At 38.1% G+C, this 70,792-nt stretch overlaps 6 protein-coding genes and 1 non-coding gene across 23 annotated transcripts; 4 read left to right on the forward strand and 3 right to left on the reverse strand.

Moving 5' to 3' along the window:
• The first annotated feature begins 6,047 nt into the window (after positions 1–6,047).
• Positions 6,048–6,491, forward strand: LOC141588965 (secreted RxLR effector protein 78-like). Its single transcript, XM_074410250.1, has one exon. The coding sequence runs from the start codon at positions 6,048–6,050 to the stop codon at positions 6,489–6,491; it is 444 nt and encodes a 147-aa protein (XP_074266351.1).
• Positions 6,492–9,167: 2,676 nt separating this feature from the next.
• LOC141613453 (uncharacterized) lies at positions 9,168–11,256 on the forward strand. Its single transcript, XM_074432187.1, has one exon. The coding sequence runs from the start codon at positions 9,472–9,474 to the stop codon at positions 10,879–10,881; it is 1,410 nt and encodes a 469-aa protein (XP_074288288.1). The 5' UTR covers positions 9,168–9,471; the 3' UTR covers positions 10,882–11,256.
• A 3,072-nt stretch (positions 11,257–14,328) lies between these two features.
• LOC141613458 (uncharacterized) lies at positions 14,329–24,639 on the forward strand. Of its 15 annotated transcripts, none has more exons than XR_012529253.1 (11): positions 14,376–14,583; positions 15,931–16,132; positions 16,215–16,397; positions 16,508–16,607; positions 16,699–16,720; positions 18,538–18,580; positions 19,231–19,383; positions 20,028–23,002; positions 23,076–23,263; positions 23,672–23,755; positions 24,231–24,639. XR_012529253.1 is itself a non-coding variant. In XM_074432210.1 (10 exons), exons 2-10 carry the CDS (start codon positions 16,074–16,076, stop codon positions 24,293–24,295), a joined length of 3,954 nt encoding a protein of 1,317 aa, XP_074288311.1. In that variant the 5' UTR covers positions 14,329–14,583; positions 15,931–16,073; the 3' UTR covers positions 24,296–24,639. The 15 variants fall into 15 exon arrangements, 9 of the variants coding, with proteins under 9 accessions (XP_074288311.1, XP_074288326.1, XP_074288296.1 ...); XR_012529250.1 differs by having other exon boundaries at positions 14,495–14,583; positions 16,699–16,729; XR_012529249.1 differs by lacking the exon at positions 14,376–14,583 and adding an exon at positions 14,692–14,828 and having other exon boundaries at positions 16,699–16,729.
• A 266-nt stretch (positions 24,640–24,905) lies between these two features.
• Positions 24,906–24,978, reverse strand: TRNAK-CUU (transfer RNA lysine (anticodon CUU)). Its single transcript has one exon. It is a non-coding gene; the product is annotated as a tRNA-Lys (tRNA).
• A 1,636-nt stretch (positions 24,979–26,614) lies between these two features.
• LOC141616451 (uncharacterized) lies at positions 26,615–29,619 on the forward strand. Its single transcript, XM_074433858.1, has 5 exons — positions 26,615–26,877; positions 27,032–27,724; positions 27,925–28,269; positions 28,452–28,543; positions 28,819–29,619. The coding sequence occupies exons 2-5, from the start codon at positions 27,068–27,070 to the stop codon at positions 29,447–29,449; spliced, it is 1,725 nt and encodes a 574-aa protein (XP_074289959.1). The 5' UTR covers positions 26,615–26,877; positions 27,032–27,067; the 3' UTR covers positions 29,450–29,619.
• A 1,260-nt stretch (positions 29,620–30,879) lies between these two features.
• On the reverse strand, positions 30,880–35,340 carry LOC141613499 (protein FLUORESCENT IN BLUE LIGHT, chloroplastic-like). Of its 3 annotated transcripts, XM_074432243.1 has the most exons (6): positions 35,102–35,340; positions 33,132–33,337; positions 32,821–32,989; positions 31,832–32,152; positions 31,170–31,396; positions 30,880–31,109 (listed from the first exon to the last, which is right to left on the reverse strand). In XM_074432243.1, exons 1-5 carry the CDS (start codon positions 35,193–35,195, stop codon positions 31,194–31,196), a joined length of 993 nt encoding a protein of 330 aa, XP_074288344.1. In that variant the 5' UTR covers positions 35,196–35,340; the 3' UTR covers positions 30,880–31,109; positions 31,170–31,193. The 3 variants fall into 3 exon arrangements, with proteins under 3 accessions (XP_074288344.1, XP_074288342.1, XP_074288347.1); XM_074432241.1 differs by having other exon boundaries at positions 30,880–31,396; XM_074432246.1 differs by lacking the exon at positions 35,102–35,340 and having other exon boundaries at positions 30,880–31,396; positions 33,124–33,218.
• Positions 35,341–36,387: 1,047 nt separating this feature from the next.
• LOC141613529 (oligouridylate-binding protein 1B-like) lies at positions 36,388–42,050 on the reverse strand. Its single transcript, XM_074432271.1, has 12 exons — positions 41,671–42,050; positions 40,579–40,640; positions 40,329–40,431; positions 40,136–40,212; positions 39,988–40,049; positions 39,806–39,893; positions 39,571–39,646; positions 39,452–39,482; positions 38,887–39,006; positions 38,086–38,171; positions 37,617–37,796; positions 36,388–36,991 (listed from the first exon to the last, which is right to left on the reverse strand). Exons 1-12 carry the CDS (start codon positions 41,794–41,796, stop codon positions 36,710–36,712), a joined length of 1,293 nt encoding a protein of 430 aa, XP_074288372.1. The 5' UTR covers positions 41,797–42,050; the 3' UTR covers positions 36,388–36,709.
• Between the last annotated feature and the right edge of the window lie 28,742 nt (positions 42,051–70,792).

Genomic DNA, 70,792 nt, shown 5'->3' on the forward strand with positions numbered 1-70,792 from the left:
AATTGCAACAGACACAGAGACTGTCACCTTCAAAGGAGAGCAGCAACTCAGGGGGAACACGTAATACTTCTGATTCCTCTCTGGAAGCAACAGACCCAACGATCTGTTGCATCCACCTCCGTAATCGATGTAACCCAAATCGGTGAGGATGAAGAACCTTCAGGCCAATAGAAACAGATCCGTGATCGATGTCTTTGTTGAGGGGGAACAAGAAACCATTGTTCCAAGGAAGTGGAAACATCAAAGCTCTCATCCACTCACTAATCTCACAAGTGATCTTAACTCGGGAATTCGAACAAGATCATCCGTCAACAATCTCGCTCACCTCAATGAGTATTGTGTCCATAATGCCTTCCTATCTCAAATTGAGCCTTCAAATGTAACAGTCGCCTTGACTGATGCAGATTGGGTGCTTGCCATGCAAGATGAGCTCAATCAATTCAAACGAAATGAGGTATGGCACTTAGTCCCTAGACCGCCTAATCGTACCGTCATTGGTACTAGGTGGGTCTTTCGCAACAAGCTTGATGACTCGGGAGAAATTGTAAGGAACAAGTCTAGACTAGTGGTGCAAGGTTATAACCAACAAGAGGGTATTGATTACGATGAAACCTATGCACCGGTAGCTAGACTTGAGGCCATACGATTGCTTATAGCTTTTGCGGCTCACAAAGGCATTAAACTCTTCCAAATGGATGTCAAAACCGCTTTCTTAAATGGATATTTGGAAGAAGATGTCTTTGTAGAGCAACCACCGGGTTTTGAGAACAATGACTTGCCTAACCATGTTTTCAAATTAGACAAAGCTCTTTATGGTTTAAAACAAGCACCAAGATGTTGGTATGATAGATTGTCTAAGTTTCTTATTGAAAATGGTTTTAAAAGAGGCTCCGTTGACAAAACATTGTTCTTGAAGCAATGATCCAGTGAACTGTTGGTTGTACAAGTATATGTTGATGACATTATATTTGGTGCAACAAATGAACTCCTTTACTTATATTTTTCGGAACTAATGAAATCGGAGTTTGAAATGAGCATGATGGGTGAGCTAGGATTCTTCCTTGGGCTCCAAATTAAGCAATCTAATGAAGGAATCATGATCCATCAACAAAAGTATATTAAGGAAATGCTTAAGAAATTTGGGATGACTAATGGTAAGCCTCATGATACACCTATGGTAGCCGGGTCCAAATTGGACAAAGATGAACTCGGTAAGAATGTTAGTGATAAGGTGTATAGAGGTATGATAGGCTCACTTCTTTACTTGACCGCAAGTCGTCCCGACATTCTCTTTAGTGTTTGTTTATGTGCTAGGTTCCAAGCAAATCCAAAAGAATCACATTTCAAAGCCGTTAAACGAATTCTTCGGTATTTGATTGGAACACAAAATCTTTACCTATGGTACCCTTTACATTGTCCTTTTGATCTTATAGGCTTTTCGGACGCGGACTATGCGGGGTGCACGGTAGATAGAAAGAGCACCTCCGGAATTGCAACGTTCTTGGGTCCTTGCTTGACTTCTTGGGCCTCAAAGAAACAAAACACGGTAGCTCTTTCTACGGCCGAGAGTGAGTACGTTAGTGCGGCACATTGTTGTTCTCAACTCCTTTGGGTAAAACAACAACTCTTGGATTTTGGTATTATTTTTGACTCCATTCCTTTAATGTGTGATAATACGAGTGCAATAAATATTTCCAAAAATCCTATTCAACACTCTAAAACCAAACATATTGATATTCGTCACCATTTTATTCGTGATCATGTGGAAAAAGGACATATTAAACTTATCTTTTGCAAAACCGAAAATCAAATTGCCGATATTTTTACTAAGCCACTTGCAAGAGAACATTTTGAGAAATTTAGACTAGAAATTGGGTTAATTAATAGCTTGTGATTTTTAGTGTGAGTTTTACAAAATTCCTTAATTGATTAAATTAAAATTGGATATATGTTATTAAGTGTTCTAAGTGCATTGACATCATGTTTGGACCAAAAATTGACACCGTATTTGTGAGTCGGTAATCACTCAACCTCATATCTAAATTTACGTTTATTATATGCTACCTTGCGTTTTTATTTCGAGTGATTAAATTTTGTCTAGTCGGGCCAACCACCTCACTTACCTCATTAAATGGGCCATTAACTACTTCAATCCACTACCTATCCCTACTCGTCCAAACCGCCTAAACCCACTTACCCTTCCATCTCCCAAATCCATTAACTCCATCAAAGCTAACCTACCCTTAACCCACAATGGTAAAAACCTCCTTTAACACAATCATACCCATCAAACCCACAAAAATTACCTCCCCTGTCACATCAAATCCGCCTACATGACCAACTCCAACCATGACTCCAGTCAAAACATCTTATGCATTCCCTCCACAAACCTCAAACACGACCCCTTCAACAAACCCAGATCCACCTAACCCACAATCATCACCGAACTCCACTGCCCCTCCATCATCCGACGACATACCTATCGCCACTATGGTAGGACGGCGCACACGAGGTGGTCGAAAGAAAAGCTCCTCTATTCCAAGCTCTTCCTCTGAACCAGTGATTGTTGAAGATGTTGAAGAAGAGACCGAATTCGATTTAAATGAGAATCCGTCTAAGTCCGGCGAGTCTGACCCGACTCCGGCGAAAAAGACCAACAAAAGGAAAGAAAAAGCCTCATCATCCCAATTACCCCCAATCTCAGAAAATGTTGAGCAAAGTAACATCGAAAACCCCATTGTTGATACCTCAATTGAAAATCCCAGTGAACCTCCTCAGAAAAAATCGAAACCACTGAAGAAAAAGCTTGTATACCTTGCTCCCTCTGATCCGGTCTCCCTAACCTCAAAATGGGACTTGGCCGTGGTTTGGGATCACCTTGAGAGTATTGACCTCCCTACTTCCATTTATAAAAATTGTGAGAGGTTAATGAACATCAAAGCTATTCACTCCCCTCGGGTTTACAACCAAACTTGGTTTGACCCCCGCCTTTCACTCATCCGTGATATGGTTTTAGCTCAAGGTTGGGAGAAGCTGTTGGAAATGCGTGAGCCGGTGTTTGTGAGCGAGGTGATTCAGTTCTTTGCAACGGTTCGGGTTGAGAAGTCGGGTGAGGCTCTTACGGCTAAGGTGAACGGTAAGCCCCTTAAATTGTCTCAATCTGATTTCGCTACTGCTCTTAATATTCCAGTCGGAGGCTATGACAAACTCCCCTCCGAAACTTGGGTTGCCTTACCATATGCCTCCCCTCTTAGCATTGCTCAAACCGTTTGTCCCAAAACCGTTTCTCCTGGACCCGTAAGCAACACCCAAATCCCACCTCCTCTTCGAATTATTTTCAACATGTTGTGTAGGTCTATTTACCCCTCGGGTGATAGGGGAAAACTCACCATAGCCCAACAATACTTAATCTATCATATTGCTACTCATAAGAAGGTGAACCTAGTCGGGTTAATGTTTAAACGTTTTCAACTCATTTCGACCAAGCTTCGTCGACCTTCTTCTAGCTTGATTCACTTAGCCTATGGAATGTGGTTATCGGTTGTGCTCAAGGCACAAGGGGTGTTAGTGAATACTAGCTTGGGTTCGTTGGATATGTGTGATGTTATGAGTGATGGGCAAATGGGGAAGATGTTGATCAAAATTGAAAATGATGAATTGATTTCTGTGAAAATTAAGAAGGACCCGGAGGTTGGGTCATCAAGTCAAGTGAATACGGGAAATATGCGGGAAGTGCTTAATGTCGTGGCTGAGTTGGGTGCGTGGATTAGGGAAGATGCTCGTCAAAAGGACTTGGCAATCTCGGCTCTTGCTTCTACTTTGGACCTCATCCGTGGAGAGGTGGATATCATTTCCACCCTTGTGTCAACAAAAGAAAGTGGTGAAGATGCTCATGTGGATGATGATCCTTTGGGTAGTGGCTCGGATGGTGAACAAGCCTCCTCCCCTTAGCCTTTCCCTTTCCTCTCGGCCTATTAACATTTTACCCGTGCCCTTTTATTTTGCCTCACCTTGGTTGTGCCTTTCTAAGACTTGTTTTCTTGCTTGTTATTTTGAACATTTGGTGGTGTATGTTAAACTCTATTTAGCTTTGTTGAACTTTGATTAACATATGCTTAATCCTTGTTGATGTTGACCTTGTTACCTTGTCACATTTACATGTGTCTTTTTGTGTTTTCTTATGACTATTTGCACTCTAATGCTTGTGACATCTCTATCCTTTTGATGATGTCAAGAGGGGGAAAAGGTAAACTCATGCTTTAAATCTCCTTGCTTATTGATTAAACTAATGTCTTGCCTAACCTTCTTAGCTTGATTCTTGTTTGGGGCAATGTAAAATTGTCATGATAGTTTGATTCTAGCTTTTGCCCTTGGTAAGGTAATATTGTCCCTTCTCTATCATTTGATCTTGCTTGTTAAAAATCTTGAATCAAGGTGTTTACATTGCTTATACATTCGTTTGGGGCTTGTCATCATCAAAGGGGGAATTTGTTGGGTTCCTTATGTTGATGATAACATGCCCATTTGATTTGTGTTATCTTAGTTTACCTTTTCAGGATTAATGATGTAATCAAGCTTGGATTAAGAAGTGTTGAAGTTGTTATTAATCCCATTGTATTTAGTCGAGTGTCATCTAATGTACAAGCAAGAAAGTAGAGTATAGTAGAGTAATAGAAACAGTCCAGATGACTGTTGCTTCTACAAGTAAACAGCTGAGTGGACTGTGCCACAACTCGTAAAAACTTGAAACTTCCTTTTATCTTTCAAATGCTTTCACGTGACTCATATTTTTCAGATATAAAAATTCAGATTTTTATTAAGGAGGAAGTATCCAATAAAGAGTGGTTTGAATTATTCAAAATGTTTCCTCTTTATGCAAATTCAATCCTTTGGTTTTTAAGAAAACAAAAGTTGTTTTTTGCCTTATTTGTGTTAACTTGTCATCATGTGACTTGTCTCACATCCTTTGTTTTCTGAAAATGCATGAGCATTTAAGGTTATCTTTCAAACCTTCTTTCTCTATTCTTACCTTTGCAAAAGACTCCCTTTTGGTGCAAGTTTTTAGGTGGTTGCTATTGCCCTTCACATGTGAGGTCTTTGACCCTTCAAAACCCTAGAAACTCCTTCACTCACCTCCTCTATAAATACCGAGTCCCTCCTTCATTAATTCCCAAGACTTTTCTGATTTAATTCTTCCATATTTGCAAAGTATTTTTAAAAAGCTTAAAAATCGTGTTTGTTTGCAAAATCCTTTAAAAGTCTTCAAGTGTCTTGATTTCTACGATCGTGGCTACTGTTGCTTTTCTATACTAAACTCTCTTGCTTAAGAATTGTTGATCTTGTAAAAGTTGTCCACCTCTATTATTTGTTAAGAATGTGTTAGTGGAAACTTGATCCTTTTACATTCTAAGTGTGTTAGTAGAGTTTAGGACGGAGTAGTCTTTTACTCTTGACAATCGGAGTAGGTTGTGAGTTGGCAATCGGAGTAGATTGCGAGTTAGCTTGTCATAAGAACGGAGTAGTTCTTGTACTAGCTTTGCAACCGGAGTAGGTTGGCGTCTTTTATTACAAGGGTCTTTTAGTTTTCGGAGTAGATCACTAAAGGAAAGTAATAAAAAGGTAGATTGGACGTAGGCACTTGAGTTTCTTGCCGAACCAATTCAAAAATCTCGTGTTCAAGTGCTTACTTTATTTCCATTTGCTTTATACTTTGTTTGTTTGTTTTGTTTCGCTTAAACTTAGAAGTAATAGTTCATCATCTTTGTCGCATTTGGTCTGCAGTCATACTTCACAAACCGAGACAAATAGATACACGATCGAACGATTGTTGCTTTCATACTTGACAAACATTCATCGTGATACTTGTTCAATCTTTCAATATTATTCAAAGTATCCTCTAATCTCTTTTGTTCACTTAACTTACTTTAATCCAATAAAGTTGAAGTTAAAATTTTTAAAAGAGTACCTAATTCACCCCCTCCCCCTCTTAGGTACTTGAATCCATAAACTCAACAGGATATAATAGGGCTAACATTTCTCCTAGATGCATGATCAAAGTGGACATAAGGAAGGCTTTTGACTCTCTCCAATGGGATTTTGTTGCCAATATGTTCTCTGGTTTTGGCTTCCCTAAGCAATTTACTGATTGGGTGCTAGGTTGCATCCAAAGTCCTTGGTATTCTTTGAAACTCAATGGTGAGTTGTCTGGTTTTTTTCAAGGGAATAGTGGGATCAGGCAAGGAGATCCTCTTTCCCCTTATTTATTTTTGCTAAGCATGGAAGTCCTTTCTCGATATCTCAGGAAACATTGTGATCAGCCACTTGTCTCCTATCACCCTAAGTGTTCAAGGCTCAATCTTAATCATCTGATCTTTGATGATGATTTGATGATCTTTACTAGGAGGGATGTTCCCTCTGTTGAAGCTGTTAAACTCATTCTTAATCAATTTGCTGGACTTTATGGTCTTCATGCTAATACTGCAATGAGTTAGGCCATATACAAACTGTATGTCTTAAGGCAAAAGAAGATTTGAAAGAGTTGAAAAAGACTCGTGCTAGTGGGGTTGCAGCTATGGCAGAAGTTGATGATGGTGAGCTCTTAATGGTTCATGGTGAAAAGGAACCGAGTGAGAGTTGGGTGTTAGATTCGGGAACTTCCTATCACATATGTGGAAGAAGACAATGGTTCTCTTCTTATGAAAAATGTGAAGGAAAGATGGGTAGTTTGCCAAATAGTGAAAAGGCAAAGATTGAAGAGATTGGTGAGGTAAAGGTAAGACTTCATGATGGCCAAGTTAGAAGGTTTGGTGATGTTAGATACACACCAAACATTAATAGAAATTTAATCTCATTGGGTAGATTAGATGGATTAGGTTGTACCATTCATGTTAAGAATCGTGTTTTGGAGGTCACTAAGAAAAGTAAGGTGATTCTCAAAGGTAAAAAAGGTAAAACTAACTTATTCACATTTGATGGAAGATGTGGTGGAGATGGGTTAGTTCAAGGGAAGGTACTCTCAAGTGAAGTGGAGGTGCTTTCAAGTGAAGGTCGGATCATTCGGCCTAATGATTGAGAAGTCCAAAGTAATGTTGGGCTTAAGGGGAGGTTTGTTGGGAATTGTAACCCCACATTATTATGATAGTAACATATTGAGTCTTTATTTGTATAGTTTTATGTTTGGTTAAGTTACTAATATTTACATATTAGATGTTTATGTTACTAAGTGTAAATATTAGGAGTTATGTTAGCAAGTGTTAAAACTCTTAATGTTGCTAGGTAAGTTAGGACTTGGGACCTTATATAAATAAGGGTCATTGGTCATTATTGGAAAGTAAGAGTGTATGCTTAATATCCCGAGTTAAGCGCATAGTTGGAAATCTTAGCTAGTAGCTAAGTGTTGGAGGATTGAGATTGTATTATTGTTAAGATTTAAGAATAATAATACAGGTTGGGTTGTGGGTTAATCCAATAAAAATATATTGTGTCTTTGTATCTTTATGTTATTTGTACCAAAAACCCCAACACTAAAGATTACATATCTAACTCATATTAACCAATTAACCAATGCAAAAGCAGCATGAAACCATGGCTTTTCCCATAAGTTGTGTCACACCAATAAATGTTAGTGTTATACACAGGTAATTTGGGTTTCAAACCCAGAAACTAGATTTAGAGAAACACATAAATTAGAATTACAAACTCAAAAATTAGACTTAAAGCCACAAAAATTAGGGTTTAAAGCACAAAAATTAAGGTTTAAAGCACATAAATTAGGGTTATACACCAATAAATTAGGGTTTCAAACCCAGAAATTTGGGTTTAAAACGCACAAAATAATACTATAAACATGAGTTGGGGGAGAAAACTTATAGCTGTCAATCTGAAATCGCCACAGATTAAGGTTGCTTGATTCAACAAGGTTCAAATTTTGGGAAGATTTTAGAGTTAAAATTTGATTTGAATGTCGATGAAGATGAGAGAAAAAAGATGAGTGAAAAGTTTTTAAATATTATCATGGGGCATAACGGTCATAAAAAAACTTCTTTTCACCTGAAAGTCAAAATGGGTTTAATTTTTGACCTGAGAACATTTGAGTGGAGCAATTTATTAAAAAGTTTATATAAGGGAGTTGATTTTAAAAAGTGGTATATAAAAGGGTGTACTTGTTAATTTACTCTTATTTTTATTTTGTTGAAGAACAACACAAATTAGTAAATACGATTTGTAATCATATTCACTCTTATTTTGTTTAGGTCTCATCTTGTGAGGAGAATTCTTATTGTCGTACGACACCCGTACAATTGTGATTAAATATTAGTAGAGACTATAAAGGAAATTCATCTCCTTATTTGAATATTGACGTATAATTCAACACGTTATTGTTAAAAGTCTCCTTAGTAAAGCGGAACCTAACTCGTCATAAATTAGGTGATTGAGTTTGTGAGTTTTCAAGCCCTTGTGTTCGGACACCCACCCGGCCACAAGTCCTCAAGTCACAAGCTCCCTTCTAATTAAACTTAACCGATAAAACCGATTTGAGATTCGAACTTATACCATAATATAGAATCGAAACAAAATTGACGCAACTTGATCCAAGCTTTACGAGCTCGTAACCAATCTGAACCAAAATAATTCGATTCAAAGCCACACAACCGAATCATAAATAACTCACATTGGTACGAACTAACATGAAATTACACTCTCAGTATTATATACATCTAAATAATTAATAAATTGTCAAATCATTTTCCACATTTTTTTAGTCAAATTAACTTGTAGAATGACATGAAATTAGAGCTAGCTAATGTGACGGACCAACACAATACGGTCCAAAATATTGGACCCAATTTTCTCCAGCACGACACAACTAGCCTCCAATTTTCTCCCAAACCCATTAAAAAAACGCTTATATAGGTCTCGCTTGCGCAAGACATAGAGAAACAAGCCCAACCCGTCCTCTCCTTATGGCCATGATCGGCCACTCTATCGCACCCCAACCCTTTGCCCCATCTCTACCTTTTTTTGGGTGCAAAACTCGACCTTAAACGGCAAAACAGCATGTCCAAAACTCTAAACACCTAAATTGATCCAATTTAAATTTAGCCGACCCAAACTAAACCTGACCGACTAACCCATTGTCCCAGTCCACTTGTAACTTGTAAAGTGGTAACTGGTAACTACACTCACCGATAAAGTCATGGAGTAACTCATACGAAGTGTAACACACAACACATACCGATTACCGGCTATTTAACCTTTACCGATTACCGTCAACCTCACTTTCTCAATCCCAATTGGTCTCTTACCCTTTTCCCGGTCACCTTTACCAACACCTGCCAGTCTCACCTGCCGGACCAATACATAACCACAAACCCTCAACCCCCTATTTCCCGTCAATTTCCCCAACAAACTCCCTTTCTCTCTCCTTGAAACCCTAATTTTTTCCCCCTTTCTCCCGATCTCAGATCCGCCATGGATGTCGACTCTGAAGACCTCCAATCCCCCGCACCACCACCACCACAACAACAACCTCAACATCCTTCATCAGGCGAAATCTCCGTCACCGTCGCCGTCGCAACGCCGGAGAAAACACCTCCGCCGCCGCAAACGCCGTCGTCTCTAACCCTAGCGTTACCGATCCAGCAATATTCCGCTCGATCGACCGTCGTAATTTCCTCCGCCTCCTCCGGCGGCGGAAGAGAAGACTGCTGGAGCGAAGTAGCTACGGCGGCGTTGATCGAAGCGTGGGGAGACAGATTCTTGGAGTTAAGCAGAGGTAATTTGAAGCAGAAGGATTGGAATGAAGTTGCGGAAATGGTGAATAATAGTGATGATACCGGTAAAACTCCGAGAACCGACGTTCAATGTAAAAATCGTGTCGATACCGTGAAGAAGAAGTTTAAGAGTGAAAAAAGTAAGGTTGTTGCCGGTTGCGGACCTAGCAATTGGCGATTTTATGACCGGATGGAGTATCTTCTCGGTCCTTCTTATGCCGGTGTTAAACCGGCTGTTCCGGTAGGAATTCCGGTCGGTGTTAGGCAATCCACACCTATGTCGGTCCCGATACCAATGCCGACACCGATGTCGTTCGCTCCGCCGCATTTGCAGCAGCAACAATTTCATCAACGTCATCAACAGCTACTTCAGCAACAGCACCAGCAACAACAACAACAGCAACAGCAGCTGCAAATGAGGCAGAATTATCAAAACCTAATTTCTCAGCAGCAAAGGTTTACTCAAAATCTTAATCATAATAATCATAATAATCATCCGAATGTTGTTAATCATAATCATAATGTTGTTAGTAATGCGAGTGTTGGAAATAGATTTAATCATAATGTGAATTTCATGAGGAAGGAGCCGGTCCAGGCACCGCCTCCGCCGGAGGATTCCGAGTCGGAGGAGGAAGAGGAGGAGGATAGGCGGAGGAATGATACGGAGGAGAGTTCAGGAGCGGAGGCAGGGGATAGGAGGAGGAAGAGGAAGAGAGCGGGGAAGGGGAAGGGGAAGGGGAAGAAAGCGAAGGCGAAGGCGAAAGAGTGGGGGAAATCGGTGAGGGAATTGACGGTAGCGATATTGAAGTTCGGGGAAGCGTATGAAGCGGCTGAGAGTTCGAAATTAGAGCACATTGTTGAAATGGAGAAGCAACGGATGAAGTTTGCTAAGGATTTGGAGTTGCAGAGGATGAAGTTTCTTATGAAAACTCAGCTTGAGCTTTCGCAATTTAATGACGGTAGCGGTGGTAGTGGCGGGAGTAGTGGAAGGGTAGGTGGTGGGAGCGGTGGCAGTGGTAGCGGCGATGGTGGCGAGCATTTGAATAATCATAATGAGAATCATGTTAACCATGATGATGATGATGCTAATAGTGATAGCAGCAGTTAGTTTATAATAATATTGGTGTAGTTTTAGAGTAGAAGAGAAAATATGTTTAAGGATTTAGTTGAGTATCTGATTATCTTGTAGACGTCTCCAGACTCCGTAACGTTGTCTTGAGTCTACAAGTGAAGGAAACGATCATGAAAATTTGGGGCTTTATTATGATCAGCAAATGAGGGAGAGATTTGTGTATTGTTTAATTGTTAGTAGTATTAAATTAAGACTTACTAAGTTGCAACAAAGTGTAATTTTTATAATTATTTATTTGTGGGGGAAAAAAAGAGGAGAGATTGACTGTTGCTTAAGTGATGAATGTACAATGTGAAAGTTGAGTTTAATTAATTTCATATAAAAAAAGTTGAGCTTTTGCTTTTTTATGGACTTTGGACATTTTGTTGAGAAATTGCAAAGTGGAGAATTAAGTTTGTTCTTTGATGAAACACCAATCATGATCATGATAGTTGACTCTGCCAAGAAACATCTTAGATGTACTTTTTATGTTATGTAAAATCTTACTTTGTGTGAGATTGTTAATGATAGCATGTATACTAGTATTAGTTAAGTACAAGTGTACAACACATAGTCACATACATATCCGTATTTAAGACGGTAATATCTGTCCTAAATTTAAAACGAGACAAATATAGTAGATGCGATAAAAGGATAATGCCTCGAGGATAACAAAATATTTCTCTTTTAAATGCAATGGATAGCATATTTGACACGTTTAATTGTAGGACGGATACTGTTATCGCTAGAGAGACTTGTTGCAATACTTGCAACACATATATAATCTTTTCTTTACCTTTATACTCCGTGATAAATAAGAATTTGTAAACCTTAGTCTTTCCTTCAAATTGATACAAAATAATAATTTGGTACGTCTTTGAAATCACTTATCCCTTAAAATCTTAATTGGTCCTCAAAACAATGCTTCGTCCGATAGAAGCTACCCTAGCATACAAGACCTCTACCTCATCGTTGAACTCCGGGAAGGAGATTTTGGTGAGTGGGGGATGGGATATGGTGTTTGCGATGGGTACTTTTGTGTTTAGATGGAGTTGATGTTTTGAAGGGTGAAGAGTTTTATGATGGAGTGAAGGAGAAAATCGATGGCTTTTCAAGAGGTGGAGTATGTTCTGTGCTGGTTGGTGGCGACTATGGTAATGGATCGGGTTGGATCGGGTTTTGCTAGATCCAAACCCGATCCACTTACTTATTGGATCACAGATCCATATCCATACCCGATCCATATCCAAAATTTTAAAATCCATACTCGATCCATTATACTTTTTTCAAACCCATACCCGCTCCAAATCCATATCCGATCCACTACATTATCCAAAACCCAATACGAAACTTGATTTGACTACATAAAAATTTAATCTTATATAAGAAAATTTAAATTTCAAGGTTAGTAAAGCCTGAATTTTCAATAATATCCACTTGGATCGGATTCGGGTATGAATGGATCGGGTTTGGATTTGGTTCGGGTTTTCCAATAGTGGATATGGATATGGGTTTTTAAATAGTGGATCGGGAATGGGTTTTTACAGAGTGAGTTTGGATCGAATTTCTCCTTCGGTTCAATTCGGGTTCGGTTCGGTTTGGGTCATAATTGTCATCCCGATGGCCATAGATGCATCTCATCCTCTTAATTTGACTTACTAAATAGATAATTTGAAAATAGTACTCCTTCGCAGAGTATAGTGCGTCAGGTACCGGACCATCCAGTTCGTTAAACGATAAACGAACCGGAGAGAATCCTCTTGTTTGGTAAGGTGCTTATATGAATTGGAACTATGAAAGAACAATTGGTCTCCCTTGTGACGGGTTACCATTTGTGGCGGATATTTTGTGAGATAAAATGGTAACAAAATGGGTTAGTGGAGAAAGGGGACCACATGAATAGTGTTGCAGATAGAGAAAAAGTGGGCACATTGTGAGGTAAAATGGTATCCGTCACAAGCTTGTGACGGATATGTCATGTCTTCAATGAGAATTTGTGATGAAAGAAAGATGACAAGATTGAGGTAAGTAAGAACAAAGAACGATAATGTTCATAAATGAAATACGAGATTTTCTTAGTTGAAAATCCGCTCTTTTCAAACCTATCATGGATGAAATTTTAAACTTACTATTTGGAGTCGAACTCCCTGAATTATGATTTAAACGCAAATATAATAATTAACAGCCTAATTAGTGATTACTGTTTAGTATATAAAAAGTAAAAACAAAGGGAGTAGAAATAATGTCTCTTAAATTTTAATGGATTAAGATGTAACAAGCCATGTGCTTGTAATATTAGTCCCATGAATCATCCCAGAACAAGCACTCAATTATTTGGGCTCACTTATTTTTCAGTGACTCTTCCTAGAAGGCCACCCCCCATTTTTTCTTTGGTGCCAGACATGCTTAATTGTACGTCATTTAGCTCTTTTAGATCCAAATACTCACACAAAAAAACACTAATGGTGGGTTAGTGTCCCACGACATTTAATATTTTACAAACAACCATATTATTTGCTTATCACTATAATCACAAATTTTAAAATAAGACGGTGAGACGGTCAATATTTATAAAAAAATTATGCATTTAGTGCTAATAATAACTGCTTTAAATCTACATGTCTAACCACATTAAAAGATCACTCCTTATTTTTTTAGATTAATTTGTCTGCAGAACACAAATTTTTTAAATTAAAAAAGGATCAAATAGAGTAAATGAGACTATGAGATTATAACGGAATGTCAAGGACTATCAAAATTTGTCCATCTAAATCAGGTGGGGACGTGGGGTGTTATTTGATACTCCACACTACTTACATTTTAATATTTTAGACGGATATGTCGGTAATAAGAGCGATCAACTATTTATAAAAATGTTGTAAATAATGTTTTAATTTATTGATAAGTTGTGCTATTATTATTAGGTTAAAGGATCATTTAAAGACAAACAACTATATTACATGTTATCATTATAAAAAGTTTTTAGCTATTACACATCACTATCACTGATTCACTGGTAGAACGGGCACTATAACATAAGAGCAACAACTAATTAAGGTGAAGTAATAGGAAACAATAGCTAACTAAGGTGAAGTAATAGGAAACAATTATACTTTATTATATTGATTTTGTCGAAATTAATCGGCATTTTCAATAATTATGGGTGTATCAAAGAAGACATACAAATAATATCGTTTTTAGGCTGATTAGATTTGCATTTCTCAAAGATATAAAACAACTAAAGTAAAGTATAGCTATTCGGAGTATTTGTTTTCAAAATCATTGTTTCTTAGTTAGATCTTAAACATTAAAAAAACGATTAAAATCTACTCATTAAGCTCGTTTTAAGCTCTAATATCTAAGCTGATTTAAGGCTATATCGCCTCAGTTACACAGCTATATAATATACTTTCACTAACTTAATTTTAACTAATCGAACAAAATAAAAACACACATTATTAATATTAATCCAATCTACTCTCACCATAATCTGAAGTCTAAACACACCAATACTAAAAAAAATTCAAAAAGATACTAGTAAAACAAAATTCATCAAATTTGAGGTGGGGAAAACTTTACCCTAAATAGATAAACAACACATTTCAAATTTGCAAATTGCAATCCAATGACCCAACTAGGCAAGAAAGCAAAAACGATTCTTTCCTGAGAAAAACTATTCACCATGTGCTGTATTTTCAGGTTTTTTCAACTTAAAACTCCACTGTTATACTCCTGTCTCGATCATTTGTTTACTAAAGACCGGTATTTTAATCAAAGATAAACAAATGATTGAGTCGGGATTTATCTGATTGTTGTTAATGTACTGTTAATCTGCTAATGTTATGCATCTCTGCAAATGTTAACATGTTTAATTAAGTGAGAGACAAAAGAAAGTGACTTCTCTAAGAAACAAGTGAAGCAAAAACCATCTGTGGTAGTGACTGGTGAGAAGCACATGTACTATTATCATCACATCACTCATTTTTCTAGTTTTTTTCTTCATCTTTTTAATAAATTTGGTGTGTTTTACCCTACAAATGCTGAAAGTTGCAATCTTTCTATGTTTTAATGTAATTTGATGAGGTTAGATTGGTAGATTTAGTTAGCTAGGGAAGTAAAGATTGAAACTTGGAGTTGTATACTTGTATTTAGTGTTTTTGATTGAGAAATGTAAAATGTTGGTTTGAATTTGAACTGAATTTTGGGATGATCTATGTGGGTTGATTGAAGATCTCAATCTTTTCAAGTTTTGGGTAATTTTTCGGGTTTTCGGAGATCCAATTTTGATTACTTGGTTGATTTTTCTACTTGGGTAGTGCTCATTTTGGGTTTAATTAGTGTATTATTTAGATTTTTCATCTTGGATCATTCGGAAAAAGTCTCTTTGTGGTGGTGGTGTTGTTTGAGTTTTTTCATATTTGTGTTGAATTAGATCCATGGCATTTTCAAAATTCACCATTTTGTTGTTTTGAAATTGGGATCTGTTAAGACTGTTACTGTGGTTTTAATACATCATTTGTTTAGTTGTCACTCTAAATACTAGGTTTGAGTTTGCATGACTTGTAGCTAAAGATTCAATCTTAATTTAAGTGTAAAATGTGGGCTAAAAATCGGGTTATTGATTATGGTAATTAAGTTCCAGGTGTTTTTATTGATTAGTCGGTTGATTGATTGCCATTTTTATTGTACATGTACTTGTAAGATGTAAGAAAGGTAGTAATCTTGTTTGGAGATGTGTGCTACTGCAATACGTAGAACACTCGGTTCTTTGGTTAAATTTTGAGGTTATGACTGATAAAGTGGCAGTTGATTGATTCCACTTCAATCAATTCTATTTAGCGTTGCGCAAATAATTCTATACTTAGTCGTAGACTTGGTCAGTTGGTCAATGTTGTTTGGTACATTGTGTGAGTTATGTTTAAAATTCAGTTGCTCATTGTAATTGTTTTTGGAAACATTATGGGTGCGCGGGTGTAGTAGATAAATTTCCTTGTCTGCTTGTGGGTTGCGGATTGGGCTAACATGATTGTCAATTTTCTCAATCAGGAATGAGTTTTTCTCTTTTGACGGCTGAGTGATCGTAATTGTTCTGCTGGTAGTATCTACTTGTGGTTAAAGAATTAAGGGTTTAAAAGACAAGAGTGGAGGAAGGACTGTAGGTAAGTGTTACCGCGATAAAAAGAAGAATAATGGAATCAGATGTGCCTCTAGATTATGCTGTTTTCCAACTGTCTCCAAAACGGTCACGGTGAGAATTCGTAATTGGTAATTCTTCTGAAGTTATTGGGATTAGCTTATTTGCATGCTTATTTTCCTTGTGGGATCCACAGATGTGAGTTGTTTGTTTCTTATGATGGCACTACGGAGAAGCTTGCATCAGGATTGGTGAAGCCATTTGTTACAAACTTGAAAGTGGCAGAAGAGCAAGTTGCATTGGCGAGGAAGTCAATTAAACTTGATGTCGAGAGATTTAATGACGCTGAAACATGGTTTACGAAGGGTACTCTTGAGAGGTTATGCTCTTGGCTGCTGAATCCTACTTTATAAAATGTGTAAATTGTACTGCTTTTGTTTGTAAGGCTATTGACAAGTGTGTATCTTAATTTATAACCTACAATGTCAGGTTTGTGCGGTTTGTTAGTACTCCGGAAGTGTTGGAAATGGTCAATACTTTTGATGCAGAAATGTCTCAGCTGGAAGCCGCTCGGAAAATCTATTCTCAGGTTCTAATTGTACTTCTATTTCACTGTGTATTTGCACTTGTGTAATAAATATCTAATTTACTGAGTTAGCAAGTCTTTTTTTTTTTTTCAGGAACCGGCTGACGTTGGATTTGGTACGTTAGGTATTATTTATGTGCATTTATATCACCTTGTTACATAATTTAGAGAATAAAACACATTTTTTTTTTTAGTTATTTTTATTTTGCAATATTTAAGAGTATAGTTTCGTCTCCTAGGATTCTTCATGATGGGCTGTATTATGCCTTGCAAAGAGGAGGTTTGTGTTAACTTGAACGTCAGCAGTATAGAGAAGCATCGAAATAGAGGATAGAGGAGCATGGCGTTACAAATCTATATATAGTGCTTATAATCTTCTGTGTCATGCCAGCCCCTTTCCAATGCGTTTTAGAATTTGCAGTTTGCATGGAGGTTATTGATGCAACTGGTTTGATCTCATTACGCCCATACTACAACGCGATAGACTATAGGGTTTCTGGGCCTTAAGAGTAGAACAAATCGTGTAAAGCAATGTTTAGTGGCTCCCCTTTTTTTAGGTATGACAGTATATTTCTGTAGAAAATAATCAAATTTTATGAGGAGCCAAGGGGAAAGTATCGGAAATCGAATTACTTTATCTGCAGATAGTTTTCGTATTTAGTCCGTGCTAGGCACTAGTTTACATTTCCTCTTCAGGCATTTTTTGTGTAGTGAAAATGGATGTGGCACTCCCTATCTTACTTATATGTGCTTACTTAATGAAGAGATAAAAAAGCAAACGTAAACAAGCAGCCGTGACAGAAGGAGTCTAAACCACAAGTCCTTGTAACTTGTTCTATCTACGAGGATTCCTTATTGCGTTCAACAATATTGTTCCTATCATAAAGCAATTACGCCAGGGCTTGTGACTCAAATGATCCTCCATTTCCCGTGAGAAGTTTTCATGCCCATGTGATCTGAGGGCATGTAACGCTTATGCGCCTCTTTTATTCTTGTGCCTTGGCTAATGTTGCCCGTGGCCACGTATTGCGACATGGTTGAGCAATTTTATCTTCTTACTAAGCTGTAAATTTCCCGGAATCTGAAGTGAATTTAGTACATGTATGATTTATGAAATGCTTTTTCAAGTGCCACAGAATTGCATAACTGTGCTCTCAGTTTTAAAAGGCCATTGAAAGCCGAGGAAAAACTTTTAGGATTGTAGTCCCCACCTGCGATTTATGCTCATCATACTCATTATGGAATGTTCGTTCTTTTTTTTTTGTCAAAAAGATCAAAAATTGATGAGCTGTATTATAAACTCGAGGCAGCTGACAGTCTTCATAAGCTGTTATGCTTTGATATGAAAATAATGATTTTTGAAGACACAGCAGATATTGAGGCGTGATTCCCGTTGAATAGATCAAGAGACACCCAAAATTGGTAGAAAATTAGAAACTAACTTGTTGATAACCCTTTGTGAACCTTTGCTATCCTTTATTGTGGCATGATTTGCTTTAGCATATGGAAATAGGATATAACCACTCATTACTTGACTAGGCTATATATGTTAATTTTAGCTGTATTCAATTAGATCTTACGGACGTTGACGGTACTTTTATGGTAGTAATTTTATGCATTACCATTTACCAACCAGCCAATGTTGCTGAGGTCTCACTCTGGAAATTTATATAGAAGCACGTAAATAGTCATTGAAGGATGTGAACTAAACATTGGTTACCCTTCTACACCTATATGTTGCTTACCAGAAAACGCCATTTTAATCTCTAAAGCATTCATAAGAGCCGCAAGTGGCTTGAGGGGATTTGGTTACTTTGAACGTATTAATTTTTTTCTCACATGGTCAGTGTTTAGAAAAATGTTTGCACTTTAATGTGGAATATATGAAACTGGTTGTAAGTCTCATTAACATAATTTATTCTTTGTGCACCAGGTAGAGTTGGTAATGGAGCAACTGTGGCTTCTGATGCAACAAAGTAAAACATCTAAACTTTGTTAATCCTTTCCATTTTTCTGATTATTGTTGTCAGACATAGCGTGGCCTTTTGAAGGCAATGTCAGTGTGGAAATGTTATTTCTGTTATCTGTATACTACTCCCCTTCCTGGTTTAATTGTTCTGTATGTTTTCAAGTTTCGGTTGTATGTCTTGGGTATCAAAGAATGGCAAGTGAGATTATATGATTTAAACCTTGGTTGGATGAAACGAGGGGTGTTGACAATTTCCAATTTTGTTAGTAACTACTAACTAGGTTAGAAGGAAACGGAAAAGGAAAATGGAGGTATCCATTTTTCTTTCTAGTAAATTAAAAATCCTTCTAACATACTCCGTAAGATTTAATCCCCTTTCCCCTTAACTTGTATCCAAACAAAGGTTAATCTTACACTTCTTTTCATTTATTCTCCCGATCTTATCTCAGACTGTGGTAGAGTGACATAAGTAATTACTCCTTACTAATTACTCATTAGTATTAAGTGAAGGAATGCAATGCTTGGGGATTTGGGCTTAATTTAGTGTTTTTTTTTTTTTTTTTCTTTTTTTTCCCCTCCTGTGGCTATCATATTCTTATCTGTCTACTAGGAGTATCAGTTAACCGCTTATGTTCTTTTATTTTCATTACTTGTCAGGAAGGAACTTCTGAGAGCCATTGACGTAAGACTTTCTGCAGTGAAGCAGGACTTAGTAAGAGCGTGCAGTCGTGCATCTGCTGCTGGATTTAATCCAGAAACAGTCTCTGGACTTCAGTCCTTTGCTGATCACTTTGGTGCTCATCGCCTCAGGTAATACAATGCTTGTAGAGCGCCATTAAAAAGTACATTATCATTTGTTTCAGCATCGAATGTGAATAAGTTGTCATACATAACCTGCACTGATCTCCATGACCCATTGGCCATTGGCTTACATGGACCTTACCAAAATAAAGCTGGGTAAATCTCAAGAAGAATCACTCTGCAATGTAATTGTTTTTTTGTTTTGTTTGTAAGAAGAATCCAAGGAAGTATTATTAAATGTTAATCATCTGATCTTGTGAGTTTTGAGGGGCATGAAACATTTTCTACGGTTTCTTAAACTGGGCCAGCAAACTAAAAAATTCGTGCTTATTAGATAATATTTTTAGAAGTACATTTTAATTTTTAATAGTGCTTCAAGTCTTTCTGGTTTATTTCAATTTGCTTAACTTGAAATTGTGAGTTTAATAAAATATCCTAGTACGGAAATTTGGGCATTTCCAATGCACTCAACCTGCAATATCAAACTGTAGAAATTAAACCAAGACAAATACTTAATTAATCTATATGCATTACTAGACTAATTTGCTTCTGCATGCTTCCTACTCCTTACAAGTGTTATCACCCCCTGCCTAGTCTGAGTCTCCCGTTATATTTTTAGTACCTTTGTTTAATAAAACCTCATATTCATGCAGCGAAGCTTGCAGTATATTCATCACCAACACACAGCGGCGAGCGGATCTTTTCAATTCTGACAACGCAGCATCAACATGGAAAGCTCCGTCCGACAGCATCCTTCGCTCCTCAACTGGCTCTGATATGTCCCTTGACGACCCGATCAGTGAACAGCCCAAGCCCTCTACATGTACTACCAGCAAAATTACTACCAGCAAAATTATTTCTTCATCACACCACTTTTCTAGGGAGCCGAGCCCCAGCCCTGTTGACGTGGATGAAAAAGAAAGTAGTAAAGACAAACCCCTAGAGTCCACCACTTCTGCTACAACGTCAACAACTGAGTCAGTCTCCACGTCATCCGGGAAACCTCAACTCACAAGGCGGCTCAGCGTGCAAGAAAGAATCAGTCTTTTTGAGAACAAGGCGCAGGTTTCTCCCTCTACCACTACTACACCAACTACTACTACTCCCACATCAACGGGTGGAAAACCTGAGCTTCGACGTCTTTCCTCGGAAGTTACCTTATCCACCGACAAGGCTGTTTTAAGGAGATGGAGTGGGGCCAGCGATATGAGTATTGATATCAGTGGAGAGAGAAAGGAGCCTGACGGCAATGCGAACATTCCTACACCTTCTCCTGGTTCTTCAACACGTAGTCTTTTTCCTCCAAAATCTAAAGATCTGAATGATCCAAAGTCAGAGGAAGGGGATAATTCTATTAAGCTTCCTGTGTCTGCTGGATTAAATTCAAAAATTCCATCTTTGTCTGGGAGATCATCAGTAAAGGATCAACGTAGTGCGGGGCTTCAACCTTCAGCCATGCCTTTTGGCAGAACTGAGGAAGTCGAGATTGAAAATCAATCAACCCCTTATCCAACCCAGATTGAATCCCAGCAGTTTGGTTCCCCTAGTCAGAGTTCAACGGAGGACAAGCAAAATGGTCTGTCTGGTGAAGGCAGCATACGGGAAGATAAAACTGGTAAGGGTTCTGAACTATCAACCAAAAATGAGGGAACGTTAGTCGGCATTCAAGGTGAACGCAACAATAATTTGTTGAGTGATCAACAAGTTCTTGTATCACAATTCAGTGACTTTCAGAGGAGAGTTGTTGAAGGTGAATTAGATTCAGCAACCTCTGAAGTTGAGAGTGTTCCACTGTCAGGTCAACAAAAGTGGAATTCTGTAGGAGAAGCTGAGAAAGTTGGGCAGAATGTTTTTGAATCATTAGAGATTCAAACTGAAAGCCATTCAATGCCTATGAAAACCTCTGGTTTGCTTGGAGTAAAGTTTTCGGTAAACGATTCTAGTCCTAATCAAGTGACGAAGAGTGGGGGCAGAAAAGAGAGTGGTACTAAGGTGAGCGGCGCCCAGATGGGCTTGACTGAAAAAGGTGTAATAAAAAACCAGGAAGCTTTTCCTTCAATGCACATGGATCAAGTTCAGAGAGTGAGAGAACCAAAAGGGAACCAGGGAGTGAATGATGAGCTGAAAATGAAGGCAAATGAACTTGAAAAGCTCTTTGCGGCGCACAAACTTCGTATACCTGGTGATCAGTCTAATTCTGCTTCGAGAGTCAGGCCCACCAAGACAGATAAGGAGGTAGAAAGTGGTTTTGTGAATGGGATGCAAGAAAGGAAGGCTTCTCCTGCACGTAGTAGTACCATGAAGCCCATGGGTGAACCTGCCGGAAGTTCTACTGAGACGGAGAAGTTATATTCAACTCCATTGTTGAAAAGTGTAGATAATCATGATTATGATGTCACACCACATCACAACATCCAGAGTCTTAGTTTTTCAGATGACTCTAAAGGAAAACTGTACCAGAAATATATGCGAAAGAGGGATGCCAAATTAAGGGAAGACTGGAGCTCAAACAGGCCTGAAAAGGAGGCTCAGATGAAAGCCATGCAGGAAAGCCTTGAAGAAAGTAGAGCTGAAATGAAGGTCAAGCTAGCAGGTTCTGCAGATAAAAAGCTCGCTGAAAAGTTTTTGGGAGATTCATCCACCAAAAGTGCACAAAGCAAAAGGGTTCAACCAAACAAAAATATATCGTCCCCGTCAACCCGTCAATCAACAGCTTCCACTCCTCGAACTCCCGTGAAAGTTTCTAATTCTGCTGCTGGGAGACGAAGATTGCCTAATGACAACCCTGTTGCACAGTCGGTTCCTAATTTTTCTGATTTGAGGAAGGAAAACACAAAATCGTCATCTTTGGCAAGCAAGCCAATCCGTCCAGTAGGAAGAGTTCATGCTCGTAAAAAGAGCACAAGTGAAGATTTGCTGTCGGTTAATGAAGAAAAGCCACGGCGGTCTCAATTATTGAGAAAAAACTCTGCTTCTACTACAGAATTGAATACTTCCCGTAATTCTGATGATGTTGATAATACGAAGTTCATGTCTTCCAAATATCACAGTGAGGAAAATGAGGATTATGAAGAATTCTCTAATGGCATGGAGTTCAAGACTCTTCAGAGAAAGGGTAGTGCTGGTTCTGGTATGGGTGTATCAAAAGCTCCAGTGATGGGAGAGGCTGCTAGAAATGGACAAAGTTTTCTTGATACAGGTTTTGGGACAGAAGAGATGGTTGATATGACCCAAAACGAGGACTATGAAACAACATTAGCCGAAGAATCCACTTACATTGACAATAACAAGGGGAGACTGAGCAATGCATCTGACAAATATGGAAATTCTGGATATGAAAACAACAATGCTCTTAGATTTGTTTCTCAAGCAAAATCGGATCCGGCTGCAGATTTGCCTAATTCCATGCCTTCTCTTTTTCGTTCATTGGGGTCCACACTGGACTCGCCTGGGGAAAGTCCTGGATCTTGGAATTCTCGCCTACCAAATCCATTTGCATATTCACATGAAATTCTAGACATTGATGCGTCCGACTCGCCACCTGGTAGCCCTGACACTCTTTCTCAGTCTGAGGCGGAGGCTGCTAGAATAAGAAAGAAATGGGGAGCGGCTCAGAAACCTGTTGTTGGTATTGATTCTTCACATACCCAATCACGCAAAGATTTAACTAGAGGTTTAAAGCGATTCCTTAATTTTGGTAGGAAAAACCGTGCATCCGAGAGTCTAGCAGACTGGATATCTGTAACTACATCTGAGGGAGATGATAGTGAAGATGGAAGAGATATTGCTAACCGTTCCTCAGAAGATTTGAGGAAGTCTAGGATGGGATTCTCACAGAGCCACAATTCTGACGAAGGATTTCACGAAAGTAACATGTTCAATGAGCAAGGTGATCTAAACTTCCCTATTATAAAATATAAACTCTCTCAGTTTTGAAACTTGCTTTTTTTTGTCTCATTAAAATTTCCGCTTAACCCGCTTTCACAAGAATTCCACATCGTGATAACTTTCTTTCATTGTATGCGTACTCTTTTGTTATCATTGCTTCTTTTGGTATCTTACTCTTTTCTTTTTGACGTGTTCCCTGTCTCTCTCTTTTGTATTGACAGTTCCAAATGGTTCATGTTATTCAACTCCAAATCATTTTGGGACTAAGATTTTTTCTTTTTTGAAAGCAGTTATTCTTCTTGTTACACAATCTAGTTTGTTGATTTTGCGTCAACATGTTATCATTTTTTTGTTTCACACTTTGGTGTTGGACTATGAAAGATATCTACTAATGTCTGTATTATTTCAGTTCAAGCATTACGGAGCTCAATTCCAACACCTCCACCAAATTTCAAATTGAGGGAAGAAAACCTGTCGGAAAGTTCTTTGAAAGGTTTGTATTTTTTATCCGCGTTATTGAGCAATTGTGCAATAAAAGTAATAATCATCATGTTAAGGATCGTGTGGTGCCTTTCCCTTGAGAACCTGAACTTGGAACACCTATTGTTTGAATATATGAAGGGTGTGGATCGTGAGTTAGCTACTAGTCATCCAAACTATTCGGTTGAATAGTCTATGTAGGCATATGTGTCGTGTCAACCATGATCTATCTGTCAAACCTTTGGTGTTGTAGACTCTAATTCCCTTGATGCTATATTTTTTACGTTTTGATCGTCTATTCTTTAAACTTTCTGAAACTTCAGTGGCTTACGAGGCGTTGTAAGTTGTAACAAAGCAAACCTGCAAATGGTTTTTATGTTGTGGGTTTCTGGGATCCAAACCATGATTCAGTCTCCAGCTGGGCTGTTTTCTGCTGTGAAAATTAACACAATCGTATTCATTGTTTTCTGCTTTGTTTAATTTTGCAGCACCCAAGTCATTCTTCTCTCTTTCAAATTTCCGAAGCAAGGCTAATGACTCGAAGCCAAGATAAGAATCACACCCTCAATAAATTTCAAAGGCAAGACACAAATTAAGTCCGTCATTGTTTAGAATCATCTTGAGGAAATTCAAGTGAAGGAACGAGAAACCACTAGTCAAAGTTCAGGCACCACCCGATCATATTCATTGTTTACCCGATGAAGAGAAGTTAAAGTAGTTGTTTTAAGATATATGTACATTGGTAATGGCATTAAGACATTCTAATTTGCTAAGCCATACTGTAATTCCGCCGCTATTTTCTTATTTTTTTTTTTGTAAAGGGCGCCACAGGGCAGTTTTGATGCACATACAGGATTCAAATTGAAATTATAAGTTTAGTAGCGAGCCTAGCTGACATCTTTATTTCTTTCCCTAGTTTACCGAGTCTCTCTTGACTTTCCATCAACCGGTGTTGAATAGAAAGTGGTAGGATAAGAGGATATTTGGGTGGGAGGATTTCGGGGAAAGGGAGGGGAGGGCAGTAATTTTCTCGGTTTGGTTAGCAAAATCGAGACCGGGGAATGGAAAATACGACTCAAATGGGTTGTTGCTTCTTTTGCTATTTCCTTTCTACTATGCAATCTTGATTTAGCCTTGGCTGAAAGGTGGTAAAAAAAATTGAACGCCCACCGTGGGGCTCGAACCCACGACCACAAGGTTAAGAGCCTTGCGCTCTACCAACTGAGCTAGACGGGCTTAGTTGTTAACAGTTTGGTAAGAACTTTACTCTTATTACGCAACTGATGTTGAGGAAGTAAATCAACTACTACCCGTCCAATTAAATAGTTTACGATTGCTTTACTTTCCCCCCACGAACTAAAATAAAATATTCACGGGAACAGTGGGAGTAATAGTTTTCTTTTTGAGGTGTGCCAGTATGATAAAATGTCTTTTAGAAGAGTAAAAATTTAACTACTACGGAGTATAATCAACGATGCACATATTGATAAAGTAGATGATGATTGTTAATTATCCTCAAACTATATAACTTAAGTAGACCAATTCGTCAAAATCTTATTTCACAAGAATTAAGATCATCATTTTGTCCTACATTTACTCTGACATGTGGTCATAGAGTCACTCTCGTTGTCATTTTCAAAGATCCAAATGTAATATACCAATAAAAAAAATATACGAGTAAAAGTGAAAATGAAATTAAAGTAAAATATAACTTACCAAATACTGTACTTTTTTATCCACAATTGTATAAGAGATGATAATGAATACCTAAATTTCAAATGATGTAAAATTGTAAATACAGTATATGAAATGTTGTCTAAAAATAATGGCCACCACCTCTTCATTCCAAAAGCCATGAAGTGGACAACATGTTTAATTACAACTAGAATTAATTATGGATATTTATCATCCTTTATTCTTATTAAGGAAAACCCTACTCATTCAAAACATTGACTTTATTATTTTAATAAATGACCTTTTCAAATACATTTCACTATTGGTTCATCACAAATTCTCATTTACGACGGACAATTCGTAAATTTTAAGACGGATCAAATAACTACCACTTTTATAGATAAGACAAAAACAAAATGTCTAATCTAGATTCTAGCAAAAAACTTGTCTTTATCTATGCAAATGAGATGTATTTAACCCGTTTTAATCTTAAGACGGATATATCATCTGTCCTAAGAGAGACTTATTGTTTGTTCATTTATGTTTATGTGTCCCACGTTTATTTTGTAAGAAAAAGTCCATGATATTTTACAACTATATTCATTTCATAATTGTTGAATTTACCAATTTTTTATTTTTATTTTTTAAATTTGAAAAAGTTATGATTTGAACTAATCTTTTGCAAATCTAAGAAAATATATCCTCCATCTCCTAATCTCCTATACATCAAATTGACATTATATCAACTTCTGTTTTTATTTCTTGTCTGTCCTCTTACCACCTTCCTTAATAGCTTCATTTCCTCTTCCTACAAACATAATTCTATTGAAATAGACCCTTCAACCATTAACCAAAACCTATTTTCTCCTCGGTACGAATCACCCGCCTTATTCAGGATTTAAGTCGGGTAGGATTATAACAGCTCCTTCTCCTTGGTCTCAAATTTGTGACCTGTACTAGTTGATGCAAGTGCTCACAGGTAATATTATTTATCGTAATCTTATAAATTCTTATAGGAGGCTTATAATTTACGTGGGTCCGAAAATAGTATATGATGTTTTAAGAGGAGCCTATGAGATATTGACATGGTCATGGTCCCTAGTAATGTTAGGCATTCATTAGTTCATGTGAAGTTGCATCTTTTATGTCCTCTTAACTTAGAAAACAAGAGAAGTAGAAAATTACGTGACTGTCATGCAAAGTTAAAACATTACCAAGATTATTGTTCCTCACTTTCACCAAACACAAACAAACATTGATCATCATCCTCACACAAAATACCCAACTTAGATTTTGTGTGAATTTTACGAGATTATTTGTATATTTGTCGTCTTTTGTATATTAGCCGACTCCAAATCATTCTACAACCAAGGTCTGATTGTTAGTCGTTGCTGCATTCGTTGTCTGTCAATCTCTTATTCTGAACGGTCTCTCAGGAGACTTACTGTCCCTCCTTTGCAGGTACTGCCGCGCTTTTTCTTTTCTTTTTTTTTCGAAATTTGTCCTGTTTCTTGATGAAATGTAATCCTTGACACGATATTACAATGTAAGACCGTCTCATGACGTTTTTGTGAGTCAGATGGCTAAATGTACGCGACTGCTGTTTTCTAACCAGGTGCAGTCCTAGAAACTCTCTTAACAAAGGCGAAAAATGGCGACCTTAACACCAGGGGTACTACTAAAGCTTCTTCAAAACATAGACTCGAATATAAAGGTTCGAGGAGAATACCGTTCAGTCCTACTCCAGGTGATTAGCATTGTCCCAGCTCTAACCGGGGGTGACCTATGGCCGGACCATGGCTTTTTTCTTAAGGTTTCCGACTCATCTCACTCTACCTACGTCTCCTTATCAAAAGAAGACAACGAACTCATTCTCAACAACAAACTTCAGTTAGGTCAATTCTTCTATGTTGATCGCGCTGAGCCTGGGACCCCGGTTCCTACCTTACTAGGTTTACGGCCTCTCCCTGGTAGGAACCCTTTTATGGGGAATCCTAAGGATCTTATGCAAATCTTGGACCCTTCTGAGGGTCCGGTCCATGTTGACTCACGCGAACATGGGAATTGGAATGGGCCGAAGATGAGCAAGGGATCGGAGGGTAAAGTGAAGAGTTCAAGACATAAGGTTGTGATTAAAGAAGAGAGGTCTGTGGTTTTGTCGCGGTATATGGATGGGACGTTGGCGTCTCATCATAGAGTCACTAGTAGTGATTCTATTAGTTTGAAGAGCAGTGATAATGCTGACAGTGTTCCGGTTAATAAGAATAATGTTTTTTCCAAATCTAGACTACAGGAGGCTAAAGGTCAGGTATGATTCTCAGATTGAAACCGTCTTATATAAGACTCGCTTTTTATTAGGTTTCAACAGATGAAGTTTATGAAAAATGGCCTTTTCCGTCTGAAATTAAGACGGAGAAAATCTGACCATTTAATGACAAAATGTTGCAGCTAAAGTTACAGCTAAAATTAAGACGGAGTTATTTTGTTCTGAATTTTTTATGGTTTTAGGGACCGAGTCTGCCTACAACTCCTTGCAACAGTCGTCCAGTAACGCCTTCTCGTGCAAGGCCAACGACTCCTTCTCGTGTCAGGCCAACGACTCCATCACGTGCTAGGCCTGTGGTTCCTTCACGGTCACGCCCACAGTCTCCTCCTCGAGGCCGCCCTGACTCACTTGAAGCAAAGTTTGATGCTGCTAAAGAGACCTTACAGACTCTGAAGATCAGTACTCGAAAAAATAGTAGCAAACAGGAAAACATGAACTCAAATAATAGTAAACATACAAGTCAAATTTCCGAGCAGACGACTTCCCCTTGGAGTTATCTTCCTGCCAGTCTACTAAAACCCGGAAAGGTAATACAACAACAACATTACCCTAATGCCTCAAGAGTTCCTGCAAATTGCAGGGAAGAGGGTTGGATGTACGCAGCCTTACACTTGTGTTAGCCACACAAAGAGGCTGATTTTCTTAGAAATGTCGAAACTGTCAGAAGTTGTATTCTTCAATAATTTATTTTGTATGGTTGTTTCATTAGGCAATGGTCAAGAGAAGAGACTTAGCATCCTTAGTTGCAGCTGAAGCTCAGAAAGAAGCAAATGAAGCTGCAATTCTGGTCAAATGCATAGAGTAAGTCCAACATTCTTAGCAAAATTTCCGATATTTTCATTTAATCAGTCGCGCAGGTTTTAGTTAACACCGTCCTACCAAAATTTATGATAAAATGTTCGAATTTTCAAGGTCTCAGAAAAACTACAAAATCTCATATGAGACGGTTTCATAGTAGATTGTCATAAATTCATAATGATCATTATTTTATCTGTAACTGATCGTTTTTCTCGACTGTGACGTGATCTTACATAATTTCCGGTTAACTGACTGACATTCTGTTTTTGTTTTCTCAGCTTGTTTTCTGATCTATGTTCCTCTGCCTCACCATCAGACCCTCACCTATCTCTAGCCAAGTTCTTTGCACTCTACCAACTTATCGAACAACCGAGTACCTTAAAGGACAAACCTTACTCATTAAACCCTAATTCATGCTCAACAAGCAACCCCAAGTCACCTCACCTAACCACCAACACTAGCAAGGTCAAGTCCCCTAAGCCACCCTCAGAGCTAAGCTTCGCGATTAAGCTTGAATGGTCAAGAGGGCACGGAACAAACGAGATTAAAGACATGAAAGAGCTCTTACTGAAGGAAACTCAGTTCTGGTTCCTGAAATTCCTGGATGCTGCATTAGATTCCGGTTTCAGAATGGCTAAAAAATCAAAGGACAGTGGATTACTTAGAAGATCAGTTGAGCCTGAGAATCATATTGCAGCTACTTTATCACAACTTAAGCAAGCAAATGAATGGTTAGATCGATTAAAACGGAACGTCTGTAATTCAATGTATGATGATGGTATTGCAGATAGAATTGATAAACTAAACAAGAAAGTTTATGGTTGTTTGTTGGGTCATGTTGATTCAGCTGCATCTGCACTTGAGAACAGATCAGATCATCATCATTATCAACATCATCATCGTAAATGACTCGAAAACTAATCAAGATTGCAACTTTTTAACTTTACATTATTTGATTTTTTTGATGCTTTGGTTTGTGATTTGTAATGCTGATTTTGGCTGTTGATATTTCTGTAAATTATTAACCAAGCAATTTTGTAAGGCTTTGGACCTTGACGATATAAAGCAAAATGATTCACTAACGTTTCCCTTAATTGTCATTTCTTTTTAGTCTTGTGTAAGACTGTTATATGCAAACAACTAATTCATTAATCGTTCTTGGTATATAATACGAAATGTCAAACTGAGTTTGTGCATGCATACATACAACAGTCTCATTTGAGTTTGCATGGCATGCTTAGAACGTTCATGCCATGCAAATAGTAAGCCCGGCCTTACCTTCGAATCATCCTGAAACCAATTGACATCAGAAGGAGTATGAACCATTCTCGCTTCATCAAACGACAATTGGACCTTAAACCGACCTCCTCAACATCGATATTTCCAAGTTATGTCAACAATGAACAATTTACCAAGGTGGAGAAGTATGACACAAGCTTAAATGTTATCAAGACAAACATATGAAGCATGTGCCCTGCTTCTCCAGCATGGCTAACTTGCTCACATTTACTCCTTGCCCATATAACTTTATAATATACTCCTTCCGTCTCAGTCATTTGTGTACCAGACAATGTATATCAAAGGTAAATAAACGACCGAGACAGAAAGATTAGTAGTATGTGATTTAATATGATGACAATGTATTAGTTAATGTATATTTTAGAGTAAAATTATGGAATATATTTATAGGGTAATGTTGTGAAAATGATGGGTGTCAGATTAGTTGGGTTTGACTCAAGTGTTACGTCCATGTCTTATAGGTAAGTTGAGTCAGTTCTTAAAAAGGTGGTGGAGGAAGTTTTGGTGTGATGATAGATGAAGTTTGGCTGCCAATACAATTGTCTTTTTCATTTTCATTTTTTTCTTTTTAAAGATGGGATTTGTAGAGAAAATAGAGACGATATTGGGTTCGGAAAAAAGACAATTTACATCTGTATCGACAACTTCAAAATTAATTTCCTAGATATTTAAAGAAACAACTACTCTTATTTAAGACTGTCTTAACTTATGTTAGCTTTTATACCTGATTAAAATAGAGGTGGAAATAAAAGGAAGTATTGAGGGACTAAAAGATCTTCAGTTAAGACGGTTTTAAGCAAGACGAACTGTTAAAGAAAAGCTTCTTGAGAGCTTACTAAAGGATGCAAAGCTAAGTAAATATCATTCTCACTTTTTTTAACATCATTAGAATGTGCACATTGTCATGCTATAAAAAATTCTTAATCATGGGCTCTTTTGCAACATAAGCATATATCATTAACAAAGCTAAATGGATTATTTTAGTGGTTTTTAACCACACTTATTCACACCTGTTTTAGGGTCAACCACAATAGGTATGCTACAAGAAAGATCACATCACTAACAAAGCAAGGAAACTTATAGCTCATTTCTCATACACAAGGATCCAATAACTGGGAAAAAAAAAACTCAAATAAGGCCGTTGTACAGCATACAATGACCTTATCCAATAGTTATGTTGTACGATACTATACCAATTGGATTAACTGATACAAACGATGACCGAATAAGGAATTTACCTAATTTTTTCTCTCTAACTGCTAAACAAGATGTAAATGGTACCCGATTGTCAAAAAAAAAAAAAAAAAAAAAAAAAAAAAAAAAAAAAGATGTAAATGGTAGTAGGAAAGAAAGATCAGTCTGTTTCAAGCCTAGCAATATATTTGTCATAAAACTTTGCAGCGTTCTCGAGATCTCCAAGTTCTGTGTAGCAGTCTGCGATTGCACCATAGGCTTCGGTATTTCCTGATGTTTCTTTAACGCGCTTAGATATACCTAGAACCATTTTGTGGTAGTTGATTGCTTCACGGTACTTTCCCTGTCTTTGCAGGGACGCTCCTGAAAGCATTTGATCATTTTAGTCACTTATTTAGATTCAAATTTCTGAAGCAGGAAAGGGAATTAACTCCCGAGGAGCACAATCTGGGACCAACAATGTAATATTCCACTGTCCCAAGTTCTTCCAACGAAGCAAAATTTACACGACAATGCTACTGATTGAAGCTGACCTGACCTGACCTGACCTAAGAGATCCGACTGAACCCACCCAAAACAGAAAATTGGCGAACTGGACCGACCAACTTAACCTGAGGCCAAACAGACAACAGATACAACCCGAATACCTAATTTGTCTCAACTTTCAGCCCAACCTGACCTGAAACTGACCCTAGATGACTATGTCCCTGTAATGACGCAACCCGATTGATGGCCTAACAATGAATTAGCAGATTTTAAAAGTAATGATAAGTGAGAACACAAGGCAAGTAAACCAACCTAAGCCTCTAGCAGCTTTCTTCTCCTCAATGGGGTCCTTTAACTCTTGAGCAAGCTCTAGAGCAATTTTAAACTCCGTAAGTGCCTTGTCTGGGTCTAGATTTCTTAGATATTTCTTGCCATTCTTCAGCCGAGAAATTAACTCCTCTTTTTTAGGATCAACTATAACTTCAGTCTCCGCAACTCTTCCACCCACAGGAGCGTAACTCAAAGCAGGAGCATATGATTCTTTTACAGCTTGCCTTCTTAGAGCTGCATTAATCTGCCGTAGTTGTTCATTGAGCTTTTGAAGTTCTCCCCTTCTTTGTCGCGCCAACAATCCTGCAACAGAAAGACCCAAATGTCTGGAAAAACTCAAATTAAATCAAGGCACACTGTGAATGAGTTTTCCATAATTAGTCAAGTTTAATCTTCGCAGATGAGAAGTTCACCTATAGTTCTTACGACTGCTTACTTCTATAATCACGACCAAGGTTTCCTTCCCTTTTGGAAAAGTAACATGCTACTGAGGTTGTGGACTTGTGGCAGTTTGGTAGTCACAAACTCGTCATAACGTTGGTTGAATGAGAAACATCACATTTGTTACTTCGTAAAGTCCATATACAGATTCGACATACAGGAGCAGGCACATAGCAGTCTCATTTATCTACCGGAGGGTAAAAAGACAATAGAACCTCAGTTAGGACTGAACATATTTAGGTGTAATTGCGAACTATACTATACAAAAAATTATATTAGGATAAAGCTAGTGCTAATTTAAATCACTATGAAAATGTGTATAATATTTGATTAACACATAGATTTCTTAATTTAAGTTGGCAGCCATCAACAGGCTCTGCAGTCTTAGGGGGTGACGGGATGTTCACCCCTAGCCTTAGTTCAAAAAGTATTTGGGATCGGCTAAATCATTGTGCCAGGATACGTCAATTAATTAAAGCAAGATTCAGTTAGTGAGCGACATAAAATCAAATAAAGAAAAGACATCTCACCCCCGACAGTAGCTCCTACAAGAGCTACAAGTAGTAGCAGGGGCATGTTGAAGATGGAATTATCAGTCTCACATGTTTCTGCTAGAGCTTCCAAAGGCATAGCCAGGCTCATCAACGTCGCATTTGTTGACAAAAGGACTATGGCTATTAATCTGGTGAAATGTGCCTCCTGTAATATTAAAAGAAAGAAGTTAAACTAATAGACAACACTGTGAAGTGTGAAGTAAAGAACATGCAGAACCTTCCCCTCCCCCTTCCAACTTAAAACAAAGCTGTGGTGAAGCGTATGATATGACGACTCACCAGCATACCTGATTGACGTATGGGCATAGGGAAGTAATTTCAGAAAGTTGTTGGGAAGTATGAATGCTAATATTTCCAGAATTGTACATTTGAAACATGTTGAGAAGTTGGGACGTAGATGATTCTCCTGCAAAACATGAGCATGTATTTGGTGGTCGGGACGTGGAATATCGTCCTGGCAATATGAGGTTCCTAGGATTGGAAGGCACCATACCTGGTTCACCAATGTCAACACAAATATTCAGCTTCATATACATGCTAAATCCTATGACTTCCATTTATTGAATGTTCTCCCTTTGAGTTTTTCCCTTATATCGATTCTTGTACGCGGTGCAACAGCGTATTATTTCAAAATAGTCAGATCAAGATAAGAACACATGGAAAAGGCTCTAAATAAGTTAGCAAATTTGATATTGCAAAGTTTGGAAACAGCAGTTCACAAGTCCCTTTCAAAACAGAAAACCAGAAGTACAATCAGACAAATCTTAAATGTCATGAAGTATTGCAGGATGCTGAAATCCATTATAAGCATCAATTATCAATTCAGCTGCTGACGGTTTTCATCGACTTCCAACTTGTTTTACCTTCAATATCACTTAATTTCCTCCAAAAGTCGCATATAAAGAGCCACTAAGTCTTGAAACTACATTAAAGTTCCACACATATATGCAACTAGTAGCTGAGTACCCAGCTCACTTAACCAAGAGAAAAAATGTGTACTCGGCAACTCGGCATAACAAAATCAATCAGAATTATCACAAAAACATGGTGGCAATTTAGCAAAGTACAAGTTCGATTTTTGCAAGCAAGATCATCATGGAGTATTAATTAATCAAAGAACCTTCTCCCACTCCATCAATTTTATTATATTCACTAAAATCTACTCTCTTTTTCTACTTTCCTCGTTTCTTACCAACACTCAAGTCTTGAGTAGTACTTGTAAGCTAGGTAGCACGGACACTCCTCCTAACTAGCCGTCCCGTGTCCGACACCGTGTCCGACACCCGACACTCGTCGGACACACGCCTAATCATGTTATAGTTTACACGAGGAATAAATTCTCAAAAGAGATTGATTAGAAGATTCGTTTGGGTGCAAAATTAGAATTAGTTATAGTTAAGGTCGAATTTTACCTTCAGTTACCTAAATTTAGTATCAATTACATTAAATTTAGAATCAAATACATTACAAAAATAAAATCATACGTTATTTATAACCATAAAATATGTTTTTTTAATTAAATTTAAATAGCGTGTCCCGTGTCCTAAATTTCATGGGATGCCGTATCACGTGTCCGTGTCCGTTTTAGTGCTACCTAGCTTGTAAGTCGTAACCCCGATTAAAATATTGTAAGAATCAAAAGTCTCCTTGTAACTCCCTTTACACCAAAAATAAAAAATTACGTCATTCTCCAAAGTGTAATAAATTCATACACTACAACAACATTGCCCCAATGCCACAATGGCTCCCGCAAATTGAGGGGTAAGAGGGGTCAGATGTACGCAGCTTTACCCTTGTGTCAGCAAAATTAAGAGCTGTTTCTGAACTGCACAGAAGGACTGGTATTTCACAATAGAATGAAGAACAACCACTTTAGCGAGTTATTTTGCTTTATTCCATTCATAATCCAGGACCAAAGAGTAATGATTCTTTTGGCTCTATTGGAAATGGAAACATATATTTTCATACACTACCAGTCTACCCTTAAAATTCATTTTTGATATTCTGTTTTTGTTTCATCTATACTATTTGACTCGTTTTAAGTTTAAGACATATATATCCGTCTTAAACAAGAATTTGACATGATGGGAAAACTATAACTACAGCATCAGTCTTGTAAAATTGTACATGGGACCAAATCAAGATTAAATTTTTAGCAGCATACCAAGTAAATAACATGATTCTAGATAAAAGGGTACCAAAATTACTATGATCATAAGAATAAAGTGAAGAGACAAGTGAAGTTAATAAAACTGACCCTGAAAATGGAATTTAGTGGAGAAAAAGTGATGCCATGAGGAAAAAGCAGGGAGCTTTGGAGGACCAAGAACAGAAGAACAATGGAAAAGCATGTCTATTTGTAACTGTGTAAGTGTAGGAAATATGGGGAGATGAGGAGAAAAGAAGGGATTGAAAGATAGCGAATTGGATGTGGAAACTGGAAACTGCCAAACAAGGTAGTAATACCATAATCAAACATGGATTACATGTGTATAAGATGATATGCCATTTTCTGTCCCATCTCGTGTTCTATTATATTCTCCTTGTAATACATCAATAATTTACGAGAAATTTTGATATCAATTTATCATGCGATGTCAATGATGATGTGTCGTATGATAAAGACAGAAAGACAGAAGATGAGACGCAAAAATGTGACAGATGATCTCAACTCGTATAAGATGAATTGATGGTAGACAATTTTTCATGTTTTGCAATAGGAACACGAGTCCGGATCCTCTATTCCATTTTCCATTTTCCATTTTCCATTTTCCAATTTCATTTTGCGCATATTACCTCTCTTTTCGATGCGTAAGCATTGAGCCATTGATTATTAAAATGTGCAAATATCATATAACCAAAGTTGGTTGGTTGGTTGGTTTGAGTCGTAAAGAACCTAAGAGCGCTTTCATTTCTTAATCAAGTGATCAAAAGTTCAATTTTTTACTCTTGCGAATGAAAAGGCCAAACTAACACTTTATCGACTTTAACTAAGAATTTCAATAGGATAGACTCGATTGCAAACTATCAAATTGGTATGGTCACAAACTCACAGATGAGTTATATCTTGTAACTCGATCAAAACAAACTCGAGCTTAGATTGCGCACAAACCCGAGTGACTCTACCTTGTGTATTAGGAGTCAAATAGAAAAATAATCACTTGAGGTCGTCATTATGCTAAGCTTATAGTTGTATTTATTTCAAATCGATTATGAATTAGATACTAAAAAGACAGAATTATAAAAATGAAATACCGAGTAATTAATTGAGCTGGGCTGAGCCGAAATCTTACTCCACCACTGAGTCAATCTCGAGCAGATCAACCGCGTGCTCATGCAACTTAGTTACACGCCTAATTATACCGACTAGCTACTCTGTTATGATCCTTGATCGTGTAATGAATCAAACCTTTATCTTCTAGAAATACGCTTCAAAAATAAACTAAAAACTCAAATCAACACACATTCAAAAAACAGAAACGTAATACTAGGCAAAGAATTAACCCAAATGTTCCGTGAACCAGGAAAATAATATACACAAGATTCACCTCAAAGCAACTTTTTGGTATATATCACAAGGCTCGACCATAATAAGAAAAGAGATTTAAATCCTATAACAAAAACAAAACCAAGAAAATAAAAACTACAGCCTTCACAATGGATGAACTTTACTCTGGAACCACGACCATCGCTTCCTACGAAACAAAACAGAAAACTCCAAAGCAGAGTAATAATAGGAAGAAAAGTAAAAGGGGTTTACATCTTGCATTCAACACAGGACGACAATCATAAAAGATGGTGGAAAATAGATATTAGACAAATGGAGTAGTTGGGAAGGAGAAGAATGCTTGGGCAAAGCAGTGACTTAATGGTAGTACATCATTTGTTGGGCGGCTGCAATATTCTGAAACCCACCATCGTAAATGGCTTGGCTAGCTCCAGCGCCCGCCATTCCCATATTAGCTTTATTGAGTGGGTGTGGTCCTTGTGCGTGCATGAGTGCATGCATGCCACCCATCTTGCTCATTGCCAGTTGCCTCTCGTACGTGAAAAGATCGGCTGCTGACAGTCCTAGTGGTGCTGGAGCAGGAGGAGGGAGTGGATTCGAAGCTGTCCCTGCTGGTGTTGGCTTGCTTCCCCATGAGCACTAGAAGCATGAGCGAAGAAAATTAGCCAATCGTAGGAGAAATCATGGAAGGATAATTAAAACATTAGGCCAATTGGGAGAACGTGTTTGAATTTAGACGAGCCATTACAAAGTTCAAACACCGTGGATTGTTCAAGCATGGACACCTTTTGGATGAAAGGATTTGGAGAACAGGTAGAGGAGGGAAAGGGAGATGTGGATTTTTTATTGTTCAGTTAAGTTTGGTGGAAGGGAAATTGAGGGAAGGAAAATAGAGGGTAGTCTTTAACTTCCTTGACCTCTTTACCCCTAAAATTTTATCCAGACACACTGCTAACATCACTGAACAACGCACAAGAGAAAGTTCGGCTATGAGCAAGTTGATAGATATGGTCAGAAAAACAATGAATAACAGAACAAGATGGGTGAACATGCAGAGGGCCGAGAGGAAGTGGATGTTGGAATATACATCACAGCATCAGAGTCAAGCAACGAACATGGAGTCAATCTCTTTACAATCTAATACGAGTAAGCTTGAATCTACCACAATTAGAAATTGCAAAATTAAGAAGCACAGAAAAGGCTTAAGCAAGAAACAACCGTGAGAGAGAGGGGCAATCACGAGTAGGCATTCCAAACTACACACCTTAATTTGTTTACCCAACAGCCCATTTTGGGGATTATTACCAAACTGAATGGCCAAGGCAGCCTCAGCATGTGTGCTGTATCTGACAAAACCAAACCCCTTGTCGCGCTGCACCCTTACTTCTTCAATTGCCCCAGCGCCTAACTGATGAAAGTGGCGGTGGAGATCAAGCTGGGTTACCTACAAACCAAGCAATTGATAGAGAATATTTAGAGATTCTGACACGGATATGATAACATGCTTCAGTAGCCATGAAGTTATAAGACTTATAACTCATTAATACAAGGCTAAATCATGGGTTGAAAGTGACACAAGTATGAATCCCACCATGTAGTTCAAACTACATGTCAATCCCCAGAAACTACCAAATCGGTAAAGACTTACTTTCAAGTTTCAATAACAGAATTTTGTTTAGCATAGAGAAGAGGATCAAGAGCCAACAATAAATCAAACAAACAAGTAATTATACCTCAGGACCAAGATTCCCAACATAAACTGTTGTGTATTGAGGATTGTTTTCAGGAGCCTCACTGTTTGTAGTCTCTTTCCCATCTTCTAAAAATTGGAAAACAAACAAGTTATGTGTGAGTGCACAACTACATGGGCATGAATCAAAATTACAGGCTTATAGAGCAGCATTGGGATGGGAAGCATGCACAAAAGGAAACAACCGCAGTTGTTGAGCCTACGGCAGTAAGTGATATCTAACTATTCTCTCATAGCAACATTGGTATCGAGTTGAGAATTAAGCTCCTTTTCATAAGCTTTCAGGTTCCCACCACTTCTCTCAGGATGGCGTGAAGGTCAATAGCCTGAAATCATCCTATCATGAATTTGGCTTCTAAATGTACAGGAGAACACCTATTGAGATATCATTCTAATTGTTTCATTAACTGTCACAAGGTTCTATCCATTTTCAGGATTTAAGATGCTTACGTTCACCAAAACTATGCTACCAAACTTTTGCAACTAAAAGGGGCGCACTCAGGATTTTCACACATATATGGCATCTCCTTTATAACCCTCCAACATTTCCAGGAAACAAGTGTAGTTAAAGCCTTTGTAAGAAGGTAGCTTCTCATTTTTGCCATCCTGACAACTTATGGTGGCCTTTATCTTGTGAAACAGTGATGGAATAATTAGTTTGATTTCTTTGTAAAAAAAAGAAGTTTTTCAGTTCTAATGTGATCAACGCCATAGACAATAATGTTGACTAATGAGTCTTTATGTGACCAACTCCTCAACGTAGGATGATGGTAATGAGACAAACCTGATGAGCCATTTGTCAATTCTACTACACTTTTCGCATCAGTACTTTGTGTATCATCACCGTTAGTGGCTCCTTTAGTTGCCCAGTTGCACCGTATTTGCCTACTGCCAAGCCACTTGCCTGAAATATGAAGACAAATAAATTAAAGTTGTGTTCAATTACTACAGTAAAATATCATAAAGGCACTTAAAGAACCTAGGACTACCAAACCAATTAAAACAGATTTCATTACTAATTAGAGTGAGCCAATGTTGATCACATCCATACAATTAATTAGGTTCCCCATTTATTAAGTCAATGAGAGTGATATGAGACTGCGGAAACAATCACTCTAATAGGAATCTAAAAAAAATATGGAACTTTTGTCATTCAGATAACTGAATGGCATAAATCAACTGCGCAACATTTTCAATAGCTTCATTTAAAAAAAATGTCAAGTCCCTCCTCTCTAAAGAAAATATACTTTTGTTTTCATGTTTCTCACATAACCGCAAATTTTGTTGTCACCACAACAATAATAGAAGTAAGAATAATTGCACACTAGTTAAATGATCTTAAATCTTACCAGTAAGATCATTTATTGCACTTTGGGCATCCTGTAACATCAACAAGAAGTATTTCCAAGAGTTAAAAACCTACAAAGGACGTCACCTTTCCTCCATTAATTAAGAAACATTACATTACCTGCTGATTGCGGAAGGACACAAACCCAAATCCCCTTGAACGTCCAGTTTTCTGATCCCACATAACTCTTGCATCACTGAAAAGGAAGAAAATACTATGTTAGGCACCAAACATTACAGTACCTGCTGATTTTAGCTGCCAAATATACAGATAAGATCAATAAACACAACCAACTGAAACAACTAGTTAAGCTCTGGCGAGCAAGAAAATTAAAAGGAAGGAAAACGAAGCTTACGAACAACTAGGGTAAACAGAAAAACAAGCAAACAGCATAGCATCAGTAACTTCAGGACTCAGATCTCCGACAAAAACATTAAAATGGTCTGAAAGAAGATTTGAAACATGTCAGAAACCAGGTATAAATATTTAGAAACAAAATATTACAGTGTCTAACAAAACTGAAGAAGATGAACTCACTTGTAGTATCCTCGCGCTGACCACTAGTATACGCCCAATTAACCTTAATAGGCTGTCCAAACCTTCATAACAACGGTAAGGTATTAAAACAAGTGAAACACCAAAATTATCCAAGATCAATAACAAAACTGTATGTCTCAACACTTACAAATGCCTCCCATTCAGTGTTAGTATCGCCATGCTAGCGCACCTACGATCATAATAGTGGACAAAGCCATAGGATGACTGAAAATAGCACAGGAACATGTTAGCAATAACCATCTTATTTCCTATTAAGTATCACGGTTCATTCTTCAGGGGTATTTAAAAACAAATTATACATTGCATCAACAAAAGAATACCTTTTCCTTTCTAATTAACTTGCAACCTTCAACGGGTCCAGAACTCCCAAAAACTTCTTGGAGCAATGGTTCTGTGACTTGAGGATGGATATTACCCACATACCTGCATTTCCTCAAAAATAAATAAAACTAGAAAATTAAGAAGAAGAAAAATAAGAAAACAAACATAAACACAATAAGGTCTCCTTCAAAATAACAAGTACAAATGCTCAAAAGAAGAGTACATAAGCAACATTAAAAGAAAACTTACACACTGCGGCATGTAGAGGGGTCAAAGCCGGGAGGAAGGTTTCCACCGGGGTATGGCTCAATCTGAAACACGCAAAGCAAAAAGCTACGTAAATTGAAGATACATATAAACTGAAAGATTGGGAACCCTCAACTCACCGACCATATAAGGGTAAATCTAAACCAAACAAAGACGTGACAGTCACATACATATATTATAGTCTCACACGGCATAACACACACTTCATTGAGCTACATTCACATAACGGTTATGCATGATACGAGCTTTGCAACAGAAGCACCACCCACGACACACAAGCACAATGATTAGGACAATAGCTACGTAAACTGAAGGAACATATAAACCGAAAGATTAACATGGTCTCTAATCACATAAGATGATAAGGGTATACCTAACAAGCTACTAAGCTAGAACCAAAAATTGCACACGGGTTCTAACTTCTAAACCAAACAAAGACACGACACTGAGCCACGACTTAAATAAAGCTCAGATGTAGAACCCGCTTCAATGAACTGTATTCACAGAACGGTTATGTATGATACGAGCTTTGTAACAGTAGCATCATCCTTAACAAACAAGCACAACGATGAGCATATATGAACAACCTAAAATTCAACATTTAGGGCAACACGATACCAAGTTCAAAATAGTGTAATTTTACGCTCCATCCATTTCTTAATGCACTTAGGCGCCCCAGACGGTCAGGCCGAGTAATTGTATCTTCCCATTTCTTCCCATAACAAGCTCATAGTTCATAAAATCGGGCGACACATACCATAATAACAAAAATTGAAACTATACAACAGCTGGCACTAACAGCAAACACAAAACTAGCATACATTGCGACATTTCGAAAGCATACAATAAACCGTTTAATCATAATCTATGCTGCTTGTAAGCAGCTGCGAAATCAAGAGTTTCATTTCGGAACATCAAATCCAAACTTCCACAAGTTGCTTAATCGAAATTACAACGACAAAGAATCACAAACTTTATGCAGAAACCCTAAATTCGTCGGTCAATCAATAACTTTAAATCAACGAACTAAAATGAAATCAAACAAAAACACGAGAATTGCAGAATAAAAATTACCTGAGGAGCAGCGAGAAGACCAGGATGATAGAGAGATTGTTGTTGAAGAAGAGCTTGTTGCATCAAAGCTTGTTGTTGTTGCTGCTGCTGCTGCTGCTGCTGCTGCTTCATTCTTTGATTTTGCATTCTTAATTAGGGTTAGATAATGTACGGATAAGGATGAATTTGACAAAACAAGTGAGAAATTAGATAATTTGGGGAGATTTGAGAACTTAGGGTTTAGAAATTGGGGGAAAATAAGAAGAGATGAAGAAGAATGAAGACCCTCGATTAATGGAAAAAAATGCGAGGAGAGAGAGAGACAAGGAGAAGACAGAACGAGAGGGATGCCTCACTAAAGTTGTGAATTATTGGTCTGACGAGGTTTTTACATTAAAGTCACTCTCTTGCATTGATTTTCGTAATTCTTGTACTAGACGATCTTATATTAATCTTTTGGACTTAAAGTCACTCTCTTTAAATTAAATTCAGCAAAATTAAGTTTAGTTCAGAAAAATTTCAGCTCCTATAAATTGAGTTAAGTTCAGTAAAATTAAGTTAAAAAAAGTTCAGCAAAATTAAGTTCAGAAAAGTTCAGCAAAATTATTTATGTAATAATTTATGAGAATGATTTATGTAATTTAAAAGTTAATTAATGGCATTTCTAACAAATAATTGTAAATAAGAGATTAATTAAATAACAAAGTAAGTAAGTGAGTCGGGAATTTAACTTAAAGCTAGACGAGCCTTGAACCGTATTAACAGTGTGAAATAAAGAGTAATAGTTGAGATTTGAAGCGGGATTTAATAATAAAATAATTGGTATATTAATAATATGGTAATTACTAAGGCTCCGTTTGGCAAGATATTTCAGGTACCTGTTTTGACTGAACTAGCTTTTTTGATAAAAGTTTCAGGTAACTTATTTTTATGGATGTGTTTGGCAAGTATCTTTTTTGCCTAAATAAGCTATCTGAAATGAAATGCTACCTAGAGTAGCATTTCACATTTCAGGTACCTGATTCTTGGTAATATTACGTTTTTGCTCTTTCAATTTATAATATATTAAATAATTATTATATCCTTTTACGTCATTTTACCAAAATAAGCTACCTTTTCAGTTAGTTTGCCAAACAATTTTTTATATAATCATCACCTTATCGCCTCCTAATTTTCGATTACCTTATCGCCTACATTTTGAGTTTGATTAGCTTTTCGTTTTCAGTACCTTTTGATTCGTTTTACCAAACAGAGCCTAAATATAATCAAAACAAGGCAATGGTTTCCTAATCGACCTCATATCCTCTATAATTCTAGACTATGGTCCTATTCTTTAGATCGAAACGGATCGATCGAATCGAATCGAACTTATAGGATCTCGAATCGAATCGAATCAACTTATAGGATCGAACTTAACTTATAGGAACCGAATCGAACTTATAGGATCTCGAATCGAATCGAACTTATTGGATCGAATCGAACTTATAGGATCTCGAATCGAATCGAACTTATAGGATCTCGAATCGAATCGAACTTACAGGATCTGAACTGAACTTACACGATCTGAATTTAAATTAACTTAAATTAATTTAACTTAAATATTATTATTATTATTATTATTATTATTATTATTATTATTATTATTATTATTATTATTATTATTATTATTATTATTATTATTATTATTATTATTATTATTATTATTATTATTATTATTATTATTATTTTCTTATTGTTTATTGTTATTGTTATTGTTGTTGTTGTTGTTGTTGTTGTTGTTGTTGTTGTTGTTGTTGTTGTTGTTAATTTTAATATTTTTTAATAAAACCGCAACTTTTATTACTATTATTATAAAAAAAAACGCAAACTTTTATTGAGATTAAACAAAAATTTTACAAGAAATTAGTGGGCAGCCAAGAGAGAACACTGATAAGAAAATATAGTCTAAAACACAAGGTAAGATAATAACATTTTTTCGCTTTATATATATTAGTTTGTTCATACATTATACTACGGTTACATTACGATAAAAAATAATGAGAAGAGTGATAATTATGTTTTAAAAATAATAATGTATATATGTATCGAATAATTAATAATGTCAAATATTTTTGCATCGGTTTTTAAAAATAATACTCTGTATATAACTTTTCTAAAGTGAATTTATTGGACCTGAACTTATAGGATCTGAACTGAACTGCACTTATAGAATCTGAACTGAACTGAACTTATAAGAACTGCACTGAACTTATAAGATCTGAACTGAACTGAACTTATAGGATCTGAACTGAACTTATAGGATCTGATCTGAACTGAACTGAACTTATAGAATCTGAAGTGAACTTAAATTAAGTGACTTTAAATCCAAAAGAACAGGGCCTATATATACATAATAATCTGAAAAGTAATTCATAAAAGAAGAGAAGGAAATTTAAGAGACGGAAGGGGCGATTAAGGAATAAAAGGTAAGACCGTCATATAATTTAATGTATTGATTTTATAACCTTTATAACTCGTAAACTAGACCACGGTATGACTAACTAAGACCGTGACCATGACCGTGGGACACCAGAGGTTGATCGGACCCATCGTTGACCACCGTTGACCGACGGGAAAGGGTTATTCGAAGGGTTTTTCGAAGGGTGTTTGGGTTGTTACCATATAACTGAAAACGCAAAATTTAACCCGTAACTTTGACCATCGTGACCTGGGTTTGGGTTGGTTGGTCGTGGGGGGAATATTCGACCATCCTGGTGGTGTCATGGTGGTAGGAGATGGTGTTTTGTGGCGGTGGTGGCGGTAAAAACGCGAAAATAGGGGAATAATAGTGTTTGTATGTGACGGTCTTAAGACGAATGCCATAGTCGTGTTTGTGGCTGGCCCAGGGAGGTTATGGTCTGATTTTGGTCGTGGGTTTTGGGTGATGCTAGGGTACGGTGGTGAACCGTAGTAGTGGTGGTTAAGGTGTATAAAACGGGTTGTGCGTATAGGTCAGGCGAGTTGTTTGCTGCTGCTGTTTCTCGTTATTGCGGTTGGTTTAGAGGCTGTTTTGGGGTCATGTGTGGTGGTTGTCGTGGGTGAAGACCACCGTGCCTGGGTTTGATGGGTTGGTGGTCCACAGTGGTGTTGTAGTTGGTGGTTAATACCTTGTGTATGAATAGGTTACGTGGGGTTGTTGATATGTGGTAAGGACGAGAGTTAGGGCCATGCATGGCGGCTGTTGTGGTGGCTGGCCAGGTCTGTGGTAGGGCTGATGTGGTGGAGTCCACAATGGTGAGGAGGGGTGAGTGGCTGTCGTGGAGTATGGCTGGTGATGGGTGAGTTTTTACACGGTTGTTTGGGTCGTATTACTTGGCGGGTTAGATGGGGAAGTAGCATGACTATCATGTTGCATGTGACTTGTGGTCATTATTTTATTATAGGTGATGTTAGTTGGTTTTACTTATTGAGTCGGGTTTTTAAAGACGGGTTTTGATTTGGGTGACTCGGGTTTTAATGGGTAATCGGGTTTTGACTTATTAAAACGGGTTTTTGAATTATATTATACGAGATTATAATTAACGTAATTAATTAATTTATAATTAATGGAATTATTTGAATAAAGTATATAACTAGTAATTATAATTATTATTTTTATTAGGTGACGGTTTTATTAAGGAACTTTATTTGTTGATTGGATTGCGTAATTGGAGTGCGTAATTGGATATCGCTTGTCAGGTAGGATAACTACTCAACTGGCTGTTATTGTTGTATTTCACATGAGTATTGTGGCTGGAAGTATACCTGTTATATCGTTGTGGTTGCGTATTGTGGATTATATCCGACTGATTATTATTTATCGTTGCATTCATATAAGCTTGACATTTACATTAATTAGCAGATTTATTCTGGCAGACCTTAATTATGGTAATGTATCGTGGTTATCAGATTTATTCTTGCAGACGATTATAATTGTGAATTCTCGAGGCAGGCCCCAGGCTGGTTCTGTAGACCGTCCGATGGATATTTATCAACTGTGTGTTGAGGCAGACATTACTTTATAGTAATGTAGTGTGTTTTTTCACCTTCGGGTTGAGGCTGCCCCGACCAAGGATTGGCGGGATGAATTGTGTTGCGAATGATGAACTCGGTTGATTGGTTCTATTAAGTCATATCATGCATATTCATATTGTTATTGTCATCTACTGTTGTTAGTTATTCCTACTCAAACTCGTGGTTGACAGTGTATTCGTGAACACATGTGATGAACCATAATGGGGAACAGATTTGACAGGTACTAAAGATTAGCTGACTTGGGAGCATTGGAACGTGAGCTTGACTTGGACCATAGCTGCTGTCTAGATCACTTAGATTAGTAATCACTTTATTTATTCCGCTGTGAGTTGTATTAAGTTTTATATTATGTCTAGATTGAATAAGTTGTAATAATATGTAATCGCTAAGTTTTAATTAAAGTATTTTGGTATTGTTGTACTTTGTTATTCACTACTTCGGGAAACCGAGATGGTAACAGTCTTATTTAGTTGGAAATGTCTAGCTAAGGGCTCCTGATTAAATGGGGGTGTTACAAAGTGGTATCAGAGAAAAACGATCCTCGGACCTAACCAATGAACATAATAATGAACATAGGATGTCTTTAATAAAATGAATCCGGATAGAAACTGTTAGGAGCCCACTTAAGACTTGGGATGAGTTAGGGGCCCCCTCACACAAACTTCTGGCCCTTTCAGTTTTGAACCGGATACCTTGAGGGATGTTACAGTGTGGGGAAATTTCAAATGGATATTGTTTATGCGTCTTAGAAGTTTTGGTTGCTTTGTATAAATATTGTTTTTATTGGTGATTGCGGTTACGGGGACGTAATCTTCCTTTTAAGGAGCGGGGATGTGATATATTTTAAGAAGTGATATAAGCGTGTGGATATGATAAGAGTATGTTGGCATGTATGTGGGAGGTGTGATTAGGATTAACATGGGAAGCATTACGGAATTTGCGTGAAATTGTGAAGAATGTGTGAAGAATGTGATTTGGTTAATTTCTCAGAAATTTACTCTTGATTGCTTTGGATGCCATTTACTGCCTGTTTAATACATTTGCACAAAATTTTTATGTATGATAACATTGTGAGTTAAATTTCATATGCCACTAGTTTCATGTTCAAATAGTATACGTTTTAAGAGAAATAAATAATTTAGTAGACAGTGGTCAGAATATTCTTGTACAGTTATATTTTTGTCCCATGATCTTGTAAAAATTGCCATTTAAAACTTACTTATTGTTTTGGCATAATTCCAACTCCACTGTTTAATAGATTCATATTTTTTTTTCAATTTGATAAGCTAAATTGCAAGATAAGTTTTTGACATTTTATTGTGATTTTTACAAGTTGACCTAAGTTTATGCCAAGTTGCTGTAAAATTTCTGTTTCGACCAAATAATTTGTAAAATACATTATAAATTGACCTTATGAGTTTTTGACTTGATTCTTTTTCTCATAATTTGTTAACTCTCTTTATTTTCTATAAAGTATAAGTACTCAAGGAGTAATTAAGTTATTATTTATTACCATTTTTTGTTTTTTGAAAGTTGTAATATGTTTTGTTATTCTTGAAAATGGAAGTTTATGCTAAAGTTTCTAAAAGTTATTTCCTCATCTCTTGATATTTTGATATTGTAAATTTTGTGAAGTAGAATAACATGTCTAGTGATATGCGAAATGTGTTGCCCTAAGCCTATATCTATATTGCATCCATGTCTAAGTTAGGTGTCATTATTAAGAAACACTAGTAGAAAAAACCCCTATCACGACGCAGTTATCGTGGCGGTTCTAATAGAAACGACGCTAAAAGCCCAATAAATTGGCGGGAACGAAATTTTTATGTATATAGGAGGTCTATAGTGGCGGTTTAAGTAAGGACCGACGTGATAACATAAGCTTTTTATGGCGGTTTCAAATAAGAAACGCCACCATAGGTCAATTGTGGCGGTTCTATTAACAACCGACGTTAAAAATAACGCTAAAAGTTAATACAAAGTTATAATTTTTTTGATTAAAGAACCGCCATGATATGTTTTTGTGTCGGTTTCTAATTAAAACCGAATTTAATAGAAAAAAAAAAAAAAAACCCTCCAAAAACCTAGTATTATACGATTAATTCCTCTGAAACACGTTTCTTCATCTTCTTTATTTCGACCACCAAAACCTCGCATCCCTTATTCCCCTCACAATTCAACTCCGGCAACCGAAAACTTGCTTTTATCACGCCGCCCTTCGACATAGTATTGATTAAGTTCCTCAAAACTTGTTGTTTCCGTTTACACCAACTATTCTTCGACTCAATTCAATCATCAATTCCAATTTCAACTCCGGTAACCCCATTTTTCGAACTCCTCTCGATCTATACTACTGAATGTTTCTGGCTACACCGCACAAGCAGCAATACAAAGCCACCGTCCTTTTCCGCGACAATATCACAGGTACTTTTGACCATATTTAATTGCAGTTAGAGTATCTCAATTAAAATCTTTGTCAATATCATCAAATTAATCGTTATTGTATTATTGTACTATTGAATTATACAAAGTAGCATCTGCATTAGTATAAATGGAATACTTGTTTTAGGTTGGTAAAATATCGAGTTTAAAGTTGGGTATTTGCTGCCCCTTGTTCGTTTTGGTATGAGTCGTTTTTGGGGCGTATTTTATGTCGAGCTGTAGTGTGTTGATCGTGGTTGTTAAAGCTTAAAGGGTTCGAAGGCTATGAATCTAGGATGGGTTTCATCACGTTTTAGAGTCAATACTGACAATCCTTTGTTGTTCATGCTGCTCCAGCAGTTTGGTACTCCGTTTAATCCATCTTTCCTCGAGTTCTTGGCAAATCAGATTCACTAAACAGAAGGCATAATAACCTGATGATCAATTCTTGCACGATTCCTCGCATTCCAAATAGAGTAAGTAACGCCACAAGGCAAGCTCCAACAAACATCCTTTGAAATTTACTTCGACCTCTTCCAGTAGAGTACCATCTAGTCATATTATGGTCAAGGAACTTGACATGTATTTTTGTTGTACACCTTTTACTATATTCACAAGCATAGAATAGAATAGATGATTGTGATCTTCTGGTGCAGCATCACGCAGATGGCAATTCATATCCTGTCCCAAACTCATCCTTGCCATTCCGTCTCCATTCAGAAGCCTTTTATGCTGACTTGCCCAAAAAATAAAGGAGGTCCTAGGCACATTCAAACTATTCCAGCAAAGAAATCTCCAAGTAATCTTAGGGTTAGCAGACCAAAGCCATTGATAGCCAGTAGAAACAGTGTATTCTTTGTCATTGTTCAGCCACAAGTTACCAACAAAACCATTCTTAATATTATTCTTGACTTGGAAAATTTTCCTCCAAAAAATTGTCATTCTTTGTCATTGTTCAGCCTCAATTTTTATATCAAGGTCTTATCCTTCTCTATTTGTCCAATAATATAATTATTTTTAGAGTAAGATGTCACAAATTGCTACAAATACACATAACCAAAGTTAAAAAAAGAACGATTTTGCCATTTTGGTTAGGAATTCAAAATAGTAATTTTAACAATGAACTTATATGTGTAGCAACCATTGGATGTTGATCGTTACATGCTTGGGGTTAAACTATTTAGTAAAAGTTTTTGTAGCACGGAGAATAATTTTTCTATTAAACCCTAATTGATTGTAATTGATGTCAGCAAGATTACACAATTGTTATGAATTATGTACATTTTGCAGATGGAAAGAGATGTTGCGGAAGGCATTATGTGCTGTCGAAGTTGTTACTTTTATTTATCCATGTGAGTCTAGTTTCTATTTGTCGAAGATTATTTTGGATTGTCATATGATCGTCTGTCTCAGTTATTTGTTTACCTTGTTTACCTAGTATATTTTTTGTTGTTTCGGTTAGTTGTCCTGCTCATTCGTTTGGCTCTTCATTCTTATTCTTGAGTGCTTCATCTTGGATACTCACTCTACTTATCTTTATGCTTTGTGGGTACCTTCTTTCCTGCATCCCCAGTTTTTTTTCCATATCTTTATTGTAGTAGTGCTGAAATAGCAAGTGATATTTTTGCTTTCTCTTGCTATGAGGTGGGAGCCTAAGGGTGTGTCTGGATAGCAAAAGTGGAGGGAAAGGGAGGGGAGGGGGAAGGAGGGAAGGGAAAGGGAAAGGGAGAAAAGGGAAGGGGTGGAGGAATGGGGTGTGGGTGTTTAGATACAATTTCCCTCCAAATCTTGCCTATTGTGGAGAGATTTTGATTAGGCTTGGAGGAGGGAAATTGGATCCCTCCAAATCTCTCCCCTCTATTTCCCTTAATCTTCATTTCCTATCCAAACAAGGGATTTTAAATCCTCTATTGCCCCTCCCTTTCTTTTCCCTCCAAATCACTCAATCCAAACACACCCTTAGAGTCTCGGGAAAGGTCAGTGTGCCAGTCCAGTTCATGATGTGGGATTCTTGTAAGTATATATACCATAATATTGGGCAACCAATCAACATGGTGTGAGTATATTTGCAGTGAACCTTCTCAACAGTTACTTATCTAAGCATGAGTTAATGGCATTTGTGAGTTGCAGAGTATATTATTAGTGTTATTAGTGACTCCATATTTTATTGTGGGATATAATAACTTTTTTCCAAGTTCTCTCCCTTAATCTAATGAATTCTGATTGTGGACGCTTATTCTTTAGCAGGCATTGATGAAGAGGAGACTTATATATGGGGAAGATACTCCATTTGCGGTTTCCTCTGCTACATATATGTATGCTGGCATTAATTTGTCTGACTGTGGGGTATCTGATGCAATAGTCCTCTGAATTCTAGCTATGTGTCCCTCTATTGTACTTTGCAGGTGAGGATTATACAATATTCGAGTAATATTATTGTCACGGATTTAAACAACTCTTCCACGGAGTCTCGGTGAAGGTGTGTGAAACAGGACTTCGTAACATGCATTCATGCCCTTGGTGTTATATGCTCCTCAATATTAGATAATTTTATTCTGAAAGAGGTACTTGGCCTTTGTTGGAAGGATTCTGATTATTGCTGCTTTTTCTTTTGCAGGCATTTGATAAAGAGGAGAGTTAGAGGTATGAGTGTATGACGGTTCATTTGGGGTTTACCCTGACTTCACTTCTACAACTCTGGGAATCCAACGCAATGGTCTTCACAATTTTTTTGAGTTACTTTGCTATTGTTTGCGGGTGAGGATGATTATGGTCTTTAGTAATGTAAGATAGATTCATAGTTCTATGTTTATAGTATTTTTGGTTGATTAAGTAAAGGTGTACATATGTAAGTTTGTTAGACTTGTGCTGTTAGGAATACTATAAATGTGGTTATATTCTATTGACAGGTTTCATTTTGTTCGTATATAATATTTGGAGTTATCAAATTTATATGGAGGTGCTGCTGAAATTTCCGTAGAAATTATTATTTAAAAAAAAATAGATTTTTTTACAACGGTTCTTGTAGAAACGACGTGAAAAAATTAAATAATTCGAAAAATATTTTGCCTTAATGGCGGTTCTTTGCCAAACAACCGACGTTATAATTACTTTTAGTGGCGGTTTTGTAACAACAACCGTCGTTATGCTAACCTTTTACAACGGTTTTGTCAAAACAACCGTCGTTATAGAGAACATGTAGTGACACAATGATATTATTGAACTACTTATGGTGGCGGTTTTCAAACAATAACCGCCATTATAGATGAGTTACAGTGGCGGTTCTTATCTAACAACCATCGTTTTATATAAGCCTATAATGTCGGTTTTGTTTAAAAACCGCCACCGTAGGTAAGCTATAGTGGCGGTTGTACAACCGCCGCAAAGTCTATACAACTCCGTGATATACGGCGCACCCAAAATTTGCAAAAACCGCCATAAAAAGGTCATTTATGACCGCCAATATAGGGGTTTTTTCTACTAGTGAAATAAACGCGCAAGTAATAAATCTAAATTAATTCAAAGGTTGTAGTTATTTAATTTCTGTTTAGTAACTTTTATTATATCATCAATCAATATTATGTTGGAAATAATAATTGTCTTGTGTTACAATGTATATTACATATTTTGTGATAATGTTACAACAAATGGTTTGTTTATTTCTGTTGTTTGATATCCCGAACTTCGAGTACGAAGTTTATTTTTAGGGGGAAGGAATGTGATACTACAAATGTCTTGAGTTATTATTGTGATATCTTGTGATAGGATTGGTGTGGTTGATAATTGTAAATAGATAGTTGTGTACACATAAGTTGGATTGTGCTCGGTTATGTGGATGTTTATAGATGTTGTTATAATAGTTATGGGCGAACTTCGGGACGAAGTTCATTTTAAGAGGGAAATACTGTAATACTCCGTAATTTAGTAATAATTTATGAGAATGATTTATGTAATTTAAAAGTTAATTAATGGCATTTCTAACAAATAATTGTAAATAAGACATTAATTAAATAATAAAGTAAGTAAGTGAGTCGGGAATCTAACTTAAAACTAGACGAGCCTTGGACCGTATTAACCGTGTGAAATAAAGAGTAGTAGTCGGGATTTGAAGCGGGATTTAATAATAAAATAATAGGTATATTAATAATATGGTAATTCCTAAATATTATCAAAATAAGGCAATGGTTTCCTAATCGACCTCATATCCTCTATAATTCTAGAATATATACATAATAATCTGAAAAGTAATTCATAAAAGAAGAGAAGGAGATTTAAGAGACGGAAAGAGCGATTAAGCAATAAAAGGTAAGACCGTCTTATAATTTAATGTATTGATTTTATAACCTTTATAACTCGTAAACTAGACCACCGTGACTAACTAAGACCGTGACGATGACCGTGGGACACCAGAGGTTGACCGGACCCATCGTTGACCACTGTTGACGGACGGGAAAGGGTTGTTCGAAGGGTTTTTCGAAGGGTGGTTGGGTTGTTACCATATAACTGAAAACGTAAAATTTACACCGTAACTTTGACCATCGTGACCTGGGTTGGAGTTGGTTGGTCGTGGGGGAAAGATTCGACCACCGTGGTGGTGTCGTGGTGGTTGGAGATGGTGGTTTGTGGCGGTGGTGACGGTAAAAACGCCAAAACAAGGGAATAATAGTGTTTGTATGTGACCGTCTTAAGACGAACGCCATAGCCGTATTTGTAGCTGGCCCAGGGAGGTTAGGGTCTGATTTTGGTCGTTGGTTGTGGGATATGCTATGGTATGGTGGTGAACCGTAGTGGTGGCGGTTAAGGTGTATAAAACGGGTTGTGCGTATAGGTCAGGCGAGTTGTTTGCTGCTGCTGTTTCTCGTTATTGCGGTTGGTTTAGAGGCTGTTTTGGGGTCATGTGTGGTGGTTGTCGTGGGTGAAGACCACCGTGGCTGGGTTTGATGGGTTGGTGGTCCACACTGGTGTTGTAGTTGGTGGTTAATACCTTGTGTATGAATAGGTTACGTGGGGTTGTTGATATGTGGTAAGGACAAGAGTTAGGGCCATGCATGGCGGCTGTTGTGGTGACTGGCCAGGTCTGTGGTAGGGCTGATGTGGTGGAGTCCACGACGGCGAGGAGGGGTGAGTGGCTGCCATGGAGTATGGCTGGTGAAGGGTGAGTTTTTACACGGTTGTTTGGGTCGTATTACATGACGGGTTAGATGGGGAAGTAGCATGACTATCATGTTGCACGTGACTTGTGGTCATTATTTTATTATAGGTGATGTTAGTTGGTTTTACTTATTAAGTCGGGTTTTTAAAGACGGGTTTTGATTTGGGTGACTCGGGTTTTAATGGGTAATCGGGTTTTGACTTATTAAAACGGGTTTTTGAATTATATTATACGAGATTATAATTAACGTAATTAATTAATTAATTTATAATTAATGGAATTATTTAAATAAAGTATATAACTAGTAATTATAATTATTATTTTTATTAGGTGATGGTTTTATTGAGGAACTTTATTGGTTGATTGGATTGCGTAATTGGAGTGCGTAATTGGATATCGCTTGTTAGGTAGGATAACTACTCAACTGGCTGTTATTGTTGTATTTCACATGAGTATTGTGGCTGGAAGTATACATGTTATATCGTTGTGGTTGCGTATTGTGGATTATATCCGACTGATTATTATTTATCGTTGCATTCATATAAGCTTGACATTTACATTAATTAGCAGATTTATTCTGGCAGACCTTAATTGTGGTAATGTATCGTGGTTATCAGATTTATTCTGGCAGACGATTATAATTGTGAATTCTCGAGGTAGACCCCAGGCTGGTTCTGTAGACCGTCTGATGGATATTGACACGGCTATCGCAACCCTATCAAAGATAAAACCTAACGGTCTCAACTAAAATGTAGTAGAGGCAGTCGAGTATCGAATCCATAGGGAGGTAACGCAACTAAGCTGTCTATTTCTAATCCTATGGTAACAAATGGGGGGTTTGATTAAATTTGATTCTAAACTATGAGTAATAAAAGCGGTAAATTACGATTTAACTATCAAGAAGAGAGGGTCATGTCGGGAATTCGGTTCACTACGATAGTCTAACAACTCGGCAAATAAATGACTCGGGATTTAACTAATGCGAGACGGATGTTAGAAGGTCCTTTCGGTCCACTTCCTACCCTAAAATACCACTAATTTAACTTTCGTCCTCATTAGGGTAGTCTCTTGTTTATAGCAGGCCTATTTAGTCCAATCTTTCGATCCAGGATTAATTGTAGATTTAATGGGTGACATAGAAGCGTGCACTCAACTAGGTCGGGAATTACAGTTAAATTGCTATAGTGACAGAGTCTCTTAATCAATTCGTCCAATTCATTCACTACGTCGTCATTATTCTACCGCAGATTCCCTAATCCCAACATGAAGGGAGTTTAGCTACTCATGTCGATTGTTAAACTAACAAAGATATAGATTTCAGTGAGAAGACATAATGGAATAATAATAAAACGCAATAACGGAAATTAGGGCAAGGAGAAAAGATAACAAATACGAGAAATTAAAGCAACAAGTAATTCTTATTAATAAGGAGAAAGAAGGAATTACAATCCAAGCAAATTCCGGCGTAAAGACACGAAATCCAATGAAGAAATTCCGGAAACAAGAGTAGCAGTCGAAGGTTTAAGCAACGTAACAATGTTCTACTGTGAAGGATAGTAAAAAGATAGGTAAAAAAAGATAACTAATAACCTAGTAAAACATAGGTTATATAGCCAAACAACTTAAGAGTTTATGCGGAAAAGTAAAACATGGACTAATTAAAGCCCATAGTGTCGAAAGCCTCTCGATCGAGTAGGTTAAACCACTCGATCGACCATCATCCCAGCAGAAGTCCCTCGATCGACCCAATGGGTACTCGATCGAGGACTTGGTCAATGCAGCTCACTCGATCGACTGAAGGGTAGCTCGATCGAGCATCAGGGAGGCTAGAAACCACTCGATCGACCAGCAAACAACTCGATCGAGCACTTGTATCTTCAGTTCAGCTCACGTCTTCACCCAAATGCCTCGTAGTGCGTGCCATGATGCTTCCAAGTGCGGTACTCTATTCTGGGACAACTCCGTCTCCTCTAAATGCATGCAAAAAGGACGGAAAAGAATATGGTTCCACTACTTTCGCGATCATTCCTACAAAAAGGACAAAATACACCAAAGTAGCCAATTCGGGGCAAAATACCATAAAAATAGTGTAGAAAAGCATAGAAATACGTGCTGGAATAGGCTAAAAAGACTATACATTAGGCACGTATCAAATCTCCCCAAACCAAACCTTTACTCGCCCTCGAGTAAACTCAAAACTAAACTAATGGAACGGAAATGATAACTCAGAGCTAGCTTAACTTGTCTACTTGAACCAGTTTAATGCAACGAGAATCAACGATTAAAGCCAGTCAATACGCAAACGAATTATAAGCTGTTCATAAATAAAGCTGACCTATCGACCTTGCAAGACCAACAAAACTGGACTCTCACGTGGTCACTCTTCTCTCATGAAGCAAAGGGCAAATGTAATATGTAAAAGAGAGAAGAAAAGACAGTCACTCACCTAACTGCGACCTACATAGCATGCATGCAACAAAAATGAAAGACAATTCAAGTACTAATGCACAAATTCCAACCAACAATGTCCGTCACAGCCGAGGGTTGCAAATAATATGGGAATAGTGAGGTTCAGGTGAGAAAAGGCTAGACAAGTTATGGAAAAGTGGAGGTAAAAGCGTCAAGCTAGTTCCTAACAGGACCATAATGAAACCATCCGGATCTCAACTGACTGAAAAACTAAGTACTAGTGCCCTTCACTTGGCACAAAACTCACTAGACTCAAAGCACAATCTCCTCAAAAAAAGTGGGATAGAACGGAGGAGTCAGACGGTCACAAACCTTCCTTTTTTAAACACATCGTCTGAAACAGCTAACTGAAACAACCAACCCTCTTGTCGATTGTACATCTTCGAACATCTTCTCAACTCTGACAAGAGGGCACAACTTTTTACACAATTTCTCTTTCTTTCCTTTTCGTATTAGCTCTTTTTTTTTCTGTTTTCTCATGTAAATTTTTTTCTTTTTTTTTTCTTTTTCTATCGTCTTTCACGTTCTCTTTTTTTTTTTCTTTTTTTTTTTTTCTTTTTTTTTTCTTTCCTCCTTCCTTAATCCATACACCAACTCCAACAAGAATTACGGACCAAACTGCAATGGAAGACATACCACAAAAGACACACTAACTAGCTTGACTAGGCAGGCTTAGTTTGGAAAGTAGCTAATGGGTCAAAAAGGCAAGTTTTGGCTGAAGTGGAGCTAAATGGGTGAAGATATAAAGAAAGGGGGAAATTGCAAGACCCTCCCTGCATGTGACACCAACCACAAACCCGAATATGTGCATTTGATGAGAAATTGAATGTCATAAATGTGCAAATGAGACAAACATGCTATGCAAGGAGTACTACTCTCAAAATCCCTAATGAACTGGTCATGAATGTCACCAGTTATGGCTCTACAACTCAGAATTTTTAAGTAGTTTGCCAGTTTATAGGTCAAGTCTAAACAGTCAGCTATTATTTGAACAGAAATTCGTAGATTATGCGTATGACAAGGCTAAAAACTATCAATTAAAGTACAAGGCTCAAGTAATATGACAAGCTATAGTGCAATTTCATCACGGAAATCTACCGTTCCGACTCAACCTATATGCAAAAATAAACGTGAAATGTTTTTGAATTTTTGAAATTTTCTAATAAATTTTTTTTGTATTTTTGATTTTTTTTTTTTTTTAATGAAAATGAACAACAATGCAAGCTAGAAATTAAACGTGAATGCAAAACAAATGCAAATGCAGACTCAAAAGGATGCAATACCCTCCCCAAACCAAAACGGACAACGCCCTCGTTGTCCTCCAGCATACACCAGCAGAAATATGGGGGATGGGGGTATACAACCAGCAAAAAAAATAAAAAAAAATAAAGGAGACGAAATAAAAAGAGTAAGGTACATACAAAAGCGAACTTCCCCAAACCAGCCAGAAAACTGGGGAAGTGAGTAGACCAGTAGGTACTCGTCGTCGGCACCGCCGTCTCCTGTACTACTCGACTCAACAAAACGGTCTCCCAAAAAAGAAAAGACAAGGGGAGAGGTCGTCATCTCAGTGATCCTCCGGACCGGAACGAACGGAGGGGTCACTCTCCTCTCTCTCGGCGGCTTTGTGCCGCTGCTCGCTCGGCCAGAATCGCACCTCTCGTGCTACCGTGTCTCCTCCGCCTCCTCCTCCGAGTCGAAGGTAGTGGAGGGTACCCGTCGGCCGGGTATCGGTAGAAGGAAGGATGCGGCCACCCCCCTGGGAATCGGTCGCCGGGCTCGGATATGGAACTCGTAGAGCGGGAATACAGCCAAAGCCATATCCCGTCTCATCTCGCAATGTACCGCACATATCCGAAAGCACGGCATCACGACGCCCTTGGTCCATGACCTCGGGCGCCTCTAAGACAGGAGGGCAGACAAAATTGGCCGGAAAGGCCGGATCGAAAGGAGGTGGAGTGAGTGAAGGTGTAGGTGTGGGAGTCTGTGTGGGTCCGATCGAGTCCGAGACCGGGCTCGGGTCCGAGCCGAGTCCGAGAGCTAGAAGATGCTCGGCCTCCGCTTCCTCTTCCTAGAAGAAGAAGGAGGGGTAAGTGTAAGGTGGTAGGTGGGTGGAGGTGGCCTCGCTCCCTCAGCAGCAGTAGGGAGCGGTAACAGTGGAGGAAGGATAGAGCACGGCAAGGTAACAGACGTGGAACCACAGATCTTCCACGTCCTCGCGCTCCCCTTCGCCTTTGGGAACCAGGCGAAGTCGGTCATGGCTCCCAGGTCAAGGTAAGCCTCCCTATCGGGTACAGTAAGTGAAGAGTCAGTGGGGTAAAGGTGGCGGGCAATCCTAGTCACTAGCCCGCCGCAGACAACAAGCGGTCTTGACCGAGTCCCGATTCCGTTCCAATCCGAGCTACCAGATAGGCAATGTTTAGAACAAACGGGTACCGGAGTCAATGTTGAGGTACCCCGCGAGAATCGCTAGCTCGGTGTTGGTCACGTTATTGGGCTCAGGTCGCCCAAAGATGGTCTCTCCTATCGACGCAAGAAGTAACGGGGGCGGGTAAGTGAACATGAGCTCCCTTCCGTGAGGGAAGGGGGTGTGAGAAAGTGCAGCCCAAAGTGGCTGAAGGAGGTCTCGAGGTGGGTCGGTGGGACCGTCACTAACTAGGCCTAAAACCTGCCCAAACTTGGCCAAAGTCCAATGGTGTGACTCGTTGCGGAGTCGAAAGTGAATGCAAGAGCTGGAGTGGTCAGCATCATAAGAGTCGGTGTCAAAGGAATAGGAGCTAAAGAACTCGTACGTAGGGGTACGAATAGTAGCTTCCTGCATGGTGATCAGACCCGACATACCCGTCCCGTTCAACAAACTACAGACCTCCTCGTAAATGCCTAAGGTCTCTAGGTCGGTCCGTGCAAGGAAACGGGTGGAGGAGAGGGGGCAACGAAGTAAAGCGGCTAACCGAGTCCGGTGAGCCGCTAAGTAAAACGTACCGTGGGCATCCGCTGTAAAGGTGTGAGGTCGCCCTCTCCTGTAGCTGTAGCTGTAGCCCCTGATGGGCTGGAGGTGATGGCTAACTGGCTAGCCTGCTGATGTGGCCTGGGTGGCGCCATACCAGGAGACGGAAAACGAGGGATGAATCCTCGTTCAAAGCATGGACAAAGGTCCGGCAGAGGCGAGACAAAGAATGGAACTATGGTGGTAACCAAAAGAATAGTGGTGACAAGCAGGGACCACCGACTCGCTCGCGGACGGGCCGTGGAGGACGTACTAGTAGAAGGCAAAGAACTAGCATCCATCCTGCAAATGTAAAAGGGCATGATAAGAGAAGATGCTGCTAACCGTGGTTAAAACAACCGTTAACCAACACGTGACAGCAAATAATGGCCCTATCAGTCGAAACAAATCGACTTACAACAAGTAAAACCCAACAATTCCTCAAAACTTCGAAATGCATTATGCGAGTGCTGAATAAAAGACACGGTATGACTGCTGATAGAGACTGAAATGAGCAAAGAACGGCATATGGCAACATATAGTCTACTAGCAGGCGAAAAGGTCGACTCGCAGGGCAAGATTTCCGATTATTTATGGCATGTAATGGCGACAGGGGACGGAAAAAGCGATTAACCACAAAGAAGAAGGAAGCATGGATGAAGCTAAACGGAGCATGGCAAAGATAAAAACCGTCTAGCAAATCGAAAAATTCGATCGAGAAGCCCTAGTCGCGAAATCTTGCGCGAATTTCGAATTAAACAAGTGGAAACAGTGGGGAATTGGGGTAAGATCATCAACAAGCTAATCAAGGGTAAATAAACACAATTAAATCGAAACAAATCGACTAGACATGGGATTTTTGAACCCTAATTCAAATCACCTCATGAAAATCGAATTAATTGAAGAGAAAATGCAAAGAGTGTGAAAGAAACACTTACTTCTTGATGATGATCCTATACAAGCAATTAAACTTCAAATAACAAGCAACAAAGGCGGATTTTTAATCGAAAAACCCGCGAAACCCTAATTCCCTTTGAAAACCGTGAAAACGAACTTAAAAGAAGGGGAAAACAAGGGGCTATTGAAGAATTAAGTGCTAGTAATAGAATGTAGGTGGTGGATTTGATGAGTTTGGGCAAAAAATGGGGATTTGGGGGAAAATGGGAATCGCAATAAGGGAAGGGGTTAGACGGGATTAGGGATAAATGAAAATAGAATTAGGAAAATAAGAGTTTTAAGATAGAAAACTCCCGTGTCCTATTCATTTCACTCGATCGAGTGATTTTAAGTCACTCGATCGAGGACTTTTGATGTCCCCTTTGCTCGATCGAGTAAGAACCTTCTCGATCGACTGTTCCTCTCTCGGCCTTTCTCGATCGAGTAACTGGACGGCTCGATCGAACCAACTTCCACTCGATCGAGTACAAAAGTACTCGATCGAGGACTTCCTCTTGTAGGCTCTTTGAAATTCCGTCTTTACTTCCTCGAAATGCGTGACACTTCCCCAAACCTGCATAAAACACGTCCAAACACATCCCAAAATACCAAATACGCAGTCTGTAGCCTTAGTCTATGCTTAAAAATTGCCTAAACTAATTGTCCTAATTTAAAACATAATAAAACAAAGTTTAAAAGGAATTCAAACGAATTGTCTATTACAAATTGTTACACGGGACATTTCCCCGTTTAATCCTCATCAGCTTTCAGTAGCCCCTTCGTGGGCTTCTGACTGGAGGACGTCACCTCAGCGATACTGACCGACCTCTTCATCTTCCATGAGCTTGAATCACCATTTGCGACAGTAGGAGGAATGTAGTTCCCATCTATGTAGGTTCGAACCTTCTTCGTTCTCGCTCCTCTGTCATCTTCTTTGGCATCCTTACTGCCAGTTTGATTGATAATGGTTGCGCCATGTCCTTTGACAGTCCCATCCTTGCTTTCATCTGTACCTGCAGTGAGGACAACAGACGAACTTGCCTCCTTCTTGCTCTCAATCTGAGGCGGAGGGTTAACAATTACAGCAATATTCTCCAAATTTTCATCCGGAGTGTCAACAATAGGAACAATAGAAGAAAGAGCATTGCAAGGTTGAACTTGCATGGGAGCTCTCCGGAATTTGGACTGATGAAAAATCAGTTCCTCATCCCCTACCTGGAATGTCAAAGTCTTCCCACTGACGTCTATCACTGCACGGGCAGTGGATAGAAATGGTCTCCCTAAAATAATAGGGGTGTGTGCATCTTCGGGGATATCTAAGACGACAAAATCGACGGGAATAAAGAACTTCCCAATCTGGACAGGTACGTCTTCTACTATACCTAATGGCCGTGATAAACTACGGTCGGCCATCTGGACGGTCATGTTGGTGCAACTCAGTTTTGTCAAACCAAGTCTCTTAGCCAGAGACAAAGGTAAGACACTTACGCTAGCGCCTAGATCGCATAACGCATTATCAATCAACTGCATACCGATGTGACACGGAATCGAAAAACTACCCGGGTCTGATTGCTTAGGGGGTAACTTATTTTGAAATAGGGCTGACCCCATCTCAGTCAAAGCTACGGTCTCACTGTCATTTATAGTCCTCTTGCGTGCTAAAATGTCTTTCATGAATTTTAAATAAGAGGGTACCTTAGTCAGCAATTCAGTGAACGGCACGGAAACTTCCAAGCTCTTCAAAAGTTCAACAAATTTGCCGAACTGTTGATTAACCTTGGTATTCTGCAACCGCCTCGGGAAGGGAACTGTGATAGGAATCTCGAGTCCCTTGTTTCTCGCCTCCAAAGTGTCTTCCGGAGCAAGTTCAATATCCTTTGAGCGCTTCTTACCTCTCGAACGAGGTCTTTCCGGTGATTTCTCGCTTAAACGAGCACTAGCAGGCTCTCGAATAAGCTTCCCGTCATCAATATCACTCGATCGAGTATCATGCTCACTCGATCGAGCAGTTTCTTCAGCAACTTCAGTCGATCGAGCAACACTCCCACTCGATCGACCATCTTCAGCTTCCTGTTCACTCGATCGAGCAGAAGGACTACTCGATCGAGGGCTTTCCTCTCCATTTCCACTCGATCGAACACCTGATTTCAGTCGATCGAGTAACTCAATTGTCGTGAGCCCTTTTCTCTTAACAGAACACTGTTCATCATCAGTTACAGCTATCTTCGGGTCTGATTTCTGTACTTCCGGTCCCTCATAAGAAAGACCGCTTCTCAATTCTATCAAATTTACCGTCTCATGCGGATTCTTCTCTTTTTGAGTCGGTAAATGACCCTGCTTTCTTGTGGACTGATTCGCGGCCAATTGGGCAACTTGAGTTTCAAGTGCCTTTATGGACGCATCTCTCTGTTGATCACTTGAACTTCTTTGTTGATCACTCGCATGAAGCTGCTTTGTAATGGCTTGCATCATGGACTTAAGCTCACCCATTTCAGTCACCCCACTAGAGGATGATGCACCTTGATTAGGAGGGTTGAAGGATGAAGGCTTCTGATAGCCTTGTTGCTTCTGGTGTGGAGGAATGTATGGTTGCTGCGTTGGAGGAGCCGTGGGATTTTGTACATTCTGGCTTGTCCACCTCAAATTGGGATGGACGTTTGGCTCGTAGTAACTGTTGTTCTGCCTGTAATGTTGAAAGGCAGCGCATTGCTCAAAAGGACTGGGACAATGATCTGAGACATGTCCCTCTAATCCGCATCTTCTACAGACGAAAGGACCGTCTGTCACAGCATTAACCTGGTACATGCCCCCCTTGGAAACTCCCCCTAGCTCATACTTGTCGAACCTTGCAGTGAGGGCTTCAAGTGCAGCGACAGAGGAAGACTCAGCTGCTCTTCTTTGGTTTCCTCTCGAGTTCCCATATTCAGCCTTATGGATGGCCAAATCTTCTATGATCTTCCACCCTTTGGTAGCTCCCAAGTTTTATTGAACCGGCCATTAGCCGCAAAGATCCAAAATGTCCCTCTGATCATCATACAATCCATTATAGAAATGATTGCATACACTCCACTTTTCGAAGCCATGGTGCGGTATGGTTCGCACTAGCTTCTTAAATCGAGTCCATGCCTCGTGAAAGTTCTCGTCAGGCCCTTGTTTGAAGCTTGTTATCTGAGCTCTAATGGCAATAGTCCTCGATGCAGAGAAGTACTTCTTATAGAACGCTAGAGCCAATGAGTTCCAATCAGTTATGCCAGCAGCAGTTCGGTCTAAATCCCTATATCACTCCCTCGCAGCATCGCGGAGTGAAAAAATGAACAAGGTTTCCTTTATCTGGTCAGCTGTCACGCCGGCAGGCGGGGGTATGGAGCAGCAGTAATCAATGAAAGTCTCCATGTGCTTTGCCGCATCTTCGTTTGCAGCCCCACCGAACTGATTCTTCTCAACCATGTTAAGGTAAGAAGGTTTCGGCTCGAATTTTCGAGCTTCCCCTGGTAGCTCGAATCCTTTGTAAAGATCCTCAACTGAGGGTTCGGAATAACTGGCAATGGTCGCTTCTTCGGCCATTTCTGGAGTGTCTGGAAAAATAACGGATTCAACCGACGAATTGGAAACTGGAGAAGACGGTGGATTGTCTTCGAACAGTTCGTTCTCGTAGAAGTTGGAACGAGAACTGGACTCTTCTTCCAACTGTTGCTCTTGAAATAGTCTCCTCTTTACGTGCAGAGATCTCTCAATCTCTGGTTAAAATGGCAGTAGTGGACCACCCTGCGACCTGTGCATAAGAAGAAACTACAGCAGAAAATGAGAATAGTCCAAGGAACGGTTGTCCCTTAGACCGAAAAAGGATTAAAAACGAAACAACTAATAAATTGAACAATTGCCTCCCCGGCAACGACGCCAAAATTTGACACGGCTATCGCAACCCTATCAAAGATAAAACCTAACGGTCTCAACTAAAATGTAGTAGAGGCAGTCGAGTATCGAATCCACAGGGAGGTAACGCAACTAATCTGTCTATTTCTAATACTATGGTAACAAATGGGGGGTTTGATTAAATTTGATTCTAAACTATGAGTAATAAAAGCGGTAAATTACGATTTAACTATCAAGAAGAGAGGGTCATGTCGGGAATTCGGTTCACTACGATAGTCTAACAACTCGGCGATAAATGACTCGGAGCACGAACTAATGCGAGACGGATGTTAGAAGGTCCTTTCGGTCCACTTCCTACCCTAAAATACCACTAATTTAACTTTCGTCCTCATTAGGGTAGTCTACTGTTTATAGCAGGCCTATTTAGTCCAATCTTTCGATCCAGGATTAATTGTAGCCAGTTTAATGGGTGACATAGAAGCGTGCACTCAACTAGGTCGGGAATTACAGTTAAATTGCTATAGTGACAGAGTCTCTTAATCAATTCGTCCAATTCATTCACTACATCGTCATTATTCTACCGCAGATTCCCTAATCCCAACATGAAGGGAGTTTAGCTACTCATGTCGATTGTTAAACTAACAGCATATAGATTTCCAGCAGAAGACATAATGGAATAATAATAAAACGCAATAACGGAAATTAGGGCAAGGAGAAAAGATAACAAATACGAGAAATTAAAGCAACAAGTAATTCTTATTAATAAGGAGAAAGAAGGAATTACAATCCAAGCAAATTCCGGCGTAAAGACACGAAATCCAATGAAGAAATTCCGGAAACAAGAGTAGCAGTCGAAGGTTTAAGCAACGTAACAATGTTCTACTGTGAAGGATAGTAAAAAGATAGGTAAAAAAAGATAACTAATAACCTAGTAAAACATAGGTTATATAGCCAAACAACTTAAGAGTTTATGCGGAAAAGTAAAACATGGACTAATTAAAACCCATAGTGTCGAAAGCCTCTCGATCGAGTAGGTTAAACCACTCGATCGACCATCATCCCAGCAGAAGTCCCTCGATCGACCCAATGGGTACTCGATCGAGGACTTGGTCAATGCAGCTCACTCGATCGACTGAAGGGTAGCTCGATCGAGCATCAGGGAGGCTAGAAACCACTCGATCGACCAGCAAACAACTCGATCGAGCACTTGTATCTTCAGTTCAGCTCACGTCTTCACCCAAATGCCTCGTAGTGCGTGCCATGATGCTTCCAAGTGCGGTACTCTATTCTGGGACAACTCCGTCTCCTCTAAATGCATGCAAAAAGGACGGAAAAGAATATGGTTCCACTACTTTCGCGATCATTCCTACAAAAAGGACAAAATACACCAAAGTAGCCAATTCGGGGCAAAATACCATAAAAATAGTGTAGAAAAGCATAGAAATACGTGCTGGAATAGGCTAAAAAGACTATACATTAGGCACGTATCAGATATTTATCAACCGTGTGTTGAGGCAGACATTACTTTATAGTAATGTAGTGTGTTTTTTCACCTTCGGGTTAAGGCTGCCCCGGCCAGGGATTGGCGGGATGAATAGTGTTGCGAATGATGAACTCGGTTGATTGGTTCTATTAAGTCATATCATGCATATTCATATTGTTATTGTCATCTACTGTTGTTAGTTATTCCTACTCAAACTCGTGGTTGACAGAGTATTCGTGAACACATGTGATGAACCATAATGGGGAGCAGATTTGACAGGTACTAAAGATTAGCTGACTTGGGAGCATTGGAACGTGAGCTTGACTTGGACCATAGTTGTTGTCTAGATCACTTAGATTAGTAATCACTTTATTTATTCCGTTGTGAGTTGTATTAAGTTTTATATTATGTCTAGATTGAATACGTTGTAATAATATGTAATCGCTAAATTTTAATTAAAGTACTTTGGTATTGTTGTACTTTGTTATTCACTACCTCGGGAAACCGAGATGGTAACAGTCTTATTTAGTTAGAAATATCTAGCTAAGGGCTTCTGATTAAATGGGGGTGTTACAAAGTGGTATCAGAGAAAAACGATCCTCAAACCTAACCAATGAACATAGGATGTGTCTAATAAAATGAATCCGGATAGAAACTGTTAGGAGGCCACTTAAGACTTGGGATGAGTTAGGGGCCCCCTCACACCAATCTTCTGGCCCTTTCAGTTTTGAACCGGATACCTTGAGGGATGTTACAGTGTGGGGAAATTTCAAATGAATATTGTTTATGTGTCTTAGAAGTTTTGGTTGCTTTGTATAAATATTGTTTTCATTGATGACTGCGGTTACGGGGACGTAATCTCGCTTTTAAGGAGCGGGGATGTGATATATTTTAAGAAGTGATATAAGCGTGTGGATATGATAAGAGTATGTTGGCATGTATGTGGGAGGTGTGATTAGGATTAACATGGGAAGCATTACGGAATTTGCGTGAAATTGTGAAGAATGTGTAAAGAATGTGATTTGGTTAATTTCTCAGAAATTTACTCTTGATTGCTTTGGCTGCCATTTACTGCCTGTTTAATACCTTTGCACAAAATTTTTATGTATGATAGCATTGTGAGTTAAATTTCATATGCCGCTGGTTTCATGTTTAAATAGTATACGTTTTAAGAGAAATAAATAATTTAGTAGACAGTGGTCAGAATATTCTTGTACAGTTATATTTTTGTCCCATGATCTTGTAAAAATTGCCATTTAAAACTTACTTATTGTTTTGGCATAATTCCAACTCCATTGTTTAATAGATTCATATATGTTTTCAATTTGATAAGCCAAATTGCATGATAAGTTTTTGACATTTTATAGTGATTTTTACAAGTTGACCTAAGTTTATGCCACGTTGCTGTAAAATTTTTGTTTTGACCAAATAATTTGTAAAATACATTATAAATTGACCTTATGAGTTTTTGACTTGATTCTTTTTCTCATAATTTGCTAACTCTCTTTATTTTCTATAAAGTATAAGTACTCAAGGAGTAATTAAGTTATTACTCTCTCCCATCCAAACCAAAGGTTACATTTGACTTTTTGGCACTATTCATGATTGTAGATAATCTTTGGTATTACTAGTAATGTACGAGAGAAAACATAGTCATGCGAGATCTTGTTTGATTCATCGTCATAAATTCTATAAGAATATCAAGTTTTTATAATTTTTAATAATGTGTAACTAAAGATATTCACGTTGCAAAACGCACCTCGGCATGCGTAATAAAGTCAAATGTAACCTTTGGTTTGGATGGGATGGAGTATTTATTACCATTTTTTGTTTTTTGAAAGTTGTAATATGTTTTATTATTCTTGAAAATGGAAGTTAGGTGTTGCCCTAAGCCTATATCTATATTGCATCCATGTCTAAGTTAGGTGTCATTATTAAGAAATAAACGCGCAAGTAATAAATCTAAATTAATTCAAAGGTTGTAGTTATTTAATTTCTGTTTAGTAACTTTTATTATATCATCAATCAATATTATGTTGGAAATAATAATTGTCTTGTGTTACAATGTATATTACATATTTTGTGATAATGTTACAACAAATGGTTTGTTTATTTCTGTTGTTTGATATCCCGAACTTCGAGGACGAAGTTTATTTTTATTGGGAAGGAATGTGATACTACAAATGTCTTGAGTTATTATTGTGATATGTTGTGATAGGATTGGTGTGGTTGATAATTGTAAATAGATAGTTGTGTACACATAAGTTGGATTGTGCTCGGTTATGTGGATGTTTATAGATGTTGTTATAATAATTATGGGCGATCTTCAGGACGAAGTTCATTTTAAGAGGGGAAGACTGTAATATTCCGTAATTTAGTAATAATTTATGAGAATGATTTATGTAATTTAAAAGTTAATTAATGGCATTTCTAACAAATAATTGTAAATAAGACATTAATTAAATAATAAAGTAAGTAAGTGAGTCGGGAATCTAACTTAAAACTAGACGTGTGACACCCCGCGATAAAACGGAAATTATAACTTATAAAATTCAGCGGAAAAATAGGAGATTTTTGAAACTTTTAAAATTTAAGCGCGGGTTCATAAAATTACAAAACACGAATAGAGAATGCGGAAATAAAGTTTAAATTATACAAACGTGATAGTCAAGGTGAGGGAAAATATATCCCTCGAATGATACCTGTCATTCATGTAAATATGAACGCCACAGCCAGTGGGGAGTAACTCAAGGTTCTCCCAGCCACAAATTGTCGAAATGAACATAACAAATAACTACAACAAGTAAATTATGTAAGATACTTACAAAAGATGTGAATATCAAGTTTATATGTAAACAAGGCAATCAGATGAGATGGAACAAGATAGATGAACATTAGCATGATCACGGTTAAAACTATTCATGTGAGACAATTAAATAATATGAAAGACAAGAATACGGTAATCTATACCAAAGCACGCATTTCAAGGAAATACCACTTAGATGTGAGGGATCAACCAATGCAAATCACAAGAATAGAAACTGTAGCCATTATTTGGAAAAACCACTTAGCAATCATTGTACGAGACGTGGCTACTAATGTCACGTTCATACTTATGGCTTGCATCTCACCATAAGAACGGAAGGGAACATCAATCCCGACGATCATATCGCAACTAGAGGGCTTATAGCTCACCCCTAGTATCCGATAGGACCAAGTCAAACATCACAAGGCATAACTCTTGCCTTGAAAGACAAATACCAATATCTATAACCAAGCAAGACCTTTACTACTCATATATAAATATATAATTCCCTTGGTAAGACGACAATGGTACTCCCAAGACTCAGTCCTAGTCTAAATCTGGCCAGACTCTCGGGACAGTACAGTTCCCGATTCGACATGCGGCAGAACAGTCCGCATCCAAGACTCGAAGACAGATCGGAAATCGAGAACCCACAATCGGCGGGACGATCGAAAGAGGCGGAAGATATGAGCTAAACCCACAATCGGGGACGAGTCGAAAGAGGCGTAAAGACAAGTCAAGCAAAAAGGTATAGCATAAAGGCATTATCAAACGAACACGACTCAACCAAGCGATACGAATCAACTTGGAAAGAGACTACTAATGAAATGAGCCGATGATAATCCAAATGAGACATTTCATGCCAAATCATAATCATGAATATGAATAAGTAACCCATTTCTTCAATATTTGTCACTTGAATAAAAATGTAAACAAACGGAGATGAACCATTTATAATAAGCAAAACAAGCATCCAATTATAAATGACTAAATTTAATTAAATAAGTAGAATAATTCACTCATATTTGAGATACGATAAATAAATGAGAATGAACTGATTAAAAATTCATATTATAGGCAAGTGAGACATTTCATCACATTTTGACTTGAATAAATAATAAATTCCACATTTATAATTAATGTGAGAAAAATATATAAATAAACGATATTTAACGAATTAAGTTACATAAAGCATGAGACGGGATTTAAGTAATTAAAAACCAACACATTTGATTCTAAACAAGTTATCAAGCACGACTCAAAGTAGGGGACTTGGGCAGTCAACATCACGACCCAACCAATAGCCTTACACGGCCTCACAACTAACCACATACGTAACCCAAAAACAGCCAGAGACGGTCCACGCAACCACTTGTTTCACGGCTGCCAAATAGCCTGTAATTCAACCCCAAAAACAGTCGAAACCGGTCACAAATGACACCGGTTTTAAGGCTCTAAAACTTAGAAATTATAAGTAGTTTGCCAAAATCTCAGGTCAAGTCTATTTGTTCAGCTAAATTCAACATAAACTCGTAGATATGCAATAAGACAAAGCTAAAAGAGTATTAGTTAAGCAAAAAGACAATTGTAGTGCAATTTCATCATTGAAATCCACCATTCCGACTCAACCTATATGCAAAAATAAATATAAAATTTTGATTTTTTGAAATTTTTCTATTTTTATGAGATTTTTGAATTTTTATTAAAAATAAACAACAATGCATACATAAATTAAACGTGATAACAGAAATGCAATAAAACAATATGCAGACACAGATATGGATGCATAACCTCCCCAAACCAAACTGTACAATGCCCTCATTGTACCCGAAAATTGGGAAAGGAAATGCAAACTAAAAAGGAGAGAGTGGAGATACGGAAAACTCACAAGAATACGCGAAGTAGGGATCTCCCCAAACCAGCCAGCAACATGGGAGGTCGCTAAATAGCTCCAAAACAATGTCAGAGGAAGCTAATCCAAGCAAAAGCACTCGATCGAGGTGACAGAATAATCGATCGAGTGACTTGGTCATCTAAAACAGGTCGATCGAGGAAGAAGGGCTCTCGATTGAACGATCTTCTTTGGCAGGCACTCGATCGAGTAGAATTTGTGTTCGATCGAGTGAAATCAGCAGCAAAAGGGTTCGATCGAGTACATAAAGTACTCGATTGAGCCATCCTCAATATACTCCTGCAAAGACGCATCAAACAGCCCGCAAAACTAAAAAAACAAGCTTAGCCGATCCAGTCTATGGTATGACAACAAATTATTACAACGGAATTGAAATGAAATATTTTAACCAAACAACTAAAAATAAATATTCGGGTTGCCTCCCGGGTAGCGCTAGTTTCAGACAGGTCCCCCAGCTCGACCTTCTTTTCTTTGAGCCTCTCTAACTTAGCCTGGTCAAAACAGCTCAAAGCGTGCAGCAATCGATCAAACAGTTGCGCATGTGCTACACAAAATAGTAAGTAACACCATAGTAGAATAATTATATATGAAATTGAAATATACCACCATTTAAGCCTAAAAAGTTTCCTATGACAGCTCCTAAATTTATCTACAAAATAAAGGAGCTCAGAAGCAATTAACAATAATCTAAGGCACCGCTTCAGTTTAACGAATTTATGATGACAAGTATGGTGAAAAAATGTTAAATTGTTTGTCCAACTGGGAGGGGGTAGAGCATCGGAAGAAGAAAAAATAGGGGTCTTAAGAGATAGCGTACTTTTAATACCAACAATAATAAAATTATCGTTAACTACCTCAGGTTGGTTACTCTCAAAGTTGGAATCATTGAAAAAAGAATATATTACCTCTTCCGTGCTAGGAGCAATCACTAACTCAACTGTCTTCTCGTTACCCTCCTCTATGGGTTCCGTCCCGTAAATCACAGCCTCAAGCGCATCCAACTCGGCTTTGAAAAGGGGAGATTCACCGTAACCTTTGTCTTCGTCAAAGTC

Source organism: Silene latifolia, chromosome 1 (genome assembly GCF_048544455.1).
Source record: "Silene latifolia isolate original U9 population chromosome 1, ASM4854445v1, whole genome shotgun sequence".
In the NCBI taxonomy this organism is placed as follows: Eukaryota; Viridiplantae; Streptophyta; class Magnoliopsida; order Caryophyllales; family Caryophyllaceae; genus Silene; species Silene latifolia.

Bases quoted from the DNA above. Each gene is read 5' to 3' on its own strand.
- LOC141616451 (XM_074433858.1), top strand. From the start codon at position 27,068: ATGGCGACCTTAACACCAGGGGTACTACTAAAGCTTCTTCAAAACATA. The intron at 27,725-27,924 runs GTATGATTCTCA...TTATGGTTTTAG, and splicing joins TACAGGAGGCTAAAGGTCAG to GGACCGAGTCTGCCTACAAC. The intron at 28,544-28,818 runs GTAAGTCCAACA...TTGTTTTCTCAG, and splicing joins ATTCTGGTCAAATGCATAGA to CTTGTTTTCTGATCTATGTT.
- LOC141613499 (XM_074432243.1), bottom strand. From the start codon at position 35,195: ATGCTTTTCCATTGTTCTTCTGTTCTTGGTCCTCCAAAGCTCCCTGCT. The intron at 33,338-35,101 runs GTCAGTTTTATT...TTGGTGAACCAG, and splicing joins CACTAAATTCCATTTTCAGG to GTATGGTGCCTTCCAATCCT. The intron at 31,397-31,831 runs GTTGGTTTACTT...AAATGCTTTCAG, and splicing joins GAAAGCTGCTAGAGGCTTAG to GAGCGTCCCTGCAAAGACAG.
- LOC141613458 (XM_074432210.1), top strand. From the start codon at position 16,074: ATGGAATCAGATGTGCCTCTAGATTATGCTGTTTTCCAACTGTCTCCA. The intron at 16,730-18,537 runs GTATTATTTATG...TTTGTGCACCAG, and splicing joins CGTTGGATTTGGTACGTTAG to GTAGAGTTGGTAATGGAGCA. The intron at 19,384-20,027 runs GTAATACAATGC...ATATTCATGCAG, and splicing joins TTTGGTGCTCATCGCCTCAG to CGAAGCTTGCAGTATATTCA.
- LOC141613453 (XM_074432187.1), top strand. From the start codon at position 9,472: ATGGATGTCGACTCTGAAGACCTCCAATCCCCCGCACCACCACCACCA.
- LOC141588965 (XM_074410250.1), top strand. From the start codon at position 6,048: ATGATCAAAGTGGACATAAGGAAGGCTTTTGACTCTCTCCAATGGGAT.
- LOC141613529 (XM_074432271.1), bottom strand. From the start codon at position 41,796: ATGCAAAATCAAAGAATGAAGCAGCAGCAGCAGCAGCAGCAGCAGCAA. The intron at 40,050-40,135 runs GTAAGTGTTGAG...GTTGTTATGAAG, and splicing joins ACACTGAATGGGAGGCATTT to GTTTGGACAGCCTATTAAGG. The intron at 39,647-39,805 runs GTAAGCTTCGTT...CTTCCTTTTCAG, and splicing joins TCTGTTTACCCTAGTTGTTC to TGATGCAAGAGTTATGTGGG.